Here is a 64,692-nt window from a genome sequence, read left to right on the forward strand (position 1 = left end):
TCATTATAGACGGACTTATAAGTCATATCAATTATTGTAATTGTAAAAATATGATTTTTCGTTAAATTGAACAGTACCGTGGGCTTTTCGTTAAAACTCCCTTAAAGAAAATATGTGTGATGATGTCTTTTGTAATATAAAATTTCCCATAATCCATTTTATCTTCGGAAAATTCGCTTCAACTATGAGTATCAAAAAAATAATACATTTTTGTAGAGTTGAAGAGAAATATCCCAATACATGTCCTTTTTTTTTTTTCTTTCAATAAACCATATTTGTAGCAATGAAATACTAGTGTTCTACCCCAAGTGATAGATGATTGATTACAAGATGGTATATATTCTTTATAAAGGACCAGAAATACCTTGCTTACGTATCATTGGGAAGTGCATTAACATAAATATAGCGGTAAGAAGAGGTAATACAAAAGTGTGTAACTACAAAAACGAGTCAAAGTGGATTGTCCTACACTAGCGTAATAACTCTACCAGAGGCGAGCCTATTACAAGAATAGTGTCTGGTACGCCTGTTACAATTTTTACTGCACAATAACCAATTTGGTCCTGAGGTAAGGAATAACCAGTTACACCAAAAGATGTAATCAATACACCCAAAACCACACCAATAACCCAAGTCAATTCACGAGGTTTTTTAAAGCTGCCAGTGAGATACACGTGAAATACGTGCAAGATCATCATTAGGACCATCATACTTGCCGACCTCGATGAACTAATCAGATTAACCAACCAAAATTAGCTTCAGTTATTATATATTGAATAGAAGCAAAGGCCTTCGTAACGGTCGAACAATAATAAAAAAAGTCATAGCAAACCCAGTAGCTACTTGTACTAAAAAACAAGTAAGCGTGATTCCCCTTAGACAATAAAATATGTTGGCGTGAGGAGGAACATATTTACTAGTTATATCATCGATAATTGCCTAAATCTCAAGACGTTCTTCGAACCAACCAATCATAGATTTCATTGAGATAGGTAAATCAAGGGGACACCCCCCCTGGGGAGAACCGTATATGAAAATTTCATCTTGTACAGCTCAAACAGAAACACCCAAATACTAGTTCTAACGGATGTGTGTAATATAAAAGTTGAAATTTATTAATCCTATGATTTATGATTCAATTTTTTTTTAAGATACTAAAGAATAAAAATCCGAAAGCTCTTCTTTGTGGTTATAATGCCAAAAGATCAAGTTGGCTCATTCGTCTATGTATTGATCGTTATAGGCCTCTTGAATCTTCTATTTACCTATTTTCTTTGGAGTTATTTATGTGTAACGCGACTTTACTGCTTTTTCTTTATCATTGATAGGAATTCTCTTGTTAAGACCCTATGAATTGATTAAAACCTCATATTCATACTAAAACCACGATGATTCAATAAAACCCTTTCAAACTAAGTCTAAGTCCCAAAATTCCCTGAGTAAGAACCATTGGATAATCACTTATTCAATTAATAGATATAATGACTAAAAATCCAAACCAAAGAACTTATTTAAAGACTAATTTTACATGTTTTAACATGAATGAATGACATGATTAATATTTTATTGACTAAGTCATAATATTATAAATATACATGCTTATTAATGATATGATTAATATTTTATTGACAATGTCATAGTATTATAAATATACACGCTTATTATAAAATGAGCACGTTGATAATTTATAAAGGCTACACCAAAAAAGTTCTCTAACACCATATCCGTTCTGTTTGTACCATACTTGACCAATCCCAAAACTACTAAGCACCGGCCAACAGCATACCGTCAAGGACCCACAAGACTTTTCCTCCAACCAGGAGGCCAATCACAACACGACACATGTCGGTATCAAAAGCCAATCACAGCGCGACACGTGTCGATATCAGAGGCCAATCACAACACGACACGTGTCAATGTCAGAACAAAGCTAGAAACTCTCTTCTATAAAAGGAGATCATTCTCCCCACAATAATCTCTAATGTCATTTGTACTAAACTATTCACTAGAACTCACAAAAAGAGAGCTTGAACATATGTATTTGTGTAAACCATTCACAACTAATGAGAACTCCTCTACTCTGTGGACGTAGCCAATCTGGGTGAACCACGTACATCTTGTGTTATTTGCTTCCCTGTCTCTATTCATTTACATACTTATCCACACTAATGACCAGAGCAACCTAACGAAGGTCACAAACTTGACACTTTCTGTTGTACCAAAGTCCTCGCCGATTTTATGCATCAACACGTTCCAATAATTATCATCAAAATCATTACCATAATTATCACACCGCGCCACAATTATTGTTTCCACCACTCAATTTGATTATTCTTTATACATAAACTTTAATTAAAAAATTTTATTTGACTTTAAGAAAATATTAGTGTTAGTCAAGTAAGAGTAATTATGAGGGAAAAAAAACTATGAACAACAGCTCTCTCAAGGAAAAAAAGAAGGTCCTAAGTCCGATATTTTGTAAGTTGTGATTCTACTTAATCGTGACCACAAGTATGGTGCAATTCTCAACTAATCTTTTTCGAGCCTGAATATGTAGATAATAGTAATTCACCACAAATTGTCTTCATTAACAAAAAAAAAAAAGGGTGAGGTACTATAGGAGAAGGGCAATAGTCCCAATCTATAATGTTTTAGCTACATGGGACAAATTCCATGGTACGGTGTTGACCAAAAAGAGAAACGGAAAAGCTTTGACATCCGCCGGTAAAATCTTATAAAAGGAGATCTTTTGAGGTACCAAAATCCGACATGGCGAAATATGATTGGCTGCTAGACGTCAACCTACGTGGCTCACTTAAAAAGGGTATAAATCGGTCATCAAATTTGTGACCGACAAAACGATCCACATTGCAGATACGAACTCAAGTTCCTTAAACAACCGCCAATCACCTCCCGCCACGTATGAAAAGCCCACCTTTGACCACACCATGGTTTTAATTCTCACAAAATCTCTTTCTTTATTGGCCGTCACCAAATCCCACGTAACAGCCCCGTCTCTTAGACAGGCTCTGATTTGTAACTTTAACCCCCAAATCCCCCGATTGCTTTCCTCAGGTAAAACCCTAATTTTGCAAATTTTATCAAAATCTCCGATCTGTACGGAAGGAGGCCGTTTGAAAATCATCTGCGTCGCGGCCCACTGGTACTATCAATTCCCTCTCTTACAAGAGCGGTAGTTTCGTCAATTTTCAAAATTGTGTGTAAATCTGGCGTCTTTTGTTGAAATTGAGATTGCGTTTCGGGGGAATTTGATTGGTTTTTCACCTTGTAATTTGATCTCATTTATAGGGTTTTCAGGAGGAGTATTAGTCCAGTTCGATTTGATCGGAATTGTAGTTCGAAGCGGGTTCCTTTCGAGTGATTACATTAACGATGAAGAACGTTGAGCGGATTGCCAATATCGCCTTAGCAGGTTTGCTCTCTATAAGCAGTAATTTAAATTTCTTTTCTCAATTTTAATTTATTGGGTTCTTTTTGTGGGTATAAATAGGAAAACTTAAGTTTGAGACTGAGTTGTTCATTGGGCTATGGATCTGTGGGGGAGTAGAATTACATAAATTTCTAATCTTGATGGGTCTTTCAGTGAGGAAAAATGACACTCTAGTCTCTAAAAGCTTCAAATTATTTATTTATTTATTTATTTATTTTGTTTAAAAAGAATCAAAATTTGAGGAGCATCTGGTGGCCTTGGACTAATCTTGAAGAACTAGAATATAATTGGCTATTTATAGCCTTGCTTTTAGTTTATGAAAGTAGGGATATGATGAACAGGATTTAGGGAATGACAGAACCACACATTGATTTGGTTTAAGACCGATATGTTGTAGGCTATGCTTGGTGGTTGAGATAAGTGGGCTAATAAAGTTTATGCACTGCCAGATTTCGTTCTGTATGTTTTTCATTGCTATAAGTATTTTAAATGAAAAGGGGATGAAAATTTTTCTTGGTACACTCTCACAGTTCTTGTTTGACTAGCGAATTTGGGGAAAGTATGTGAGATTACGTGCCTATCTGTTTTTATGCCCAATCCCAGTGTTATAAGTGCAATGCATCTTAGTTATCTAGTAAAATTTGCAGTGTATATTCTGTAATGTTTAGATGCCATGGTTGAGGTTTGGTGGAATGGTCATCACTCGGCAATTAAATGACTAAGTTGCTTTTGGCTGCAGGTTTAACGTTAGCACCACTTGTTGTGAAGGTAGATCCAAACCTAAATGTAGTTTTAACTGCATGTCTCACAGTTTTTGTGGGTTGCTACCGGTCTGTGAAGCCAACTCCACCTTCAGTAAGTACAACTGTCCTTTTTATTTGTTTTGTGATGCATCTGTCCTTGTATTCTTGTCCCTGCTTAGAAATTCACGTTCATTCAATTATGCAGGAGACAATGTCTAATGAACATGCCATGAGATTTCCATTTGTGGGGAGTGCAATGCTGTTATCGCTATTTTTACTTTTTAAGTTCTTATCCAAAGACTTGGTCAATGCTGTATTGACGTGCTATTTCTTTGTTCTTGGGATCATCGCTCTCTCGTAGGTCCTTTATTTATAGTTTATTTTCAACTGCTATATTATTGTTAGAGTAAATTGTAGTAATGGTCCCTCAACTTTAATCAAATTGGAGCAATGGTCCCTCAACTAAAAATCCATTACCATTGGTCCCTCAACTTATCAAAATGTGTAGCTATAGTCCTTTTCCATCAATTTCGTCAAAATTTTGTCAAAATAAGTTATGTTGGAATAACCATTTATATAATTAGGGTCCCTCAACTCATCAAAGTGTGTAATTATGGTCCTTTTCGTCAACTACGTCTAAAATTTTGTCAAAACGAGTTATGTTGGAATGACCATTGCTACAATTGGGTTAAAGTTAAGGGACCATTTCTCCAGTTGAATTAAAGTTGAGGCACCAATGTAATGGATTTTTAGTTGAGGGACCATAGCTGCACGTTTTGATGAGTTGAGGGATCAATGGTAATGGATTTTTAGTTGAGGGACCATTGCTCCAATTGAGTTAAAGTTAAGGGACCATAGCTACAATTTACTGTTATTTTTATATTAGCCGACCCCACTTAGTGGGATAAGGCTTTGTTGTTGTTGTTGTATATTATTGTTATACTTTTTAACATCCCTTATGTGTACAGGGCAACACTGTTACCTGCTATTGCACAATATTTGCCAGAGAGTTGGAATGAGGACCCTATCGTCTGGCGTTTTCCTTATTTCCGGTGTATGTGATGTCCCTTTCAGTTTTTTTTCTGCAACGGAGTTTTTTTTTTTGAAACTCTGGATTTACTGTCAATGTCAATGAATTCGATTTTATTTTATGCTATAATTCTTCTGAGTGTAGAAATTAATATGATCGCTTGAAGTGTTGTGTATATAGTTAGTGGATCTTCTAAGAACTATTAGGAAGGTAGAAAAACATTTTCGCTATGGATCAATGACTCTCTTGTTTTAACATGGGTCTACTATTGTGCGAAAGCAGTTTGATAGTCTTGTGGTCTGAGTTTTTGTTTGAACTAGTTGACATTATCTTGCTTGCATCCTGCAGAATGATAATTTCCTTGCACCTTTTCTTTCACAGCTTTGGAGATTGAGTTCACAAAATCTCAGATTGTTTCTGCAATCCCTGGAACCTTTTTCTGCGCATGGTATGCTTCAAAGAAGCATTGGCTGGCTAACAATATATTGGGGCTCGCCTTCTGTATTCAGGTCTGTCAGCATCCGATTAATAGATATTGAGTATGTTTAGCATCCTCTCTAATAATCATTTCTTCTCTTGTCTATATGTTTTGTAGTATTCTTATTTTCCTTTTAAATCTTAACCCTGCACTGGCGTATGTTGTGAAATGTTTATTTAATCCGAGTATTGAAGAATTTCATTATTTTTCTTTTCAGGGAATTGAAATGCTTTCTCTTGGGTCTTTTAAGACTGGTGCTATCCTTTTGGTAAGAAGAGGGACCCTTGGATTTCTGCAAAAAAAATTTGACGTATTTCTATCTGCTTTTGTTTGTCTTTAGCACCGCTTGTGCTGCTGAACCTTCCTTTCTATCTCTGTTTTCACTGCTTTAACTCTTGATCTAGTATTTCGGTTTCCGGGTCACTGTGATTTTATCATTATACCCCTTGTTTCCTCTTGCTGACCGCTGCAATATTGGATGCTAATACTCCATGTATATGCACGTGTGTATTTATATATATACACGTATTTTCTTTACTCTTTGGTCCTTGTGCATTGCAGGCTGGACTTTTTGTGTATGATATTTTCTGGGTTTTCTTCACTCCAGTTATGGTCAGTGTTGCCAAATCTTTTGATGCGCCTATAAAGGTTTGTACTCCCGATTAATCAAAGATCTTTTTACCATTAAATAGTCGGCTTCCTGATGTGGAAAAACTTCTAATGCTCTTACTGCAACCATGATTTAATTGGTCTGCAGCTGTTGTTCCCCACAGCAGATGCTGCACGTCCATTTTCTATGCTTGGACTTGGTGATATTGTTATCCCTGGTAAGGTTAAAACTTTCATATGTTATTATCTTGTATCTACTGCATGATTTTTCTAATAGGTTTTTATTTCTCATTTTGTTGTAAATTTGTTCTATAGAGTTTGAGTGTTATATTATGTGGAACTAAAATCTATGTATAATAGACGGTTTGATATGCTACCTAAGTTCTAACAGGTCTCATTCTTTTCCCTTTGATATGCTACCTAAGCATAATGGATTTTGTAAGGACATTTGTTTTGAATCCTCTGGGACCACAAGCCACCTGATTTTGTCTTCCATAATTTAGCATCTATATTTCCCACTTTTGGATAGTTGAGGAATGCTGTGAAGCAGAAACATTTGCTTTCACTCTGTTTATTTGTACTTTTATTTTCTTATTTTCTTTTCTTTGCTTTTGAATCCTATCACGGAATTATAATATTTTGGTATTGTGGACAACAGGGATCGATCAATTACTTGAAAATGATTTTACTGATTGAGAATGACACGGTAAAATCTCTTCATTTTGGTTGTTGGTTCTAACTTTTAATGTTATATCTTCCTTCAGGTATTTTCGTGGCGTTGGCTTTGCGGTTTGATGTATCTAGGGGGAAAAAGGGCCAGTACTTCAAGAGTGCTTTTTTGGGATACACAGTTGGTTTGGTCCTCACAATTGTTGTAATGAACTGGTTTCAGGCAGCACAGGTGAGTTTGGCATAATTATGTTTGTTGTATTACTTTTCACCTAGTTCTCACTATGAATAGCCGGCTTGATTTTAATTGAAGTTCCCAATCTATTATAGTGACCACTTCTTTACTCTACGTTAATTTTTTGTCTCCTCCGTACATCATAACTAATTAATTACCTGATCCATCCTTTCTGTTCTCTGTTTACAGCCTGCACTGTTGTATATTGTACCATCTGTTATTGGATTTTTGGCTGCTCACTGCATATGGAATGGCGACGTCAAACCGGTATGTGTGAACATCCATGCCTTCTTGTTTAATGTATTTGGTTTATGTTATTACATAAAGAAGATTATGAATATTTTTACTTGTGGCATTACATTCAAACAATTCGTAATAATATCAACATAAATCCAGGAAAAAAAAATATATGCAATCCCATTAGTGGTTTTGGTTCTTGTACAAGTGACGGGCCAATGACTTAGGAATCCTTTTGTTAGATATATGCTATCATATATGTTTGTGAAGTCGATGTTAAAAGGGGCTTAAAGTTTTGGGGTGAAGGAAATATTGGAAACGAAAACTAAAGCTAACTTTTTAAGAGATGAAATCCAAAAGAGGGGTGAAAACTAGTCGTGTGCGTCGCTTCTTGTACATATTTGTAAATCTTTTTTATATTTTTTGAAATACTCTGAGTGAGATTCCGATCTCTATTGATGCAGCTGTTGGCGTTCGATGAGTCGAAGAGCGCGGTGATATCTGAAGAAGAAAGTGATCCCAAAACTATCAAGAAGGTGGAGTAAGTTGAAATACAGAGAAGCCACAGAAAAGAACTTTCCAACTCAAAAAACAATCGCTGTTTGGCTCTTGGCTAGTTATGCAACTGCACGCCGTTGTAACAGTTTTTTCGAATCGAGGACAGAAATAATATTTCGGTTCCTTTTACAAGTTGCAACGATTACAGCAATGTTAGGTTAATACAGAAACCTTTCCCAATCTTTTTCTATCTAATTTTCATAGAAATTTCGAGTTGTTCATTTATTTTGCTGATAGATTCATCGCACACTTCAATGTTCAGGGAATGAGTTGACGTGTATTAGGCTAGTTGGTTAAGGCAATGTGTCTATTCTCTCGCCCCAAAATTTGAATCTCCATCTCTGTAAGTTCAAGTAGTTCGTCTTGTCAAAAATGTAGGTCGCATGGAAGTTACTATTACAGATCGAAGTCGATGCAAGGGAAGAGGTGGGTTCCATGACTGTGAGTGTAATAAATGAATGTGGTCCAAATAACAACACTCGTAATAAACTAGTAACAGTTGTCAACGTGCAATTCGTTTATTGACTGTTGTTTGAGATATGCAGAATTTTAGTAGTTGTCATCTGTTTGATTAACAGATGTATTAAGAAAAATGCATTGTCAATATGGTAGATTAACTACAATGAGTAACCACGCAGGACCGAAAAAAATATTTTTGAAATCAATATATTGTTCATTGGCACTACCTATAGCGAAAATGATTGTCATATATTCAAATACCCATAATCCATATCATTATTTGATATCGCTGTCAAGAAGCCAACTCAACAATCTTATCTGCACTTTTCATTTTCTTTACCAAAGACACATTGTCCTGCCAAGATCACATTCAAAATCGCAACAAGTGACCCAGTGGTGAGGGGCGCAAACTGCGGTTTCTTAATAAACAAAAAAATATGAGAAATTTTGGAATTCGATACTTTGAATTGGTGAGTCTACTTGACTGTGGTCATGAGCAAGGTAAAATTTCTCATAACCTCTCTAAACTCGAAATAAATAAATAATCATGACTTATCACAAATTATCTCCCTATTAATAAAATAAAATAAAATAAAAACAAAGATCGCATCCAAAGCCTCCAACAAGCTTTATTTGAGTGGAAAATATGACACTTCATTTAATAAGCCAATAAATGAGATATTATTTTGTGGCCCCTACTCCCTCGTAACACATGCATTTTGTTATCATGATATTATCTCCCTCCTTCAAATCATTGAGGTCCGGCGCGTGTATGCTATTCATATCATATTTTTATATCATTTTAGGTGAAAACTGATGTAGACAGCTATATTATTTGAAAAAATTGCAAAACCCAAGAAAATGAAAGAGAAAGACTTCTCGTATACCACAATCATTATTTAATTAACTAGTTTTTCTTAATTATTAGTTTATTAAATAATGAACTAAATTTAAAAATATGATTAATTCAAATGATGTGGTTGTCCACATTAAATGCCACCTAAGGTAATATGAAAATGTGGTACAAAAAATGGTATAAGTAGCATTACTCATATAGTTTAGGCCGTCGCTCTCGTCTTTTTTTTCTTGTTTAGGGTTTCGGGAATCTTTTTAACCGTTAGATTTTTATTCTACAATTCTATCAATTTAGCCATTTGATCTTACTTTTGGCGATGAAGTAAAGGCGCTTCGGATTCAAACATGCGATCTTGAATACTGTGCTATAAAGTTTGTGATGATGAGGCATTGCATTTGTTGCATGTGCACAAAAAACGAGAAATTACCTATGATACTCTGCCTTGATACTTAACCGTCAAATTTGTTGAAAAACCAGTCCACATTCAACGGCTAGATGATTTTGAAATATCTCTCTAAATACGTACTGCTTCCTTTTCCTCATTTCTTCATCAAATCCTTAATTTTCCATTATATCCAGAAATACTCCGACTATTTAGTTACATATCTTCTTGGTGATATGAGTTTTCAGTTGTAATTTAGTTATTTTCGAACTACAAATAAGAATGTTTCGTGGTGAATTGTCCCAGTAAAAAGAATAGGTCATTCATTGTTAATGTACTGCATTTTAAATTCAAACTCTTTCTCTTTTTTTAATCTAACTTAAAATAGTAATATTGCTTGTAATGATATATCTACGCTATGGAATTGGGAAAAAATTGGTTACGAGCTTGTCAAACTCAAGATTCGAATTTAAAATCTCTTACTTAGAAGTAAAGAATAATATTATTAAATTATAATATTAAGCGACAACTTTTGTTATTCTTGTAATTATATTTTTTGGTTACAATTGAAAATTGGAAATAAAATCCTTGACCTAATTCTAGCCATTTTCTGACCGTCATTAAAACTTGAGCTAACCCCACGTACAGTTGTACCTGTAATCTTTGTGCAAATGAATACGATCCAATTATTTGGTTCGTACATTAATATCTTATCCAAAAACAAAACTGCATCTGCGCGGTGTATTGTTTGCTCTTCCATTTCCATACTCTTTCCATGCATTCTGTTTGTGTGGTCACGGTTAAGTCACATTAATATTTTATATTCATATTACTTTTTCTTTTATTATTTTTATAAAAAAATAATATAAAATGTTGACGTTCGTGACCACATATCACAGGAGGGCATGAGAAAAGTATGGAAATAGGAGGGCAGACAATCCACCTCCCCCTAGTTCTCTAACGAAACTTACACAAAACAAGTTGATCAATACGTGACATTCTAATATAATAATATAATATTATGATGTTAAAAACCTTATACATGTATTACTTTATTAAAACGGAATGTCACAGGAACAATAAACGGGTTCAAAATCTTTTTTTTTTTTTTTTTTTTTTTAAGCTATTTTCTGGACCAGTTGATAAGTGAGGCTGCTGGGATCTGTGTGATTCTGTGATACATGTGAATTCCGAAACCCTGCGACAATTCCTGGTGTCGTTTTTTTCTTGGCAGCCTTTTAATGTCGATATACTGGAATCTGTATATTCGATGGTTACTGCTAAATTATTTTCAGGGAACAGCAACCTACCTGCCTCTCTGTAAGACATGCAGTGCCATACAGTCCAGTTGGAATTTGATCAAATCCGAGAAAAAAAAAAATGAAAGCAAATCTATTGGAAGAAGTAGCTAAGGCTTGGAAGTCCAACTGGAGCAAATCAATCAAGTCATACCTTTTTTTAGTGTTAGCTGATTGTGTTTCCTTGTTATTGTAAAATTGTTGGTAGCTCTTCAAGTAGTGATTTAAGGAGACTGATTGGAGGCTGATTGGAGGCTGCTTCCCAGCTGCTCCAATTTGATATACATCCCACATTGGACATAGGGAATGAGAAAAAGCAATTTATATAGGATTAGCCCACTCTAACTAACATCGAGATTTTTTGTGATAAAACCTCACACCTAATGGATTGGGTAGGTGGTAAAGTAAGGACAGTATCGGTGTTGTTGGAATAGACCCTCGACCCGTCGACCTGAAAAATTCAACAAAATCTAACTGATCCCAAAAGCAAATATTATAAAAAATGGTACAATTCGTGGGCTACAATATATGCATGGATGATCCAGATTTAGTGCTGCTTTAATTTAAAAATACAGTAAGTCGCTTAGTCGCTCTTGCGTACAATGCATTGATGATTAAGATTTGTCCATTTATTCGTGGACAAAAGACTTTAGCATTGTTCTAACATTATAAAGAATTTTACACTTTACATACCACACCTACAATGCATGTCCATTCAACTCATGGGCGACTAAACGAGCATTGTTATAACATAATAAAGATACAATGCATTATGCATTAACGATCAGGACTTTCGTGCTCGTTCATGGATAACTAACCTTATCACTACTTTAACATTTATAAAGAATGATACAGCCCCGCCTACATTCGTATGTAATTAGAATTCTTCCGTTTGGCTCATGAGCGACCGACATTTACATTGATCTAACATTATAGACATCAATAAAGCAGATTCAGAATATACATGATTGTATTTGCTGGCCCAGAATCCAGATACACAGCTTAGCTTTTAAGATGGAGATGGACCCATGAGAAAAAGGTTGAGACGATCGCATGCCAATTGGATGAGGGTTTGAAAGCACATGTAGCATAACAAAAGGGGAGCCATGGAAGTAGTCAAGTTGAAATGATTATTCCCACAGTTCCCACCTGCGTCAAATTATAAAATTCAAGATCAAAGGAGTTCTTGCGGATATGGAAGGAAACCCTAATGCACGTAGGGAGTTAAATAGGCTTTGCTAAATATAGTTATTTATGTATATGTGAACGACTGAGAATTGTTGATCACTGCCATGGAATTCGAAGATATACATTAACTTTCGGTTTTCGGCTCACGCTAGCGTTTCTCAAGGAATAAATATTGATGCTTAGTTTGGAGGGTTTAATGTAGACAATCTAATTATGCAGTTGAATGCTACCTGAAAATAGCATATTTCTTTTATTAAAATTTAGTCACGGTTGCAAGTGAGAGTTTGTCACGTCTTTTGATATAATACTGCCACTTAGTTGAGAATACATTGAAGATGGATAAAGTTTGGGTTTAATTTCAAATATTTTTTTTACTTAGTATTATGGTCTAGTGATATTCCTCTTCACTTGTAAGTGAGAGATTTTAGGTTTGATTCTCGCTAAAGACGAATTTAAACCAAATTATTGCTAACCAATTGTGAGACAAAACCCATAGTGTAGATTATATCGTTTGTCTAAAAAAAAAAAAAAAATTTAATCACGGTTGCAAGTGAGAGTTTGTCACCTAATTTTTTTTTTTTTTAAAAAAAAAACTGTTGAAGAACCTTCATAAAGTTACGAATTCTTACCCCATGAATTGCCAACTTAACCTTTAGTTTTAGATATAATACTGCCCAACTTTTGCCTACATGGATGTGAAACCCGCTTCATGCAGATTGGAGGGAAGAATGCGTACGAGCATAGAAAATATAAAATGTCAAATTAGTATTTGATGACATATGTGGTAATTTGACATTTTGTATAAATTTTTTCTTCAATTGATATTTTAAATGAAAATGTCAAGTCTAGTTGTTAAAATAATCAATATTATAATATTGACAACCACTCAAATAATATTCCACAACATTTATGGCGTGTTTACGAGCCAGTAATCGGAATCAAAATGTAAAATTGGATTCCGATTACGGGATAATACTTTCGTTTACTAAACTTGGGGAACTAAGAAAAAAAGGTGCACCCACACAAAATCAGGAATCCAATTCCTCATGTTCAAGGAATAGGACTCCTTAATTGGTGGTGGTATTCCGGGAGTATGGAGGAATCATGATCAAAATTTCTTACCCATTATGCTCTTAGATATTTACTATAATTTCTTTTTGCTAGGCAGTACTTCTTGAATTTCATGTTTTTTTTTTTAAATAAACATAAGAATTAAACAAATAAGAAATAATTAATGATTATAGGGCAATTACTATTAAGGTTTTATTGTGTTCCACAAATATCACTAATGATACAATTAATCCGAATAAAAGATTATCCAATTGATTAGTATATAAATATGTTATTTAGAATAAGGGTATTTTAGTAATCATATTCATTTCTATTCCGATTCAGGTGAGTTTGTAAATAATTTATATGAACTCAATTCCGTTCTTACTCCTATTCCATAACATTCAAGTAAAAGTTTGAATAGGAATCTAAAACTCCTCTTCATTCCAACTCCCTCATGATTCAATTTTCCCTCAATTCAATTCCTCATATTTTGATTATGGGTTACGTAAACGAGCCATTAATAGGCAAGAAAATAATGAATTGAAGCCTTGAACTTGTGCTATCACTTTTGAGAGTAGCTGCAACGTATGTTTTTTCATGTCACATTAGAATTGATGTTTCAATTGAAAAAATATATATATATATATATATATTATAACTATCTTTTCTTAAACATTTTTTTATAAAATACAAATATATTGTTTGACATTTTCTTTGAAGATGTTCTAGTCATTCACAACCTTAAAGTTGATTTTGTCAATGAACTATTACTCCAAACAATTAGGATGCAATCCTTAAAAGGACATGACATATTAACATCAGCAAATGAAAAAAAAAATATATATATATATATATATTAATTTAATGAATAAAGTATATTATAATATAAAGTATTTAGAATGTTACTTTTATAACATAATTGTATTGTCTTTCTAGTATAAATAAAACACACATGTATTGATGAACCCTATGTGGATATATTAGATTGATCTCGTGATGAATATTAATTTGTAGGAAAAATAACTATGAAATTTTTAAGTATACAAAAATGATAAAAAATTTATATTTAAAATTTATCACGGAACGAATTTTGAATGAATTATGGTGCGAAAATCCAACAACAAATTAAGTCTCGCACAATTTTTTCTTATGAATGTGAGTGATGTAATAATTTGACATAAAATATAACATAGGATCTCCTCATCCACTGATAAAGCTAGCGTTACGTCCTTGCTCTAAGAAGTAGGCAAATGAGCTAGCTAGCACCTATTTTTGGAAAATGATCATCCCCATCATTTTCTAGGAATTTTAAGAATTTTGTGATCATTCATCATATATTGTACGATCAAAAATTATTTTAAATTTTAAATTTTAAAATTAAATATTTACAATATCTAACAAAAACTGAGATAATGTACAATGACGGTGACCGAGTACAAATCTCTGGAATCTCTAAGAAAATAATCAGACAAAGATCTTTTGCCCTTTTTTTTATAGCATTTCTGACAGCAGGCACATGAAATCAATTCGTACAGTCATGCCAACAAAGCGTTATAAATTTTGGAAAGTTGTGGCCTAATGGGTCATGTGTCGTAAGAATGAAGTGGAATAATGTCACGTGCCTACAAAGTTTTATGCAGTCTTTGTAATACTTTATTTAATTATTTACGTTGAGTACAGGTGTAGTATCAAGCGGATTATTATATAGCGTGGCTTGGTATTCATAAATGAAAGTGGAGTCCGTTGTCTATATCACTATTATTTTTAAGATTTTTATTGCAAATGATTTTGAAATTGATCCACATTATTAAAATGATTATTGACATTAAAAATTGATAATATAATCTTTGAAAATAAGTGTTGTCCTTCCATCATAATTTTGTCAAAAATTTCTATTATGTGCTGATGTAGCACATAAATAGGTCATACAAGTCTTTTTTTTTTTTTTTTTTTCTTTCACAAATGTCCCTGAAATAGCCACTGAATTAACATGGTCATTGAAATTGAAAATCGATCAATGTAGTCCAAGAAATAGATGTCTCAAATCAATGTGGTATTTCCGTTGCAATCTTGTAAAAAAAATTGTTATCTATTAATTGGGACCTAGGTTTCCTCATGGTTATCAGCATTCCAGGCAGCAAATTGCAAACCAACAAGGAGAGGAGAGAGAGGGGGGGGGATTACCCACCCCGCGGTGGTTTCCTCCTAACCAAGGCTGGGTCAAAATCAACACGAACGTTAAATGTCAATACCAAGCTGGGTGGGGTTGGAGCGGTACGATACGGGACTGGAGGGGTGTTTTTTGGCGACAGGGGTGTGGCAATATCCAAGCGTCACTTCTATGCCGCTCCTGGAGTTGTTTGCTGTGAGACACGGACTGCAATTGGCCCAGCAGCAGGGGTTGCATCAGGTCGTGGTGTAGAGTGATTCCATGAAGGCCATTGCAACATTTAATAAGACCTATTCGGACTCGTCGACAATAGGTTTGTTTGCGGATGATGTGTTGTAGATGGCATCCTCCTTCTACATGTTGAATTTTATTCACATTTCTCGTTTATGTAATGGGATTGCCCATTGTTTTGCAAAGTGTGCTTTGACTAGCAGCAATAATTTAATTTGGATTGAGGAGCCTGCTATCCTCATTCAGGATCTCCTCCTCCAAGACATATGTAGCTCTTCGTGACTTGATTTTAATCAATATAACGTTTTCCTTTTAAAAAATTAATAATTAATTAAGAAACTTGTCAAACTAGAGATCCAGTCTCACAATCACCTCTAATCCTAACCCACACTACTCTACCTCCATTATGATAGCCTTTGCAGTCTCTTAAAAATAAAAAAATAAAAAATAAAATAAAATAAAATCTTAAGGCACCCATCTTTACACCCTTCACCAAATTGGACCAAGATCGAGACCACCTTTGTGACGGCTTGGATTCGGGACGACTTTTGTGACATCACTATCAACATTTAGAGAGCTGTTGGGTGCTCCCCCAATGATCTTGGCTATGCGGAGAATGATGAGCTTTGCTTTGAGATAATTGCAAAAATGTATTTTGACAACTTTTTAATTAATTATTAAACTCACACCAGCACATAACATAATTTTTGACAAAATTGTGATGGAATGACCACATTAATTTGCAACACCTATTTTCAAGACTACATTGATCGATTTTTAATTTTAGAGACCATCTTGATAGTGTGGGTTAACATCAAAGATCATTTGTGATAAAAATCCTTAAATATTGTGGGATCTATTTATGTGCCCATAAGTGTATAACATAATTTTTTATAGATTTGGGACAGAGGGATAACATTGGTTTGTGACATCTATTTTCAGGAACTATATTGATTGATTTTCAATTTTAGATACCTCTTGATTGTGTAGGCTAATTTCAGAGACCATTTGTGGTAAAACCCTTCCCTTTATTTTTTGATAAAAAAAATATTGTCTCCTCGATCAAATTTTTATACTAACTTTATAAATTATATAATGTGTTGACAATATAAGATAGCAGGTTAATCAATAAAAAAATTTCTAATTCTTTAACAACATGCCAAACAATTATCCCACGTGTAGAGATTAGAGATGCATGTACATAAAACAAGAAGAAAGTCCATCCAAGCAAATTACAACTCTCCCTCGCGTTTTTATCTTCCTCTTCCTCATCACATTTTCCTTACTTGATTTTTGTTTTTCTTGTATGGAATGGAACTCTGTCGTCTCCGACTCCATTACTGAATCCAAACAAGAAGCAAACACCTTTCACACATATCTGTCGTTCACCCACCAAACCCCATTTCGTCATCTCTCCTATATTAAGCCTTCATCCTTCACCACCCACTTCACTGCAATCCAAAACCAGACAAAATCTAGAGAGAGAAAGCTTGAGACATAGATAGACAGTCGAGAGAAGGGGGGGGGGGAGAGAGAGAGAGAGAGAGAGAGCGCTTTTCTTGTCCTTCCTATTTTCTCTTTCTCTTTCCATTTCTTGCAGATATAATCCATTGGCCTAGACCCTTTGACCTATAAAGCTCTTCAATTCTCTCCCATTTTCCTAACCCACCTCTCTGAATCTATCGTACGAAAAACCCACTTGTTCCTTTAGCTTTCTCGGCAACCAAACAGAAGAAAAGGTAGTGGCTTTATTGATATGACGGCGTTTGGAGCGAAATGGCAGGGTTTGAGATCCGTGGCAATGGTGATGTTTCACTTTGCGGCGGCTTTTGCGTTTGTTTCGGCGGAGAGAGGCCTGAGGCTTGAAGGTTCGAGGTTCAACGGAACAGAGGGATCCGAATCTAATTACCTTCTCAAAGCTGTGAATTTCTTATGGCAATCGGAAAAAACGGGATATCATCATGTTTGGCCGGTAAACCCCACAAAACCTGTTTAACTTTATCTTTTGCTTGAATTTTCTGTTTAATCTTGAAGTATACTTTACTTTCCAGCTGAAAATGATTTCTGACAATAAAACCAGCTTTATGATAATAAAAGACAACCAAAAAGCAGTTTTGAATAAGTACTTTTTAAGACATTTTGGTCATGAAGCACTTTTTAAGAAACACTTCCGAGCAGTTTTCAAGAAGCACTGGCTTTTAATAAATTTTTAAATGCGTTTAGAACTTCTAACAAAAATGCTTATGGCCAGAAGTACTTTTTAGAAAATGTCAGTCCAAATGGGCCCTAAGAATCTAAGATTACCCCTGACCCTCTTTCCTTGTAAATAGTTGTAGTAGATTGGTGTAAGCCTGAATGCAGAGATGTACACATCATTTGGATAAATCATAAATATGTGTTAGTTGGGATTTTAAGGCAAAGCGGTGTTAAATTGGATACTTATTGCTAATTCCTCTGTTTTTATATGCATGTAGAAAACTAACTATAAGGGGGTTGTAAATAATGGATTTTGTGAATTTTGGTTTATAGGAAATGAAATTTGGGTGGCAAATTATTGTGGGTTCTATTGTTGGATTCTGTGGAGCTGCTTTCGGGAGTGTAGGCGGTGTTGGTGGTGGTGGCATTTTCGTTCCTATGCTTAGCCTAATCATTGGGTTTGATCCAAAGTCAGCAACAGCTATATCGAAATGTAAGAAAAGATCTTCTGGTGTTTTTGATAGGAAAGAAACTATGTATTGTTGAAATGGTAGTTATATAATACGGTGTATGTTGAACTGCTTCAGAAGCAGCGCTAGCGGTATCATTGTTCAAATGTGATGGCTGTTTGAACTGAATCAAGGTTTTTCTCAAACTACTTGACTTTTTTTTTTTCATACAGAAAGCTCTTTATCACAGATCACTGTCACCTGATTTTAGTTCCTCGGTGTGACACCTGAAGTCCTTACGCTGTGTTAATTTGTCATGGTAGTTTTAGTGGATAGGCTTTTAAGTCCTTTTCATGGTTGAGACCTATAAAATTGTTTTCTCAAACTACATTGATTTTTACGTAGTGATTTTACTGTTATATTGAATTTACATCATCGTGGATTCATTTTGCTTCGTTTCAGGTATGATCATGGGTGCAGCTGGCTCAACTGTGTACTATAATCTCAAGCTAAGGCATCCGACAATAAATATGCCCATTATTGACTATGATTTGGCTGTGCTCATCCAACCGATGCTCATGCTGGGCATTAGTATCGGAGTGGCTTTCAACGTGATCTTTGCTGATTGGATGGTCACAGTTTTGCTGATTGTTCTCTTTATAGGTAATGGACCAATCATTACTTAGGTTCCACTTTCTTGGCCTTACGCTTGAATACTTCAAATGCTTACTATTGTCGTTTTCAGGTACATCAACAAAGGCGTTCTTCAAGGGTGTTGAAACATGGAAAAAGGAAACCATTATGAAGAAGGTAATGCTAAATTTCTGACTGTCATTACGTAATTCAAGGATCACGATATATCATGTCACCTTAGTACGCATTGTATATCTACCTCCATAGTTATATATGCCAATAAACAAGGCTTCAATTTAAATTCAGGGTTTTAAGTTTTTCTGAAATGCATACATTGCACTACTAAATGTTTTGCTAACCGTTGCTTTTTTTTTTTCTGGATTTTAGGAGGCCGCTAGGCATTTGGAGTCAGCTGGTGAGTTTGTTCTACTGTTGCTAAATGTTGTATAAAACATTAGAATTTTTTACTTGTAGTTGAGTCCTACAATTTCGCCATATATTTTCTTGTTTGGTCAGCTGCTGGTGAGAATGTGGCATACAAGCCTCTCCCAAGTGGCCCAGCGAATGAGCAGCAAAAGGAAACCAAGGAGCAGGAGGTGAGTGCACGCACAGTACTTGCGCAGACACTGTTATAATTTTGATGGAGTTTCGAAGCTAAATCTTGATGACCATTTCAGGTCTCGGTCATTGAGAATGTTTGCTGGAAGGAGCTTGGACTTCTGGTTTTTGTCTGGGTTGCATTTCTTGCACTGCAAATTGCCAAGGTTTCCATCTCTTTACCTAGTCTATCAGAAATTTTTTATTGCAAATTCCTTTTATTATACGACATTGTGGAGTTAACAGGTGATAACCATCTGACTTTTCCACAGCAACGCACAACTACTTGTTCTCCAGCATATTGGGTAGTGAATTTGTTACAGGTACTATGGTGTGATGTATTTGTTTCTCTGCATGTTACCTGTAAAAATTCAATACCTGAACGGTCAGGAACGAGTCACTGTTTCCATGTACTGCAGATCCCAGTTTCCCTTGGTGTATCTATGTACGAGGCAGTGAGCCTTTACCAGGGACGGAGAGTAATAGCATCTAAGGGAGAGGAAGGGACAGATTGGAAAGTGCACCAGCTGGTTATCTACTGTCTCTTTGGTGTAATTGCAGGAATCGTAGGTGGGTTGCTTGGATTAGGTGGAGGATTTATCATGGGTCCGCTGTTTTTGGAGCTCGGAATCCCCCCGCAGGTGAGTTTTGTGATTTTCCTTGACATGAACATGATCTTGATTCTTGAATAATGACGCAGAATCTTTTTAACCAAGCGTTATTAAACAAAATAAAGAGCCATCATCAACGGTTTAGTTTGTTCTAAAACTTCTTGGTGATTACGTTGCAGGTCTCCAGTGCCACAGCCACATTTGCAATGACATTCTCGTCATCCATGTCCGTTGTAGAATACTACCTTCTAAAACGTTTTCCAGTTCCTTACGGTAAGTTTTATCAAAGCAACGCCAAGGATAGTTCGCTACAAAATTGTCATTCTTTATCCAGTTGTAGACAGATGGAGCTAATAGTTCACAGTTCGTCTAAATTTGTATATTAACGCACATACATTCCAATCTTTCTGCAGCTGTCTACTTGACCGCGGTTGCCACTGTTGCGGCGTTGGTAGGACAGCACATTGTGAGAAGGCTGATTATACTATTTGGAAGGGCATCTCTGATCATATTCATTCTAGCCTTTACCATATTTGTCAGTGCAATCTCACTAGGTGAGTTTTTTTTCGTCGACAAACTTCACTTCAAGTTGAGTTAACACCCTGAATTCTGAGAGGTATTTGTTCTCTTTTGTTTTTGTTTTTTCAGGTGGAGTTGGGATATCGAACATGATCGGGAAGATTAACCAGAACGAATACATGGGTTTCGAAAACCTTTGCAAGTATGATGTATAAAATGTGTCCTTTTAAAGGGGAAAAAATTGCTAGGGTTCTCATTGATGAACTCTGTACTGTGTTCTGCTACTACCAGTTTCTTTTTTTGTCAAAGTTTTTGTACTTACTAGGTCAAATTTGTGTTTTGCCCCCAAAATTGTGGATCAGTAATGTGAAAGCTAGTTTCTCCTTTTCTCTACTTTGTTAGATAGTTTTTATTTTTATTTTTATACAACCGACATTGGGGAGGGAGAAGTCGAACCATCAAACACAGAACTTCGAATACATAGAATTGCCTGCTCTTAGTTTACTTGAGCTACAAGGTTCTTGCTTATGGTGAGAATCTTTTTATTTCTATACAACCAGTATTGCGGAGTGAGGAATCAAGCCAACCTCGAATACATACACAACTGCGTGCTCTTAGTTCACTTGAGTTTCAAGATTCTTGCTTTGGGTGAGAATCTTTTTGTTTTTATACAACCAGTATTGCAGAGGGAGGAATCGAACCATCCAGCACAAAACCTCAAACACATACACAACTCTTTGCTCTTAATTACTTGAGTTACGAAATTTTTGCTTCTGGTGGAATCTTTTGCGCGTATGTAGTTGCGCTTACAGCAGCCAATCAGAGTGATAAGAACTAATATTACACTCCAAGGGTACATGATTGATTAATTAATCATATATCCTAACTCAAGAGAAACGTCATATAATCATTTTAGTTGCATAAATTGAATGTTTCAATGTTATGAATTTGTAATTTGCTATCAAAGCTCTTCTGCTATACATCGACGCATATTATTATACGACACTACGTTTTAAGCCGACTTAGATCTATCATCTAAATTCTTTTGAGTTCTTTATCGCATATCTAACTGGTTTGTTTTATTTTTTTTTTAATTTTTTTTTCCAATAGTTAAGGTGGGGTTTGAAAAAATGAGGGGGAGAGGATTGGTTGGCCACAAGGGTGCTTGATTTTCACTAGTCCTTCTCACATATATAGTCATTAAATTCAACTATGTATGTCATACTTCTTAGGGATCTGGCTACAACACTTATGGGTTCATTTAGAAATGCTTTTAAAATGATTGCAATCACTTTTAAAGAACATGTTTTTAGATTCGAGTGCTCCAAGATTCATTTGCGTCTTTTATTAAGGAATGATTTAAAAGATATTTTCACCAAAAGTGGTTTTAGTTATTTTAAAAATATTTCCAAACTAATTCATTAGTACTTAATATTACCACCATCTGACGGTTAGACGTAGTCCAGAATTTTCACAATTAGACATTGCAAAGTCAAGCCACTTTAATTTTGCAACTTTCTTTCAAAGCAACAAAACTGCCAAACTTGCAAAGAGCCACTTTAATGATGCTTGTCCTTTGTGGCAGTGTCTCTTGTTTGTGGTCCCTCAGACTGCCCTTCTTCTGTTTCGCTTTGCTTGCCCCTCCTGTGGACCTTCCTTGTTTGTTTGGCTGTTGCCCTGGTTATGCATTTTCCAGTCTTCCAAAAAAAAAACAAAAAAAAAAAAAAATTAATTAATTACGAAACTGCAAGTTGGAGATGTATGACCTGCGAGGGATTCTTGAACTGAACCTTGAAAGTTATGTTAATTACAGGTCACCTTGTAGCTCAAGGAGCTTGTAACCTAAATTCCATCTTATTTCCGTCCATGACGACTTTGATGTCAATATTTTATGCAGATACATAATGTGGTTCAATCAATTCGCACATTTTTAACGTAAAATATCATTGCATATATATATATATAAACATATTTATCTCTACACTCAAGATTCGATCTGAGGTCGCCCAATATTGCTAGAGAGAGACTTTTCAATGCGTCTAGAATATGAGCACATACGTCATATATTAAAAGAGGTGTGATATCTACACACTCTTTTTTACTTCTCACACATCTTTTTAATTTTCAGCTGTTAAATCGAGTGAATTGAAGAAGATCAGAGGACAAATAATACAAATGGAGAAACATTTTAAAGAAAATTGTTCCACTTATATATATTAATATAAAGCATACCTTTCGATATTCTAGACACACTGAAAATCTCTATTCCCCGTTAGTCCAACCGACACGTCGTCAAATGTTCGTGGAAATTGCCACTTTTTGCCAAATTTTCAAACCGAGGCCCAAACATGAAAAACAAAAATTAAAACCAAAAAAAATAAAAAGTTGTTCCAGTGGCCAAAATTTCCAATTGGAAAGGTGGAAGGTGGAAGTTGGAAGGTGGAACTCGGAAGCCTAGCTCCTCCTCAAAGTTTGTCGCTTTCTTCTGCGGAGATCAAATTCCAAAGGGCGAAACATGGTGTTCTACTTCAAAGCTCGATCGGACGTCGGCGATTTCACCATTTTCATGGGCCTCGACAAGTTCGAGAACGAGGAGCTCATCAAATATGGCTTCCCCGAAGACATTTGGTAGCTCTCCCCCAATTCTCTGTCTCCAATTGTTTGAATTATCAATCCAATTCGCAATTTATCCGAATTTTTCATTAGAAAGATAGAAAATTTGCAATTACATTTCTGGTCAAGTTTTGGAATTTTCTGGTCAAGAATCGAGAATTAACTCGAATTTGGGGATTAGATTAGGGGGTATTGCAATTTTCTCACAATTGAAGAAGCAGATTATGTGGTTTGAATATTAGGAGCTTGCTTAATGAAATCAGTGACAGAATCAAGATAACCGTTCGTTCTTGTATAAATAGTGTATCTGTTCTTCCACCAGGAGGCGGAGGGATGATTGAGATTGTTTGTGCAGTTCACGTAATCGTTGACCCCTTTCCAATTGATACTAAGCAGCTTAACGACCGAATTGGTCCTCTTTCACTTTGTATCAGCATTGTGATTCCGTGTTTCTTTAACTGCATAATCACTTCAAATTCGGCTGTTTATTATGTGGTTGAGGCATTTATATATAAGGATGAATTTACCTTGTAATTATAGATATCTAATGTTTAAGAAATGCATGTTTAGCTGGTTTTCGAGTAATTGCTTGTTTGGTTTGGACCACGTTTGCACATTATTCTGTGTTTGATTGTCTGGATTGTTATTAGTAACTCAACAACAATGAAAGAAAAGACTTGTTATTAGTAGGAAATTTGTACTGTGTATGCTTAAAGATTTTTCTGATGGGATTTTGGCGTTACAGGTTCCACGTGGATAAAATGTCATCTGCCCATGTTTATGTTAGACTGCACAAAGGACAGACCATTGACGATATAAGCGAAGGCTTACTGGAGGATTGTGCTCAACTTGTCAAAGCAAATTCCATCCAAGGCATTATCTAAACAGATTCTTATGTTTTAGAGAAATTTGGTTCCACTTTTTAATTTCATCTACGTCTCTATAGAAGGTTTCGTTTCTTCTGGTTCTAGTTAGGATACTGCAGTGGTGCCGTGTACTAATGATGTATTATGTTGCAGGCAATAAGGTGAACAATGTTGATGTTGTTTACACTCCCTGGTCCAATTTGAAGAAAACTGCCTCCATGGATGTTGGTCAAGTTGGTTTCTACAATTCAAAGATGGTGAGGTTCTACAATATGTACATTATTTTGCGGAATCAAGCCATGCCATGTAGTTTGTATTTTCATTGGGTTCGGCATACACGGAGATACTGATCATTGTCCAACTCTGACACTTTGTTAAGGTTCGAACAGTGAGAGTGGAGAAGCGGATCAATGAGGTAGTTAATAGATTGAACAGGACAAAAGTGGAAAGAAAGCCTGATTTGAAAGGTAAAGTTATAGTCTCAGCTTCATTTTACTTGTCTACAAAATGTGGCTCTAAAAGTCCAATCTTGAAAAGCAGTACTCATGTTGCTCTTTATGGAGGAAAGTTGACACTTGGTCTACTATTTCTTATGTATGTTTTGTATTTACGGATATAGTAAGTGATATTGGACTTCAAATGTTACCCTTATCTATTTATGGTGCAATCGAGAGATAGCTAACGTGCAAATAAAATGTAAGTGCAGCTGAGCGAGAAGCAGTTAATGCAGCAGAAAGAGCTGAGAGAAAGCAGTTCCTGAGGGACAAGGTAAGTTCCGCCTCCTGTCTTGGCCAATATGAGGCTCTTAGTGTGTCACATTATCTGAGTGGATTCTTCATAGCAGTAAGTTCAAATTTTCTTCATGTAATTTTTCTCTTGCCGTGAAGCTTTACCTTAGAACTTTTGACTTGCACTTAGCTCAACGGGTTTTGGATTTAATAATGGTTAACAGTCCGAATCTTGAACTTAGTAAGAGTACTACGACTTGCTTTTGATCAACTCATCTTGCCTCTAGGCTGTATCTCCCATTGTTGTAATGTAATATATTATATTCTTGTGTTGAGCAAAACAATTTAATTTTTGATGAAACTATTTTGCAGAAACGACGAGAGGAGATGGAAAGGCTTGAGAAGGAGAGACAGTTGGAACTAAGGAGCTACAAAGGTTTGATGAATTCTGAAAATATGACATCTAACAAACAAATTGCATCAACAAACAAGTCATTGCAGGAACTGGAAGAGGACTTCATGTAAGGATATCATTGTCTTTGGGTTGGGCGAGATGGCTGCCGTGTGCCGCTGCCCATGAAGAATCGAGTTTATCATTCAGTTTGTGAGTTAGTCTTAAAAGTTACTTCCATTCATGAAATATAATGTCCTAAACCTTTTATTTTGTTGATGTCGATAAGAAAAAGAGAAAAAGCAAAAACGGAGGGAGAAAACAAAATGGGTTTATGGGTGAGGGCTGGTTCGGGGAGTATCTCTTTCTTGTCACTGCATGTTGTATGCGTATCATAATGGCGATACACAAAAATTAAACTTCATTCAAGATGATGAATGATTTACTTGCAAATGGATTTACATCATTTTAAAACCCTTATTAGTTAATTATATTTGCAGTTTGTGAATGATTTACTACCAAGCACACACGCGCACCACGCACACGTGCACACGCGCGCGCACACGCACGCACCGCACACACAGAGAGGAAAAAAAGAGAGGGGAAGGGAGTTAACAAGATAATATTGCTAGCTTAAGAGAGTAAAATGAATCAGGGAACCCTAATATGTGTATGCTTGTGTTTGTATCTTTACATGCAAGTTATTTAGTGCAAATGTATGTCGTGTTTGTGTGTAGCTGGGTTTATGCGAATCTTATTCGGATGTTCTTAATTGTTTCCCTGTTTCTGGGATTATCTGTAAACATTTGGTCCGTACCGCTCTATCGCGAATTTCGTACCGATTGATTCAATGTTTGAGGAGCATTTATATTCAAATTGTTAGACCTCTTTGGATTGATTTGGAATTTACGATGGTGATGATAAACTCTTGATTTCGTTTGTAGAAATGTTTTGGTTCAATAAACGCAAGGCATAAGCTTTAGGGGGACTAACTGTGGAGCTAAACCGAGACTTTTAACACCATTGACAAACAACAGATTCAATTTTTGGGGTAGAGATCTCTCGTGTTGGAAGATGAATTCGTTTTCAACTCGGTTTTGGTCTGATTAGGTGAATAAGAAAAAGACCAAGTGCTTAAAATGTTGAACCATATACAAATGTGGACTATGGGAAACGGAAGGTTGCTCTGTTCTTGCTGCGTGAACTCAAACGTATCTATAGAGAGATGAATTTTGTCACAACTATCTGGCGGTGCAGCATTCAAATACATGCATCATTTAAAATCTGAACTAACTTTTATCGATTTCCATTATCATAGACCAAAGCGAAAGATTATACTAATTTCGAGACTATTTTAAGATAAAAGGCCAGAAAAAGGAAGATTTTAACGTAATACGCCCAAAAAAAGGAAGAATTTAACGTGGGAGAGATTAATGCGAGGAAATGCTGAACATTTAGCACGGTGTGTGTCACCTCACGTGAGTACGTGTGATCTTCAAGCATTTGATCGGAACAGAATCCAAAGCTAAACTGCAGTACAGCAGGGGATTTGATGCCCGCCTCTCTCTACAGCCTTTGACCCTGGTGGGTCCCAACTCTCCTATATGCTTACGTGGCAGAAAACTGGAGCATCTCGGAGCAGAGAACTGGACGACAAACAAGCCATAAGTAAAGCCCACTTAAAAACTACTTGAACCGAAAAACAAACTGAAGAAGCCCAAACGACGCTGAAAATATCCCCCTCCAAAACCCTAGAATCCCTCTCTCTCCTCTGTTCCCTCTCGCTGTTCGGAAGCGAAACAACAGTTTCACACAGTCATTCTCTCTTTCTCTCTCCTCCTAACAATGGCGACGCCTTCTTTGGACGAAGAAACCTCGAAGAAAGTGATCCGCCAGGTTCGGTGTTCAAACGCTCCCAAATTTTGATCGATTTTGTTCGAGTTTATCAAATTTCAGATTTTTTTTTTTTTAATTTTTCCCTGAAAAACTCGATTTTGTAATTTTTAGGTCGAGTTTTACTTCAGCGACAGCAACCTTCCGAGGGACGATTTTCTCAGTAAAACGATTAGTGAAGGCGAAGACGGACGTATCCTTACTTTATCAAATTTCTGGGTTTTTCAAGTCTAATTAAATTAATTTGTAGTGTAATTTTTTTTAGGGTTTGGATTTCTGGGTTTTGAGTTGACCTTGAATTTGACCGTTAGTGGTTAGCTTGGCTCTGATATGCTCGTTTAGTCGGATGAGAAATCATCTAAGTTTGGGGGATGTGAAGCCGGACAGTGTCCCCGAAGCTATCATAAAGGCCGTTGCCGAAACGCTTCGACTATCTGCCACTTTAAAACTTTCGGAAGACGGTGAGCTCCCTGTTCGTAATCACTAGAATGCAACTACAAATGCAATGCTGCTTTATATTAACAAAATTGGTTTCTGGGCGAAGACGAATAAATCGTGTTTATGTGTTTTAGGGACAAAGGTTGGTAGGGCTAATGAAATGCTGAAGCCGGAGGAGGTGATAGAGCAGGTTGACATAAGAACGGTAGCTGCTTCACCGTTTGCGTTTGATGTGAAGCTTGAAGATGTCGAAACTTTTTTTAGGCAATTTGCCAAGGTATTGGTTGCTGCACCATCATTAAGTGGCATTGAATTACTGTTGCTTGCTATCTTTTCGTATTTCAGTATTTTGTAAAAAGATTTGTGCTTTCTATTAATGTTGCATTTGTAAGAATTTGTTCTCAATTGTTTCAGCTTAACAGCGTGAGGCTGCCTCGCCATGTTGCCGACAAAAAGCTACTCTGTGGCACTGCTTTGGTTGAGTTTTCAACTGAGGAAGAAGCCAATAAGATTTTGGAGCAACCTTTGGAATGTGCAGGTGTTAAGTTAGAACTGAAGCCGAAGTAAGTTTCACTTCTTGCATACCTTTGTCATACAGAAAATCTGTTTATTTTTTATTTTTTATTTTTTTTTCAATTTTGTTTAATTAGGTTATGACAATACAAAAGGGCATTGGCAGGTAATTGAAATAAAACAAATCTGGTTCTTTTATAATGTAATTTTCTCCTCTGTCATCTTGTTTTTGTTTCATACGAAATGCAGCTTAACAAATATATTTTTTTGTATTTGTTATGATTCTGTAATTTTTGTTCTTACGAGTCCCTGTTTGTATATCTGCATGTTCTAAAAGAGTATGTGTGATTCAGGAGGGATTTTGATGCCGATAGAGAAAGAGAGGTAAAGGAATATGAGGCTCGACCTGTTACAAGTACGAAGGGCAAGAATAACCCGAAAGCTGAAGCTGAGTAAGTGGATACACTTATTTTGATTTCCATATTTTTCTTCTTTGGGTGTTTAACCTGATTAACTTGTCTTATGATGTTACAGCTACCCTAAAGGCTTGATTGTTGCATTCACGTTAAAGAGCTTGTCCGGCAAAGGTCCTGCAGTGGTTAGTGGTGCGCCGGACAATGCTAATGGTAGTACAAATGGTACTAGTGAAGAAACAGAAAATAAGGTGTCAGAAGATGTTAAAGTAGCTAATGAAGATGTAGAAGTTTCTGGAGAGGATGCTAAGGATAAGGAAAATTCTGATGAGAAAAATAGTTTGGATGACGTGAAGGAAACTGGAGATGGGGAAAAGTCTTCAGAAGGTTCCGTTCCAAAGGGTGGAGAGAAGGAAGAAAGATTGAATGCTGCCGCATACAAAGATAACATGGATGTCGTTTTGCGTGAGGATTTGAAGGCTGTCTTTGAAAAGTTTGGCACCGTAAAGGTATCACAATTATTCTCATTACTTTATGGCTTGGATTTCTTTATGCAGTGCGTTATTAATTATGGTACTCTTTAACAATTTGTAGGTAGATTCTTTGTGTTCATCATGGTTGAGTGTATTCTGATGATTTGTTCTGACATTTTCACACCCGTTTCTGTCATGTGAAGTACATTGATTTCAAGATCGGAGAAGAATCAGGATACATTCGGTTTGAAGAACCTGAAGCAGCTCAGAAAGCACGTGCAGCTGCAGTCTTTACCGAGCAAGGAGGTCTGGCTGTGAAGAATTTCATCGCTACTTTGGAACCAGTCAGTGGTAAGCAGCAACTTTTACCTTTATTTCATTTATAGTGGTTATATCCTGGAGCTTGATGCGTCATGAATACTAGTTTCCTCCTCTTGTATTGAATGTTGTTCTGCTTGCCAATCTTTCAGGTGAGGCGGAAAAGGAGTACTGGAGCCTTTTCCGTGGCAACCAAGAAAAATTCCGCGATAGTAAGAACCACCGTGGAGGAAGGTTAGTTTTAAATTCTACACACGCCCTATCAGCGCCCTAGTTTTCTCCCCGGATCATGAGTTCCCATTTCTTATTTTTCGATTTGTGTTTGTGCTTACCAGGGGAGGCAAGCACCATCGAGGTGGGTGGAAAGGCCGCTCAAGAGACAATGATAAATCCGGTGGTCGCCCCAATAAAGTCCGCAAATTTTGATCTACACGAGAGCCATCCCCTCGATCATGTTTTTGGATCAATTTTGTGCTATACGTTTTCGATAGAGGCTGGTCTCTCTTAGCTATAAAAAAGCTTGGTAATTTTTGCTTCGTTACGAACAGTAATATTGTTCTAGTACTTATCTGTGTAACATGAATAATATAATTTTATAGTTTATTTTCCTCAACCTTTCTTGATTTCTCCATAAACTAATTAATTACCTATATTTGAAGAACTGGCTAGTTTTATGGAAATTCTCAGAAAATCTTATTGGTGAATCTGGTGAATTATTAAAAAAAAAGGCAAATTACAAAAAATTACCTTAACTATTGGGTTATTAACAGTTTCATACCTTGTCTTTAAAAAGTTTCAATGTAATACCGTATCTTTCGAATTTGTTGCAATGTCATACCTTTCGTCAGTTGATTGTCAATTCCTTTGTTAAATGTTGACGTGGCATAAGATGGGGTCTATTTTTTTTAAAAAACATATAAAAAACAATTAAAAATATTAATTAAATATTAACTAAATATTTAAAAAAACAAAAAAAAAAACCCAACCCCCTGTAACCCAGAAGGAGGAAAAAAAAAAAACAAAAACCAGAGCCCAACCCGCAACCCATCCTCCATCTCCTCTGTGCATCCATCTTTCGCATCTTCCTCCCCCTTCCACTCGAGCCCAAACCGCAACCCAGAGAAAGAGAAATAAAAATAAAATAAAAATAAAATAAAAAATCCATCTTCTTCTCCTTCTTCCTGGGTTGCAGGGGGTTGGGTTTTGGAGGGAGGGGACGAACTGGGTTTGGTATTTTTTTTTTGGGTTGGGGTGGGGGGGGCGAACTGAGTTTGGTTTGGGTTTTTTTTTTTCTTCGAACTGAGCTTGGTTTGGGTTTTTTTTCCTTCTTATTATTCTTCTTCTGGGTTGCAGGGGGTTGGTTTTTTTTTTTTTTTTATTTCAAGTTTTTAATAGAAAGTGTGTCACGCCACGTTAGCATTTAATAGAGGAATTGACAGACAACTGACGGAAGGTATGACATTGCAACAATTTTGAAAGATACGGTATGACATTGAAACTTTTTTAAAACGAGGTATGAAATTGTTAATGACCCAATAGTTGAGGTAGTTTTTTGTAATTTACCCTAAAAAAAAAAAATTAGAGCCTGTTGGCATCACGTAGAGTACCAAACTGCCCTAAAAGATTTTTGAGTTTTGTTTTCAACCTTCCCCATGTTACAATTTATATGCATTCATATCAAATTTTGGGTTCATAAGAAATATTCAAGCCAAATTAAAAGTTCTTCAAGGATTACAAGTATTGTTGTGCTTTAAAAAAAAAAAAAAAACTATTTATATTATGAGAATAAATAGTTGTAAAATAAAGTTATTAAGTATTTGGTAAACATTTTTTTGTAATAGTTCATTTAATAAAAAAAAAAAACAGTGTCTGAGTGTTTAGTAAACTTTTAAATAAATTTCTTTGAATATATTAAATAACTAAAAATAATATAGTATTTAATGTGATATAATAATTGTCAAAGACAATAATGTATTGGCAAAGATTGTAATTTTGCAAAACATGTGGGGGGGGGGGTATACATGTCCTTTGAAAAAAAAAAACAATAATGATATTCTTACCACAAATTTATACCACATTTATTTACCATCTGAGATGGCAAATGAGTTGGACAGTCACTTCATTTAAATTAATTAGCATTTAATCACAATGTTAATCAATAATTAATAAAAAGATTGTTAATTAAATGATAATTACGGTATACGAGAAGTCTTATTCTTCCACCTAATATTATTTAAGGATTTTAATTAATAAAAAGATTGAAATTAAATGATGTAGCTTGTCTAACTCATCTACCACCTAAGATGGTAAAGAAGTGTGGTATAAAATTGTGATGAGAATAGCATTACTAAAAAAAAAAAAGCATTTTTTTAGAAGCATGGTAGATTATGCTTCTATTTTTTTTTTATGCTTTCCTATTTTCATTGATAGCAGTTTTTTTTTTTTTTTTTTTTTTTTTTAAAAAAAAATTTGTTTTACCAAATATATTTAATGTTGCAGATTTTTTTAATAAGTTAGTTTTTTTTTTTTTTTTTTTTTTTTAAAGCACCACGATCCCAAACCAACCTTAAGTTAATGAGTCATACAATGAAGTTTTGAAAGAGAGTAATTGAGCATAGACTGAGGCAAAAGACATGAGTCTCAAAAAATCAATTCCGATTCATGTTAGGATGTTCGAATATGAAGAGAATCTATTTCTTTCTGTAATTTAAATGAATTTAATGCAGATTATTAAATCGTATGTCAAACAAATTCCCACCTAATTCTTTAACTGTCCCCTTGTTCTCTCTAATACTCACTTTAATATCGAAATCTTTTTGTTCTCCTATAAGCATGGATTAAAACAAAGTTAATGGAGTCGCTATTGACAATACAAAAACATTATTTTCATGTGTACATTCTTTCTTTCTTATGTCATCGAATAATTTTTTAAATACTAATAACAGCTTATATTATTTTATACAAATTTAAGCATATGCAATAACATCAAATAAAAAAATCTCATAGTAAACCAGGTGTTTTTTTAGTACAAGCGTTATTCTGCAATATTTTATGGGTAATGTTAGAGAAATTAAATTTGTAAATACAAGTTTTGGAAACTAAGAGACATAGAAGTTGATGATTGATTTATTACTTAAACATTGATAGACGTGCTTATTCCTATTGGTGACACATCATTTAGTTTGCAAATTTAGTTTCCTTAACATTACCCATAATTTATAGGGGTATGATATCAACACACTTTTTATGAATTGATGACGATCAAATGATATAAATTAACAAGGAGTATGTAAGAAATAAATAGGAGTGTGTTGGTAACACACCCCCAATTTATATTGCAAAGTCCGACATCCATTCATACATTTAAACTTGGGTAAATTACATTTTACCCCTCAGATTTGATGTCGATTTCAATTCCTTACAATATCTTTAAAACATTTCACTTTCATACCTCACGTACTATTTTATTTCAATATAATACACCCGTTACATTTTCTAGTTGATGTGGCTGCCACATGGCAATTATTTATTTATTTTTTTATACATTAAAAATATTATAATATTAACCCTATTTATAAAAAATAAAAAATAAAAAAAAACCCGAACCCATATCCCCTTCCTTCCCCCTCACCTCTCTACAACTCCCATTTACAAAATCCCCTGCTCAGCCAGCAGTTCATCCCTATTGAAGCACTTACATACCTAATTCTACACACCAACCAACCCATTTACAAAATCCCCACTCTGAAACCCTAATAACCTAACCCCCAAACTAGTAGAGAGTCCTGCCCAGGTTGTCGAAAAAGTCAGAGTTAACAGAGAGGCTCCGGAGGTGGGTAGCAGTGGCGGTGGAGCTAGAGGAAGCAGTGGGCTTGGGGGTCGAGGAGAAAGGGTTGGGTGGTTGGCCCCCCGAGGAGTCATTGGACTCAAGAAACATGGCAGGAGGTTGGGGGAGGCGAGGTAGGAGAGGTTAAGGTTGGAAGGGTCGAAGAGAAGGAAGTCGTTGAAGTTGGGTAATTGAGTGATTAAGCAAAACATGGGGTTGATTAACTTGAAATTCAAGAACATTATGAATTTGTTGAGGAGGGTAATTGGGAGTGTAGGGCCTCGCAATGTGACACCGTGTCTTGTAAAACACTGTGCGAGTTGCTTTGTCCATGGCGTAATGATTCAACGTCGTTTTTTTACCCTCCAAGATCTCAAACACTAGACCTTAAAAACCACACCCGCATCTCAAATTCCACATTTTACAGAGGGGAGAGAGAGAGAGAGAGAGGTCGAGGTGGGACCCGCGCTAAGGGGTGCTCGGGTGGAGGGGATGGATGGACAGGAAGGAAGAGATGGGTAGGGGGTGGGATGTGGGGTTGCGGGGAAAGATTTCTGGGTTTGGGTTTTTCTGGTTTTTGCTTTTTTATTTTTAATTTTTTTAATTTTTAATTTATTTTTAAATAGGGTTAATATTATAATATTTTTAATGTATAAAAAATTATTTTAACACAAATGTGATAGCTACGTCAACTTTTAACGGATCAATGGATGAAAAATGTAACGGATATATTATATTGAAATAAAATAGTACGTGAGGTGTGAAAGTGAAATGTTTTAAAAATGTTGTAAGGAATTGAAATCTATCTCAAACCTGAGAGCGTATATTGTAATTTACCCTTTAAACTTGGACGACCTTTATCTGCACCGTTGGTTCTATCAAACCTGTTCGACCTTTAAACTCCACCGTTCGTTCTATCCCCCCTTCACGTTTGAATACGGACCTGTCTCTCTCTCTGCACTGTTCTGCAGATCTCTTTTCAAATCTTCCATTTTTTCGTTTCGATCTTCAAATTTGCTTTGTTGCAATCACTTCGTCGACTCTCCGTCTCCGTGAAATCTCTGTTGCTCTTCCAAGCTCATTTGGGTCAGTGCTTTAGGGTTTTCATTTCACTAAATTTGAAATCTTCTTTTTTTGATTGAAATCCTTAATTGAGGCTTTCCCGGTTCAGAAATTTAACCTTTGTGTGTGTGTGTGTGTGTAATGGGTTTGTTTGAATTTAATTGCTTGATAATTTCTAAGTATGGGAGGACTTAATATCCTGGGTTTTGACCAAATTTTGTTATTGATTTTCAGTTAAATTTGAGTTTGATACAATCAATTTACAAATTTAATCAATCCTCTTTTCCAGTTTGAAATCGAGGACTCATTTTTTGAAGTTGTAGTGGATAGAATTTGGTGAATGTTTTGTTTTTGTGTGCCAACTTTGATTAAGTTTGGAATTAACTTGCCTGAATCAAACCACAATTGAGTTCGGATTAACTATTATTCATTTCTTAATATGATTTCATCGTTGATTTTGTGCTTAATGTCTCGTAATTTCTTGTGTTTTTGCAGTTTGCAGGTCTTGTGTGCAACAAGGTTGGTCCTACCATTGCTTAGGGTGATTATAATGCTTAGGAGTCCAAATACTGGAGAGTGTCGTGGTGTAGGATCCGGTTATGCAGCTTGACTTGAATTCTACTCCTTCGGAAGAGCTCTGTGACAGTATTCAGAATGTTCAAGTTATTCATGGGTAATTCTATTGAAAATTTGCTTCATTCAACAGTTTAATAATAGTGATTAGGATCGTGGTTATTGCTGTCAGCGTACTCGGTCCTCTCCAATTAAATGAAACAAGGATAATGTACAACAGGGATCTGTTCAGTGCTTTTGCAAAACTGTTAACTGAAGTGCATATTTTCATTGGTTCTTAGCACCTTTTCTTAGCAGTTGGCCCTTGTTGATTCAATATCTTCCATGTTTCAGAATCTCTCTCTCATCTTTCCTTCTGTTTTAGTATGGTAAAATTCTCATAAACTGAGAATTTAGTGTTAGGACTCAATTTTTGTCTAATATTTAAACAACTCTTTTGTAGGAGGACTAGTGGGCCTATAAGGCGTTCTACGAAAGGACAGTGGACACCTGAAGAGGTAAATTATCTTTTAATGGAACATGCTATCAAACAAGGTGCTCGAGTTTATGGTTTGGTGCTTATAACACCTGATGTGAAAAGTTGCTGTTGAATTCACTGCATTTTTGTTTTAATACTTTTTCTTAGTTATATGCATATTTCTTGTTCGTTCTTTATTCCTCTTTCTTTATGGAATATGTGGTGCACATAATCTATTCATTGTGTATTCAGGATGAGATCTTGCGGAGGGCAGTTGAGCGTTTTAAAGGAAAGAATTGGAAAAAAATTGGTATTATTCTATTACTGATGTGTCCATCTTTATTAGCATGTCATGAGACTAATCATGTTTATCTCAGTCAATGCTACTTTTTTATCTTTATACTTTCAGCACATTGTTTAATTGCATACTTGGGCATTTGTAGCCGAGTGTTTCAATGGTCGGACTGATACGCAATGCCTACATAGATGGCAGAAAGTCTTGAATCCAAAAATGGTCAAAGGTCCATGGTCTAAAGAGGTATTGCACTACTTGCATCTTGTTTTTGTGTTCTTTCCCTGACCTCATTTTGTTTTTTTTGAGAGTTTCTGTCGGTTCAACACATTTTTCTTTTTATATGAAATGTTTCCTATCTATTTGTCTCTCCACAATTGATTAGGAGGATGATATTATTATTGAGTGGGTGGAAAAATATGGCCCAAAAGATTGGTGCAGTATTGCACAGCATTTACCTGGACGTATTGGTAAGCAGTGTCGGGAAAGGTATGATAACAGGATCTTTTGTGGATGACTATATTAGTACAATCCTGATCTAGGATTTCTTTCTTTTTCTTACCGTGTTTGAACTACTTTTAGGTGGCATAATCATCTTAATCCTGCCATAAAGAAAGACGCATGGACACAGGCCGAGGAGTTTGCTCTGATTCGTGCTCATCAAATTTACGGGAACCAATGGGCAGAGATAACGAAGTTCTTGCCTGGAAGGTATGCCGATATTTTGCATTGCTACTACTGGTGTGCCAGGACTTTCTTCCTTTTACTCTCGTGCACCTGCAACAGTCTTGATATATCTATACTCATGGTGAACAGGACAGACAATGCCATAAAAAATCACTGGAACAATTCTCTGAAGAAGAAGTTGGATTCTGTGAAGATGAAGTACTATCCATACTTGAAGTTGGGGCAAGGAATGCCTCGTGATTTGGTATGCTCCGTTTTTTTTTTCGTAATTTTTTTAGTGTAGGGTTTTCATTCAGTTCATTAAGCAGTTTGTTTTCTTATCATTGTAACGGAATCAGCTGATCATCTTGGGAGTTTTTTTTTTGAAGGTGGAGAGTCACGCTCTCAACTTTTGTGTCCTGCCGGAGAAGGAGGATACAGAAAATGTAAAATCTTCCTCTAGTGCCAAAAAGCTTCTCAAGTCCGACATCTTAATTGTTGAAGGGGTGCAGATAAACAGGCTGTGAGAAGGTTGTCCTAGTTCTTGTTTTTGAGCTTCACGAGACCGATGATAATTCCGGTGGTCGCCGGAATTTGGAGCTTCGCAAGAGTTATCGAGTCATCGGCACGAACCTGTTTTGGGATAAAAAATTTGTGCAATACTCTAGAGATTATAGTAGGGATTATTAGCACAATTGCTTTTTGATAGTCTCTCTTAGCTATAAAATAAGCTTGTTATTTGTTTACTTGTTTTTTTATTTTTTTATTTTTTTGCTTCGTTTTAAATAGTAATATAGCATCTAAATTACGTATTAATAAAATTTCGTGTCAAGCAAAAACTATGAAATTACCATTACACCTTTTCACACATAACGGAAAGAAAATATTAGAGAAAAAAATATGGGCATAAAAGTAATAACCGTAGTTTTATTCTTCCACTTCTCACTTTTCCTTTTTTTATTTTAATTCCAATTTCTTTTCTTAAATTGTCATATATTACAGTAATTCATTAATATAATTCAAGTTTTATTATCCTTTCCTCCTTTTTTTTTTTTTTTTTTTTTTTTTACCAATATTTGAAGATGTGGCTAGTTTTATGGATGGAGTTAAACTATATATAAAAAAAAATCATGCAAGTGAGTGGTAAATTATTCAAACTATTAGGAATTTGGTAATTTTGATGCCTTGTTACTCAATCTGGTGATTGCCGACACCAATTTGGTAGGTGGTGACATTTTAAATGATCATTTAATAATGTAGGTAACACGTCTTGCATTTTTGAATCAATCAAACGTACATTTGCAATATATTTCCTCCTACTAATATCTTCACCAAAATAACCACTCCTACTTTAAACGAACGATCTGTTTTTTATTGGTGGGATTTGGACTCCCACAATTCCCTCCCAAACTTAGATTCTTCCTCCGCCTTATTGGTCAAGGTAAGTTACTTACTAATGAGCAAAGAATCAAAAGAAACTCAACTGTAGATTCCTTTTGCAACCTTTGTTCTTGGCCTTTGGAGACCATCACGCATATTATAAGCGAATGTTGTAGAGCTGAATGCATTTGAGATATTCTACGGATTCCTTCTCAAATGCGCAATACTTTTAATTTGGACTTGAAAGCTTGGTTGATGGCTAACGTGACGTCCAAGATAATGTGGTCTGACAAGATAGCATGGAATTGTTTATTTGTCTTTGCTTGCTGGTATATCTGGAAATGGAGGACCCATCAGATTTTTGATGTGGATTTCTCCCTCCCTAGTGATCCTAAAAAGGTTATTATTGGAGTTGCATCTGAATGGATGGATTTCCTTCTAAAAATTGATAAACCACATTCTCGGATGCATGTTATGTTGAAGTGGGTGCCTCCTATTTTTGGCTAGCACAAGTTGAATGTGGATGGCTCTAATAAAATGGTTTCGAGCAACATCAATGTTGGAGGAATTCTCTGTGACCACAATGGTGTTTGCTTGGGAGGTTTTTTTATTAATCTAGGGCAAGGGCAGATTATAAAGCTGAAGTTTGGGGTTTGTATTTCGAACTTCAGCTTGCTATTGAAAAAAGGCATATCAAAGTTATTCATCGAGATGGAATCTTCCTTTGCTGTATTACTATTGAAACAGGTGGTGCAAGATACCTTTCACCCCCTTGCTATCCTTTTGAAGAGATGCAGGGATTTGATAAGAAGAATTGAGCATTGTGAGCTAAAGCATATTTTCAGGGAAGTGAACAATGTTGCAGATCAGCTAGCCAAATGGAGCTACAATTTGGACCTTGGGTTGTATTATTTTCATTTTCCTTCCCAATGGCTTATGCAACATCTAAAGGATGATCTGGTAGGCGCCCTTATGGGCTGCTCTATTGTTATTAATGCTATGTATTAGTTCATCTCAGGTGTCTTCATCCCTTTATTCACAAAAAAAAAAAAAAAAAAAAAAGGAAAAAACGATCATTTCAAGGTCATAATTGATTTATTCCCTCACATATATTGTCGTCCACTAAGAATTGTTGCTAAAAACACTCTAAAAATAATATCGTGTACTCTTTCAAATGCAAATTTCAAAAATGTTTCTCTAGTCAATCTTGTTATATGCAATTTATGAGTTTCAACCAGTGTTTAAAATATTGATATCGTTTGAAATATAGATATGCAAATTTATGTAAATATCAATTGACATATCAATATTGGTTGCCTTCGATAGAAATTTTTGAGGTTTGCTAAAAATTTGAAAATTAAAATGAAACTATAGAGAATGGCAAATGGTAATTTGTTGATGTTCAACCGATATGTCTAGATCAACGAAACTTGTCGATTTTAGAAATTTAAGAGTTCATCCGATACGGGCTTCACCCTCAATTTCCATATCTTTCTCTGATTTTCCGATGTTTTAATGGAAATTTCAAACATTGATTTCAGCTAGGGTCGGGCATTTAAAAAAAGAGTAAATTGTAGCAACGGTCCCTTAAATTTAACTCAATTGGAGTAATGGCCTCTCAACTAAAAATTCATTACTATTGGTCCTTCAACTCATCAAAATGTGCAGCTAAGGTCCCTCAACTAAAAATCCATTACCATTGGTCCCTCAACTTTAATCCAACTCGAGAAATAATCCCTCAACTTTGACCCAATTGGAGCAATGGTCCTTCAACTTTAACCCAATTGTAGCAATGGTCATTCTAACATAACTCATTTTGACAAAATTCTGACGAAGTTGACGAAAATGACCATAGCTACACGTTTTGATGAGTTGAGGGACCCCAATTGTAGCAATGGTCAGGGATCTCAATTGTAGCAATGGTCCTTCCAACATAACTTATTTTGACAAAATTCTAATGAAGTTGACGAAAAGGATCATAACTACACATTTTGATGAGTTCGAGGGACCAATGGAATTGATTTTTAGTTGAAGGACCATTGCTTCAATTTGATTAAAGTTGATGGACTATTGCTACAATTTATTCTTAAAAAAAATAAAAAAAAACCAATTAAACCGCTTGAACTGCACCATCAGCTTGGTTTTTAGTTTTTATTTTATTTTTATTTTTAATTTTTTAATTTTTAGTGGTTAAACCGAACCGCACTTACCTTAATTGGTTTGGTAATCGGTTCCCCAAATTTTTATGGTACAATTAACCGAACCAACACATATATTAAATTTTATTTTTAAGCATAATTAATACGTATAGTAATATGAATGGTTAGTTATTTACTAGTTACCATGTTTCTACCACATGAAAACTAAACCTGATTAATTTGAGTCCCTTTGGAGAAGAACAAAGGGACCATTTGGAGAAACCAGCTTTGTTGCTTTGGTGCTCTCATTGGGCTGCTTCATTTGTGCTTTCCTTTGACCAATCACTCATATTGGTGCTACATTATGTAGCTTTTGGGAGATAAATTTGTTATGTATTTATGTCTTCACACAAATTGAGAATCGATCCAAACTAACCCGTCACTATCGGTTAATTGACTTGATTGACTTTAGACCCAGCTTGATCTGTTTTGGTTTACAATTTTGGTCTAACCAAGTCGGTTGGTTTGATTTCAATTTTGGCCTAAAACCGATCCAAACCAACCCACGCCTACCCCTAGTTTCAGCTCATAAATATTAAGTTTGTTATTATTTATATAAATTAAACTTTTGATAATATTTTTATTTATCTATACAATATGAACAAAAAGTCTCAAATCTCATAAAAGTTGGTGAACCGAAGGACAATAGTTAGGGCTAGTTTGGTATTGTTGTGTTTTTTAAAAACACTGCTTTTGTTGTGCTGTGAGAATAAACAATTATAAAATAAATATGTTGAGTGTTTGGTAAACTTCTTTTTATTTATTTATTTATTTTGTAAGTGCTTTTAATAAAAGAAGTAGAGCTCGTTTGGATGTGCTTTTAAAATGACTGAAAGTGCTTTTGGTGAAAATATTTTTGAAAACAATACTTAGTGAAAATGTTAGTAAATCCTGGAAAATCACTTAAAGTACTTCCTGGGAGAAGCACATAACTGGTGCTTCTTGTAGAAAGCACTTAAAGTACTTTTGGAACCCAAAAACATTTTCTCTAAAAGCGCTTTCAGTCATTTTAAAAGCACATCCAAACGAGCGCGTGGTGTTTGAGTATTTCGTAAACTTTTATATAAATTGTTTAGAATATGTTAAATGACTAAAAAAATATATGGTATTTAATGTCATATAATAATTGTCAAAGACAATAACGTAGGGATAAAAATTGTATTTTGTAAAACATGTGAGGGTATATTTACCATTTGAAAATTTCATTAAATGAACATTGATTATATGCTTTGAAATAATTTTTTATTTATTTTTAAAGCATGATAGACCCTGCTTTTTCTTTTATATGTTTTTCTATTTTCATTAACAGTAGTTTTTTAAAAAGTATTTTTTTTATTTACCAAATATATTTAATGTTCCAAATTTTTTAATAAATTGCATTTTTTTGAAAACATCACAATTCCAAATCAACCCTTAGTGGATTGTGATATGCTCTTACTTTTCCATTAGTGAAAAAACGGCACCATAATTACAAAATCATTTCGTTTTTATTGAAATTAAAATTTCAAAAATCCAAATACAAAAGAAAAAGAAAAAAAATTAAAAGTAAAAAGGGAGGAGAAAATTGGTAGTGCACAGTAGTCACCACCCTACTTAATAAGCAAAAATATGGCCGTTGAAATTTAAAAAAAAAAAATAGAGGGTAAAGCCGGTCTTGGGAGGGGTCGGCATCAACTCCTACGTGGCAAAATCTGTACCGTTCGCCGCCTCAAACCTGTACCGTTCGTCCCTTCAAACTCGAGGTTTAAAACTTCCAGAGTCCGCCTCTTTATGTTTGAATAGAGCTCCGGACCGTTTCACTCTCTCTCCCTCTCTCTACTCCGCACTGTGTGTGAGCAGATCGTTTTTCAAATTCTTCCTTTCTTCGATTCGATCGTCAAATTTGCTCTGTTGCGATCGTCGTCGACTTTCTCTCTCAGTGGAATCTCTGCTCTTCGCTCTTCCAAGCTCAGTTCGGTAAGTGATTTAGGGTTTTCCTTTGACTAGAGTTGAATGTTCTGTTTTGTTTTGATCCCAATATTTTTTTGATTGAATCCAGTCATTGAAGCTTTTCTGTCTCAGATTTGAAGTTCTCTGCGAGTTGGGATTGATTGAATTTTGAATCTTTTTGATAATTTGTTAGTGTGTGAAGGATTATCTGCTGGGTTTTGATAGAAATTTTCGTTGATTTTTAGTTAATTTGATTTAGATACAATCGATTTACAAATTTACTCCACCCCATTATTCAGTTTGAAATCGAGGACTCGTTGAAGTTGTGGTGGATAGAATTTGGTGAATTTTGTGTTTTTGTGTGCCAACTTTGATTTCATCTCCGAATTACTAAGCTTTTCCTAAATCAAATCACAATAGAGGTTAGATTATCAATTCTTAATTTGTACTTTGTTAGTTCTCCATATGGGGTTTCATTTCTTGATGAGTTTCTATCATCGATTTTGAGCTGAATGTCTCTTAATTTGTAGTTTGTTAGTTCTCCCCAGTATTACCATGCTTTTATTTATTTATTTATTTATTTTTTTTTTTTTTGTATATGCATATAAGTGATACGTTTAAATGCTTGTAGCGGGATTTATGCGAGTCTTATTCTGATGCGGTAATTACCATATCAAATTATTCTCATTTGTTTCCCCGTTTCTGATGGGATCATCTGTATACATTTGGTCCGTACTGATCTATCCCGAATTTAATACATATTGATTCATTGAGTAAGAGTGAGTATTTATATTCCAATTTTCAGACCTCTTCAAATCGATTGGGAATTTGAAATTGTTAGGTTATACTCTTGATCTCATTTGTAGAATGTCTCATAACTTTCTTGTGTTTATGCAGTTTATGGGTCTTCTGTGCAACAAGGTCGGCCCCACCATTGCTTAGGGTGATTATCATGATTTGGAGTCCAAATACTAGAGAGAGTCGTCGAGTAGGAATCGGGTTATGCAGCTTGACTTGTGTGTTGTTTAACTATGGAAGGTGAAAGAACAAATTCTACTCCTTCAGAAGTGCTCGGTGACAACAATCAGAAAGTTCGAGCTCTCCATGGGTAATTCTGTTGAAGACTATTCATTGTTTTGTTGATGTCATTTCCAGTTCTCCATATATCTTTGACAATCTCCTTCATTTAAAATTAATTTCCTTCATGTTTATTCCTGTCAACCTACTTGATCGTTTTCAGTGAAATGAAAGAAGGATAATGCACTACAAGGATGTGTTCAGTGATTTCTGAAAACTTTTAAACTAAAGTGCTTATGTTATTAAGACATTATCTTACCAATTACAAGGGTGTCATGTGTGAGTGCGTGTGTGCATTGTTTGATCTTATATGTTATAGGACTCTCTCTCTCTCTCTCTCTCTCTCTCTCATTTTTTCTTTTGGTTTAGTATGGTAAAATTCTCCTTGACTGCGAGTAAGTTATACAACTCAATTTTTTTCTGATATCTAAGCAACTCTTTTGTAGGAGGACTAGTGGACCTACGAGGCGTTCTACGAAGGGACAATGGACACCCGAAGAGGTAATTTTTCTTTTTAAATTAGACGCCTTAAAAAAGATGCATAAGGTTATGGCTTGGTGCATATTAACAGCTGATGTGAAAAGTATCCGTTGTACCTTGGAAGTCGAGATTTTTACAAAGAAAATTCAAAATTATTTAAGCTGCTTTATTTGATTCATAATTGATATTTCAAATCTCAAATTACTGTGTATTGTTTAATACATTGTCCTAGCTATACGCACATTGCTCATTCATTCTTTATCCCTCTTCCTTTATGGAATATGTGCCAGACAATAATTTATTCTGTCTATGCAGGATGAGATTTTGCGGAGGGCGGTTCAGCGTTTTAAAGGAAAGAATTGGAAAAAAATAGGTATTATTGTTATACATCCCTGTTAGCATGTCATGAGACTAAAGATAGTTTTTACTAAACTTTAGCCTTGTTATCTCTCTCTCTCTCTCTCTCTCTCTCTCTCTCTCTCTCTCTCTCTCGCTCTCTTTCTCCCCCAGTAATTGAATTGAACAAACATTTTTATCTCAGTTGATGCTACTTTTTAATTTATCTATTTACTGTACATTTTTTAATTGGAATCTTGGCTATTATTAGCGGAGTGTTTCAAGGATCGGACTGATGTGCAATGCCTACATAGATGGCAGAAAGTCTTGAATCCCGAACTGGTCAAAGGTCCGTGGTCTAAAGAGGTATCGCATCTCACTACTTGCATCTTATTTTTGTGTTTGTTTCTTCGCCTCATTTGTTTTTTGAGATTTTTTGTCGGATCAACTCATATTTCTCTTTTTTACATGCAATGTTTTCTTACTGTTCTGCAAAATTGATTAGGAGGATGAAGTTATTATTGAGTTGGTGAAAAAATATGGTCCAAAAAAGTGGTCCACTATTGCACAACATTTACCTGGACGTATTGGTAAGCAGTGTCGGGAAAGGTATGATAACCGAATTTCTTGTGGATGATTTCATTGATACAATCCTGTTACTCTTCAATCCTGATCTAGTATTTGTTTCTTTTTCTTACCATGTTGGAACAACTTTTAGGTGGCATAATCATCTTAATCCTGGCATAAACAAAGAGGCATGGACACAGGAAGAGGAGTTGGCTCTGATTCGTGCTCATCAAATCTATGGGAACAAATGGGCAGAGCTAACGAAGTTCTTGCCTGGAAGGTATGCCCATATGTTATCTAGAGGCAAAGAGTCTCTGTTATTTCTGTATACGTTTAAAAAATGAATGTCTTCCATTGCTACTACTGTATGTCCTTTTAGTCTGGTGCACTGGCAATAATTGTGATATATTTATACTTGCATGGTCAACAGGACAGACAATGCTATAAAAAATCACTGGAACAGTTCTGTGAAGAAGAAGTTGGATTCTTACTTGAAATCCGGTTTACTTACACAGTTTCAAGGAATGCCTCATGTTGGAAATCAAGGCCAACACATGATGTCATCTTCTTCAAGGATGCAGAGCAGTGGAGATGATAGTGGTGCCAAAGGTGCAGAAGCCGAAGAAATTTCAGAATGCAGTCAAGATTCAACTGTTGCTGGTCACTATCTCTCTGCACAAATGGCCAATGCGGTACCACATCCTATAGAGGAATTTCAGAATAATGAAGTATCCCATTTAGCAAATGACCCAAGCTTCAGTCCAGTATCTTGTTCGGAACCATATTACCCATCTATAGGAGATGCCAATGTTTCCATCCCAGAAATACCTCCTGAATTGGTTTGCTCCAAATTCCTGGAACAGAATTTCTCACATGATGCTGGAGCTTCGATGAGTGGGAATTTCCAGTTAAATTTGGATGAGTTACCTAACATTTCTTCACTAGAATGTGGCCAGGAATCATTAAGGATGCCTGGAGGGGTGGAGGCTCCGTTTCAAACTTCTACTTCCATGGGTAACATGGCCGTGGGTTCGGTTAAATCGGAGCACATGTTGATATCTGACGATGAATGCTGCAGGGTATTATTTTCAATGAATGGTGGGTGTTTTCCCTCTAGAGATTTTACAAATGATTCAAACATGGTTGATTTGGGTGGTTGCACAGATTCAGTACTTCTACAACCATCAAACCTCCAAATATCTGACACTGGCAGAACTTCAGCTTCACAATTATATCATCCTCTGAATTCTGGTGTAATTGGAACTTCTTGCTCTCAAGTAGTTTCTGCTCATGAAACTCCACTGATATATGCTGGAGAACCTACTCATTTATTCATAGTTCAAGATCAAGAGTTTGTGACAAGTTCAAATGATGGATTTATCTATACTAACGAGTCTGCCAGTTCTCCCTGCAAATCCGATCTGGTTAGTGATTCTTCAAAATTAGTCCCTGTAAATACATTTTCTTCGGGATTGGACATGCAAACTTGTCCTGTGGATGTGAGTTCAAATGAGCAGACAGAACAGCAGGATGCTGGCGCTCTTTGTTATGAACCTCCTCGCTTTCCAAGCTTGGATATTCCATTTTTTAGTTGTGATCTTATACAATCTGGTAATGACATGCAGCAAGAATATAGTCCCCTCGGCATTCGTCAGCTGATGATGTCTTCTATGAATTGCCTCACTCCATATAGGTTATGGGATTCACCCTCTCGTGAGGGTAGCCCTGATGCCTTGCTAAAAAGTGCTGCTAAAACTTTTACAGGCACGCCATCTATTTTGAAGAAACGACACCGGGATTTGTTGTCTCCACTGTCGCCATTGTCCGATAGAAGATTTGATAAAAGGGTTGGGACTGACGTGACCTCCTGCTTGGCCAGAGATTTTTCACGTCTAGATGTTATGTTTGAAGATACAGAGAACAAAGAAGATTCACTTTCTCCATCATCTGATCAGAAAAGGAATTCTGATGCCTCTGTTGAAGATAAAGAGAACAAGGGTACCTGTGAAAACAAAGTAGAAAAAGGGATTGACAGCACTGCAATGTCAGATGATGGAACCGCACAGAAGGGTGTTGATGACGGTCAATCCCAGGAAAAGAGAAAGCAGTTCCAACAAACTTCTGATGTTGATGCTGAGAGTAAGGTTGATCTCGTCCCAACTACACAAAGTGTGAGTTTCTTGTGCATTTATTTTGCTGGCTTTATATCCTGTGCATCTTCTGAAGGATAAATATTGTACCGGCCAATCACCTAATATTGGTTTTACTGGCCAATCACTTAATATTGGTGGAATTTATATTGCATTTGTTTGTAGTATTAAATTCTCTTATTGCACTTTTCAGGCACAACCCTCTGGAGTTCTTGTTGAACGTAACACAAATGATCTGCCACTGAATTCTCCTGATGTAGTTGGTTGTAAAGCTGAAAAACCCTTCAGCTCAACTTCTAGAACTCCTAAAAGTCTCTTACGTAAAAGCTTTGAAGCCGCCAACCCAGGAGTTCCTTCTAAATCTTTCTCTGCAAGACAATGCCCATCTGTTAAAACCCCCACTATATGCGTAAAGAAGCATGAAAGTCTTGCAGATAAATGCTTACAATCTGATTCTTCATCAGTTCCCCCAGAGACATCTGGTGATAATGCTGGCAATGATGTCAGTATTGAAAGCATGTAAGATTTTGTCATTGTCATTGTTTCCGGCATATTCGGCATGTAAGATTTCTTGTAGTTCTAGAATACTCTCAATACCTGATCCTGATGGGTTTCATTGGTGATGGTGTTTGTTTTTCTAGTTTCGGTGGTACTCCTTTTAAGAGAAGTATCGAATCTCCTTCCGCATGGAAATCTCCTTGGTTCATCAACTCCTTCGTCCCCGGCCCTAGTGTTGATACTGAAATTACAATTGAGGTAACCACAATTTCTGGAAGATGATTATCTTCTCAAATTACGTGGTCGAGGGTCTGTTATTAATATAATGCAATGCGATTTTCCTCTCTCCAGGATATGGGGTTTTTCATGAGCCCAGGGGATAGAAGCTACGATGCCATTGGGCTGATGAAACAGATAAGTGAGCAGAGTGCTGCTGCCTATGCCAATGCCCAGGAGGTTTTGGGAAATGAAACTCCCGAAAGTTTATTCCGGGAAAGACAGAAAGACCGAGATATTGCGGGCCTCGAGAACGACCATGGGCTACCTAATCAGCCAGGGAGTAGTTCTCTTTCGGCTCCTAATGTTTTGGTAGGATCCGTTTTATGTTTCGTGTAGGCTTTTCAATTATTTTCGGCTCCCAAGGGTTTGTTTTCGTATCATTGTAACGAAATGAGCTGATCATGTTGGGAAAACTTTCGTAGGTGGAGCGTCGCACCCTCGACTTCAGCGAATGCGGGACGCCCGGGAAGAAGGGAACAGAAAATGTAAAGTCTGCCTCTAATGCCAAAAGCTTCTCAAGTCCGACTTCTTATTTGTTGAAGGGTTGCAGATAAGTAGCCTCCTGTAAGAAGGTTGCCCTAGTTCTTGTGTTATCCATATATGTATGTAGTTCTGTCCCTTTTTTTTATTTATTTTTATTTAATTTTTTTTTCTTTTTAATTTTTTGTTATAGCGTCTGGATCCAGTTAACTAATTGGTTCAAAAAAAGAAATTTGTTAATGAGCTAGTCAATGTGTCTTTGTATTCGTGTTTGTTATTACCTACTGGGAATTTAAGTTCTGTTCCACTAAGGATTACATTTCACTTAACGAAAAATAAAAATTACTTTCTACTATTGGTGAAATTTGAAGACTGTTTGGAAGAACTTACATGAAACGTATTCATTGTCACAAGGCATTCTTTATTCAATAATACATTGCTTAGTGCAAGTTTTTTCCACATGATAGTATATTATTGAATCGAGACGACACGTGACAGTAAACTCGTTTCATGTAAGTTGCTCTTACTTGTGAGTGATTCTCTAGATAGAAAGTGACGTGTTATATTAGTAGAAGCATTTTTATTATAAGGGCGTCGAAACTTTTAATGGAAAACCAAGAACTTTTTTATGAAACATCTGAGACTTATTCTTGAGAAAACCATTCTATGAGCCAGAAGCAGTTAAAAGTGCTTTTATTCGTCAGAAATCGCTTTAGCCTTCCAAAAGCAATTAATACAGTTGGCTTTCAGTAGACTAACAAGCAGCCCAGCTTTACAAATGATTTTTACCGTTTAATTTCTCAAAATCAATATTAGAACCAGTCTTCACCATTCATTTTCCGAACTACATCTTCCCGGACTATTGAAACCCAAAAATTTCCAAAAATTATGAAACAATGGTATACGAAAGAGATGTACTTGAAGACCCAAAAACTTTTAATTTGGCATGAATACTGCTAATGAACGCAAAATTTGACATGAATGCATATAATTGTAACATGGGAAAGGTCGAAAAAAAGAACTAAAAAATCCTCCAGATTTTCTTCATTTAATCTTAGTCGGAGAAATCTTTAACCTCATCTAATAAGGTAAAACGATTATTACAACAAAACCGTAGAAGGGGAAGAGTCCAATATTGGAGTCGGCTCACAAGAAGAAAATGTTGCCTTGTAAACATATGACTAGGCAGCGCGAGTAACAGCGGCATGTATTGCCTCCGTAAGATGAGGGACGGTCCTCGAGCTCAGACCCGCCATGCTAATCCTCCTGCAAAAACGAAGAACAAAGTTGATCGCCTCATTCTGCAAATGCTCACTCTATTCGCTAAGGAGTCTGCTACGAAATTTCTATCCTAGATGTAATTAATGATAACAGACGGACAAATCCTTGACGTACAGAAGATTAGGCTTCGTTAAATAAAAGAACTCATGATTAATGCTGATTGATTACCCGTCAGATGTCATGTAAATATGGTACTCTTTGGTCATGAAAGCAACTTGCTCGGAGTTCAATCCGGTGAAGGTAAACATTCCGATTTGCTTGATGATGTGGCTCCAGTCACCAGGTGTGCCTGTGGAATATAAAACTAAGCAAGGTGAAATAACTATGCTAACGGCCATGGGAATTCATAAAAGTTATGTTTGTATTTCTTCACCCTGTAAACTTTCCATCCGCACGTTGATTAAAAAACTATATGTCCTACGCAGATCAAATGAGTTTGACATTGGTACTTTTAGTTAGCCCAAGACTGTCATATACCCATATGGAAATACTCACCCTTGGCACGCAAGGATTCAAAAAGTTGATGACGCATGCTGATGATACGATCAGCCATTTCCTTCAACTCAATTGTCCACTCATTGAACAAATCCCTGACCACAGAAGAATTAAGTGATAAGGTAACTAGAAATCAAATAGGGAAGGAAAAACTATTTTCGGGTCGGAGTTCAATAACTAGCTGATGATACATCAAGTCAATTATTGTCATTTTGCACGTATATGAACAACATTCAAAGAGTACCTATCCTTGAGGATAGTCGCTACAATAGATGCACCATGAATGGGTGGGTTCGAGTACATGGGCCTGATCACAAGCTTCAGTTGGCTCTCAACCTTGCTTGCAACATCAGCATTCTTGCAGACCTACGTTCAAGTAGAATTTTCAACAACCAATATAATCAAGAACAATTTAAGATGTATGGCAAGTATGGAGTTTTTTTCGTATTAAATTTTAGTGGGATGCATCAAAATAAGGGAACTCGCAACTGAAAGTTATGGAATGAGTCTTACAATGCTTAGGGCTCCAACACGTTCGCCATACAGACCCATGTTTTTTGCGTAACTTTGAGCAATAAGGCACTCTCCACCATCAGCAGCAAACCTACGAACAGACTGTGCATCTCCATCCAAACTTCCACTAGCAAAACCCTACAAATACAAGAAAACAGTTCACCATGAGAAGTTGGAATAGCATGATGTTAAACAGAAAGAAGAAACTAGAGTGCAGAGAAATTGGAACTCTACACGCGGTCTACCTGATAAGCACTGTCGAAGAAAGGTAATAGTTCTCTTGATCTCACGAGCTGTCTGATCTGCTCCCACTGCTCAAGAGTTGGATCAACACCGGTGGGGTTATGAGCACATGCATGGAGAAGTACAATTGCTCCAGCTGGGGCAGAACTGAGGTCTTCTAAGAGGCCTGTTAACGAAATGAAAAGAGTATTAAAACAGAACGAAGAATAGACACGTTATAAGGCCTGTTGCCATTTACACTTCGAGGGAAGAACTATTAGTAAATTAAAAAATAATGTCAGAAGATGAAATAGTTGGGGGAAAGAAATTCAACTGTGATAGAGATCATAAGAAACTATGAACAATTCTAGTTCTAAACCTTGGAAGTTGAGACCACGAGTTGCTGGATCATAATACCGGTAACTTTTCACAGTCAACCCTGCGAGAGTGAAAACTTTTGTGTGGTTTCCCCATGTCGGCTGGGGTATGTATATTGTGCGCTGCAGTAAAATAGATGAGGTTAAGTTCGCTGAACTATTGTCTACACAATAGTAGAAACAAGAGACAATGCAACAAGTAAGCACTTACTTCATGATAATGCTTTGCCAAAAATTCACCTCCAACTCTCAATGAGCCAGTTCCTGACAGACATTGAACAGTAGTAATCCGGTTCTCTTGAATAGCAGGGCTGTAACAAGCAAGTAAATTCGATGCTTGAAACCCGGTAAAACAACTGATAAATCCACCTCCGAACAGAACATGATAATGCAAAAAGGATAGGATAAGACATCAATTAGTCTTTTATACCTGTCAGCACCAAGAATCAGCCTAGCGCTCAGCTTATTGAAATCTGCCAGTCCAACGATAGGAAGGTATTCCTTAACGCGTGACCTGGATGTAATGAGGAATCAAACCATAAGTCAATGATTAACGACACAAACCAATTTAACGTCAATAATGTTAGCTTCTTAAATTAATAGCAAAATAAATATACTGACAACGATATAGCTTACATATCATTTACGAGCAGCTGTTCGGCTTTTCTCACCACATTCAGAACAAGTGGTTTTCCCTCCTGTCATTCCACGAACACAAAGGCGGTTAAGAAATTAACAGATTCGCAAAGGATGATAACAAAACTAGTGCCACTGCCTTTGAATAAAAATCATGCAGTCACAAAGACGTGCATAATTTTGACAATGAAACAAACATCAGCTCTGTGTGTGAGCCGGCACGCTCGAGTCCCATACATTAGAGAACATACATTTCGCTAACAATACATACTAAAGCTTTGTAATCATGTTAAATTCAGTCCAAAACAGACTCACCTCGGTTCGATAAGCACCAACACCCAAATTCAGCTTAAGAGGGCTTTGATCCTTGTTATAAGCAACAGTCACCTGTTCATATTTTCAAAATAGTTGTCAGGGATCAATACGATCGATCTTCAGCTAAACATAAACACGCGCGATCAAATATGAATACTGTTCAGCTTAATCGCAACTGAAATCAAAGCTCCCGCACTACAAATGACATGAAAATATGAAATCTCGTAAACTGTTTTACGCAAAGATCAAACGCTTTGAGTGAGAGGGAGTACCCCAAGGATTGGATCCTCGGGAGCGCGAACGACGTGAGCGAAGACGGAATTGGCGTGGGCGGAAGTTGGCGAGGCGGAGATGGAGTTGTTGTGAGCATCCATGGCGGAGGACGATTGATCTTCTTCGGCAGCGAGGTGTCGCACCAGAGCGTTTTGCCTCCGATCACTAATAGTAAAGGAAGTAGAAGAACTGTGGGCGCGGGCTGACGTACTGAAATGAACTGTGGGCGCATGTTAGGCAGTTCTATTCGTTCAGGAGCTTAAAATACGCCTTTTTCGTAACGCGCTGTATAAACTGTAAAGCGTCTTGACTATCGGGCAATCGGGCAATTAAGCTTTTTGGTATAAATATGTAAAGGTTTGAGAGACAACTTTTATTAGTGACAGAAATGAAGTAGGTGTAAAATATCATACTATAATTGTAACACAAGTGAATGACTAATAAAAGTGGGAGGAATAGATACTAATCTTATTTATTCTTCCTTTCTTTCTCTTCTCTATGTCTTTCGCTGTGTATTGAAAGATACAGATGTTTTTGATGTTATTTATCCAAACTAATGCATTAATTGCACATTGAAGCTTACATCACTTCCCTTGACAATACAATTCCCATGCATTTCCAAATTCAATTTCACTTTGCATGGGTATTGAAAATGTGTGTGTTGGCATTCATAATAATGCCAATGTTTTCAACACTACCCCTTGGATGCCCACATATCAACATCAGTTGCTTCATTAAAACCTTGCTTGGAAAAATCCAGTGGAAAAAAAACCACAGCGAAGGAAAAAGAGTACAACTTTTCCTAGATTGTTGATATAGTGTTAAATATGCTTCTGTTGCCTCGTTAAAACCTTGATAGGAAAAACCCAGTAGGAAAAATCCTAGTCGAAGGAAAAATAGTACAACAAGCATGTATCATGGATGATCCCCCTGATTCCGCATTCTTCAAATTTAGCTAATTGGTAAGTCAACGTAATCTGATACTTTGCACTAACTTTTGAAACGTTCATTTTGGTAGAGATTTGGTGAACAAATCTACCAAATTTTTATTAGAACGGATTTATCTGACTTCAATAACTTTAGCCTTCTGAAGCTCATGTGCACTGAAAAACTTTGGAGATATGTGTTTAGTTTTATCGCCCTTGATGAATCCTTCCTTCATTTGGCCAACACAGGCTGCATTATCTTCATGGATGATAGTTGGATTGTCTGTCTTTGAAGTTAGACCACATGAATTCCGAATATGATGGATTATTGATCTTAATCAAGAACATTCACGACTTGCTTCATGTAAAGCAAGTATGTCTGACTGATTTGAAGATGTAGCAACTAATGTTTGCTTTGTTGAGCACCATGAGATTGTTGTATCTCCATTTTTGAACTCATATCCAGTCTGTGAGCGGGCTTTATGAGGATCAGAGAGAAAACCAGCATCTGTATATCCAACAAGGACATCATTTATAGAGTTCTTTGAGTAGAAGAGACTCATGTTTGTTGTCACACGAAGGTATCGCAATACATCTTTGATACCCTTCCAATGACGAATTGTTGGAGCAGAGCTATACCTTACTAACAAGTTAAATGAAAAAGCTATATTTGGTTTAGTACATTGCACTCAAATATGGTACTTCTAGACTAAGGACTAGTTCATCATCTTCTTTTGGACGGAATGGATCTTTCTTTATGTCCAAAGAACGAACGACCATTGGCGTGCTGAGTGGATAAACCTTGTCCATACCAAATCGCTTCAGGATTTTTTCAATGTAAGCTGATTGGTGGATCAAAATTCCATTAGCACAATGCTCGATCTACAAGCGGAGACAATATTTTGTTTTCCCAAGGTCTTTCATTTCAAATTCGCTTTTTAGATATTAAGCAGTTTTATTAAGCTCTTCAGGAGTTCTAACTAGGTTCATATCATCAACATATATTGTCACTATAGCAAATCCAGATTTGGATTTCTTAATGAACACACAAGGGCAAATGACATTGTTGATATACCTTTCTTTGATCAAATACTCACTCAGACGATTATACCAAATTCATCCAGATTGTTTCAGCCCATATAATGATCACCTTAATTTGATCAAAAGCATACCTCATGGTTTGTTAGTTGTTTCAGGCAACTTAAGTCCTTCTGGGACCTTCATGTATATGTTAGTATCTAATTCTCCATATAGATACGCAGAGATAACATCCATAAGTCGCATGTCAAGTTTCTCTGAAACCACTAAACTTATTAAGTAACGGAACGTAATTACGTCCATTACAGGAGAGTATGTCTCCTCATAATCAATTCTAGGTCTTTGCGAAAAGCCTTGTGCAATGACTTGTGCTTTATATCTTGCAATCTCATTTTTCTCATTACGTTTCCTTGTAAATACCCATTTGTAACCCATGAGGTTTACACCAGGCGGGGTTTGGACTACTGGTCCAAAAACATTTCGCATTTCCAAGGAATTTAATTGTGCCTGGATTGCATCTTTCCACTTAGGCCAATTTTGTCTCTATTTACATTCATCAACAGATCGGGGCTCAATATCATCACTTAATATGATTTCAGTGGCTACTGCGAATGCAAACATATCATTGATGATTATTTCATTTCGATCCCACAATTCATTAGTACAAGCATAATTTATGGAGATTTCTTTGCTTTTCATGTACCTCTGTTTCTTCAGATACATGTGTCTCATCAATGACATTTTCTTTTTCTGAAAGTACAGAATCATGAATTATGGATGTGTCATTCATTTTTCCTTCTTGAATGATTTCATTTGGATTCAGTTGTGCCCTTGTCTTTCTCTTTCGAGGGGCTGAATCTTTTGAACATGGGGGTCTACCAAGCTTCAGGAGTGCACCGGATGAATCATTCGCTGCCACTTTATTTTGTCCAACAGGGACATGAATTCTTGCATGTGCGTTTGCAGCTGGTATATGTGATTTTGTCACTTTCATAGCATTAATAAATGCATTTGGCATTTGATTGGCAATACTTTGAAGATGAACAATCATTTTCACTTCATTTTCACATTGAATGCTTCGAGGATCAAAATAAGACAAGGTGGGTACAACCCATATCAACTCTTGCCATTCTTCTGGAACGGTCTTTTCTTCCCCTAACGACGGGAAGACTGTCTCATCAAAGTGACAATCAGCAAAACGAGTTGTAAACATATCACTTGTCAGGGGTTCCAAATATCCAATGATAGATGGTGAATCAAAACCCACATAAATTCCCAATCGGCGCTAGGGTCTCATTTTAGTGCGTTGTGTGGTGCAATAGGTACATAAACAGCACAACCAAAAATTGTAAATGTGAAATGTTTGGCTGATGTCCAAACACGAGTTGTATTGATGAGTATTGGTGGTTGGCTATAGGTCTCAATCGAACCAATGATGTAGCATGTAAGATGGCATGTCCTTATGCAGAAACTGGCAATTTTGTTTTCATAAGCAGAGTGCGGGCTATTAACTGAAACCGCTTGATTAATGCTTCTGCTAAACCATTCTGAGTATGGACATGAGGAACGGGGTGTTCAACATCGATGCCCAATGCCATGCAGTAATCATCAAAGGATTAAGACGTAAATTCACCAGCATTATCAAGTCGGATTGACTTAATAGGGTAATCTGGGAACTGTGCTCACAACTTAATTATCTGAGCAAGAAGTCTCGCAAAAGCTACATTTCGACTAGACAAGAGACAAACATGTGATCATCGGGTATAAAATATCGAAATGGTCCACATGATGGTTGAATAGGCCCACAAATATCCCCTTGAATTCTTTGCAAAAACGATGGGGATTTAGTATCAACCTTTAGTTGTGATGGTCTAATTACCAACTTCCCTTGAGAACAAGCCTTGCAAAGGTTGTCATTTGAGATAGCAATGTGTCTGCTCAATAATGGATATCCATTAGAGTTGGTAATGATTCTACGCATCATGGTAGATCTTGGGTGACCCAGATGGTCATGTCAAAGCTTGTAAACTTTTGAATCAATGAACTTATGGTTCATGATAGTATGTGATTCAACTGTCTTTATGTATGTATAATATAATATGTATAATATAATCCACTTGTCAAACCACGCAACGTCTCCAATATACGCTTCTGGGTATCATTAGAGGTAATGCATAGATACTCCACACTTTCTGCACTTTTCGTTTCAATGTGGTATCCATTTAAATGTATGTTTTTAAAACTCAACAAATTTCGAGTAGATTGAGTAGCGTACAACGCATTCTGTATGGACAATATTGTTCCATTTGGTAACATAATCTGAGATTTCCTTGAGCCTTCAATCACATTTGATTGTCCTGATATTGTTGTTACCCTTACTTTTGTAAGCATCAACCTTGAGAAATACTTTCGATCTTGAAGTATTGTATGCATGGTTGCGCTGTCTGCAAGACAAATATCTCCACTATTTCTCATGTTTTGAGAGTGACCATAGTTTTTATCCATGCTCTCTGAGTAAGGGAATCTGTGATATTCCGTCCCTAAAATTATTATTTTATTTTATTCTTGACGTATTTCGAAGTTTTGATTGGAATTAGTTCGTTAATTCTCCAAATTTGAGAAAAACAAAGTGAGGGGTACTTTAGTCATTTCAAATTTTCTCGACCTTTTCGGTTAACTCTTGAATTGGTTAGGTAGAGTTCGATTCCATGAGCGCATAAGTGTAAACATATCTTATTTCCGAGTTAGAACGGAGAAGTTAGAGTCGTTTGAAGTGGGTGACATTTTGGTAATTTTACCAAAATACTATAAATGGGAGTGAAACCTCCAGAAAAGGGGGGGAGGTTTCTGAAAGATGGGTAAGGGAGCTGCTACTAACCCGTTTTAGGGGAGACTTGGACCTCTTAACTCATAAATTTGACCCGCTTGTATCTTCTTCATCCGAGCTCCGTTTTGGGTGATCTTGGTGTCCATGGAAATCTCTTGACAAACTTTACATCTCTGTGGTGTTATATTTCCCAATTTCTTTTCCATCTTTGCAGTTCGAAGCCACAAAGCCCACGAGTTTTCCGGCAGTTTTATCATTTTTCCGGTGATTCCGACAACCCTTTCCTTCAAGTGAGGTATGAAACTTCATCTACTCTTCATAATCTTCAAGTTGGTATGCTTAGTTTGTGTTTTCGTATTCATTTTAGAGTTGGGTGTTTAGAACCCTAGAAATTCAGTTTTCTCCGATGAATTTGGACGATTTCTGGTTAGAATTTATCGTTGGCCTAGTTGTGAAAAGTGTTTCCCTTGTTGAGCTCTAGCTACCACGTGAATTTGAGCTTATCTAGTTAATGTTGAAAATCCGGGGTTTCTAAACCATCCATCTTGACTACCACCGCGTGTGGCGGTGCATGGGATTGTTCACCAGTGTTGTCTAGGTTCCAAATACCTTTTAGTAACCCTGTGAACCTATGTATAGCTCGGTTTCCCAAAATTCAATTGTTTGATGTGGTGATCAAATTGGACCGCCACTTATTTGTGTGATTGACGACAATCCGACCGTTGGATCATAATGAAATTTTAGTATATTATTCTAGAAGCATAATGTGGACTTTGGGAAGTTAGGAATCATAAATCCGATGTGCGGATCTTCAAGATCGAATTACATAGAGTGGTGGACCCTATCGTTGACCGAGAGTTGAATTGCGGTCAACATGTCTCGATACGTTCTAAATAATAAAATTAGTACTATGAGAGACTTAAGTGAAGTCTAGTGAGCCTACATTGGTTAGAGAGTGACTTGAACATATGTGATATAGTTATTACCTTGATTTCTTATATTGGTATCATCTATGAATATGACTTGGTTTTATAATGTGATTTCTATTGAAATGTGATTATATATATAGCCATAGACCTATGTTTATTAAACATGATTTGGCTTGTGTACTGATGATGATCGTGATATGTGATTTGACGTGCATATTTGAAAGGTGTTTGATTTGCATAGATGGTATGATGTGATATGTGAGTGACTTTAATATATGTGAATATGAAATGGTTTTATAATTATGTTTCCTATAAATTGTTAATTTTTATATTTAGCCATCGAGGTAGTTTTATGAAGTGGGATTTGACGTGCATATTGGAAATATGGTTTGTTTTGTATGATTGGATTGATTTGATTAAAGGTGAGGGCTAGTGGTGGACCGTTAACCCATTGTCATGGGGTTTGTTGCTTCGAAACGTGTTTCATCCCTCGTTTCATTATTTCATTTCTTGTTTCGTTGAGCCTTTATAACTTGAGTAACTTGATTCATGTGTTGTTTCATTGATTGGTGGTTATGCATTGTACTCCACGATTCCGTTGAGTGATGGTTCGGAATCCTTCCTACTCCACTCCGCGATTTCGTTGAGTGATGGTCTGGAATCGTATCTTGGTTTGGGTTCTGTTGAGTGATGGTTCAGAATCCCTTTTACTCTGCGATTTCGTTGAGTGATGGTCCGGGATCATATCCACCTTGGGTTTCATTGAGTTTGAATTGAGATAGCTTAAAAAATGTAGGCTTCGGCTGAACTGTATCGCTCTAACCCTACTTTTCATTGTGTGTATAAGAATATGGTTGTGAGATGTTGTGATTGTTTCAGGCAAACCGTTGGATGTCTGGGTGACTCCCTCAGAGTTTTCAAAAGTTTGGTATTGATTTCTTATGAATGATTTATATTCAAGGTTTATAAATTGTGATTGATGGCTGGTTTTATTATTGTATCACATGCTTATATTATTGTCACTCACCCAAGCCTCGCGGCTTATCTGAGTGCCTGATTTGTCAGTGTACCAATCCCATAATGTAGGCATTGACTTTACATATGACAAGTTTGGGTAGATTACGAGAAACCGCTCGATAGTTTGATTCCGTTGAGTGGTCCGGAACCCGATGTTGTTGGATGCCGTTGAGTTGTCCGGAATCCTTGCTCTTGTTCATTTCCGTAAGATGTCTTAGAATCCTAAATTTGAGTGGACGGGAATTACCCACAATAGATATTGTGAAAATAAATTAGAATTACCATGTTTATTACTCATAATCCAAGTGGGGAATTATATAGAGTTTCTTGGTTAAATTCGTGAAATGTTTTGTTATCGTTTTGCTTGATTAACGTAATTAAATGCTAAGATTGTGCATCTTGATTCACAAATTGATTAATTGACGGGATTGTGGAATGACGTTGCATATGAGTGTTATTATTATGATTGTTTTAGTTGATTAATATTTCTAGAGAATAATATTGTGCTTTGTTAATTCTTTAATATGTTACACGCTATGAAATGTGATTTTATGTGGGAACGTGATGATTTATGTAATGGATGAAGTGGAAATGTTATTCGTCTTGTGGGATTATTATGTTGGATATCATTGTTATTGTTATGACTGACTTGTTGATAAATACGGCGAGAGAATATGATTGTGCTTCATCGTTTATTCTTTGAAAGATTGCATGATATGCATTGTGATATTTTGTTGGGACATAATGACTTATGTGATGAATGTTCGAGTGTAGTGAAGTAAGGAACTACGAATGGCTTGATCCCTATTGAAGGTACGTAGGCAGTCTAACGAGGAGGTTAGATGCAGCCATAAAGTAAACGAAAAATTACTTTGCAATTTGATTCTCGAATTGTGATTTGTCATATCCCAGAGACGGGGTATGTAAGATATACGAGTATTTGGTGACGTCACGTGTCGATCCTGGACATATGTCGAGATCAAGGCGTGACAGAATCACAGTTAAAGACAAGTTATAACAGGAAATTTAAATGCCACTTTTATTGAATCTGAAATGCTAGTTTTTAAACTACAAGTTTAACATAATAAAAGTACATCAAACATCAATGATTCAATCGGACCAGTATACTTCATTTCCCCTTTCCACCATGAAGTCCGAGACCTCTAGGTGAGTTGTGTTCAACTGCCCTGATAATTCCCACACTGGATTAGGTATATCCATTGGTTTAGCCTGGTTGAGAAAATTGGTCTCGACACCCTTCTCCTTGAGGGAGGCTTGATATAGATCCATCAGATGTTTTGGGGTACAACAAGTACACGCCTAGTGCCCATCGCCATCATACCTATGGCATGCTCCATTAGAGTTTCTAGGAGCATTGTTCATACGAGCTTTGCCTTTGTGGTGATTTTCATTTTTAAAGCTCAGGCTTGAATTATGCCTAGGAACCTGGTTGTGAAATTGACCACCATGGTTCTTGCCTTTCCTGTTCCACCGACCTCGCTTGTGGCCATGTCCTCGTTTATGATTATCACCACCAGAAGATGTGGCATTCACTTCAAGAGAAACAACATTCACTTCTAGGAATGGTGCAGATCCAGTAGATCGGGAATGATGATTTTTCATCAGGAGCTCATTGTTTTGTCCAGCAACTAGGAGCACATAGATCAGCTGATTGTATTCAATGAAGCCTCGCGCTCTATACTGCTGCTGCAGGAGCACATTAGAGGCATGAAATATGCTGAAAGTCTTCTCCAGCAAATCTTCCTCAATAAAAATATCCCCATAAAGCTTCATCTGAGAGGTAATTCTGAACAATGCAGAATTGTACTTTGCCACTGACTTGAAATCATTGATCATTAGGTGAGTCCACTCATAGCGAGCCCTTGGAAGAATCACCATTGTCTGGTGATTGTATCTGTCTCTCAATGCCTTCTAGAGAGCCAACGGATCCTCAATCGTTAAGTACTCACTCTTTAGTCCCTCATCAAGATAGTGACGAATAAAGATCATGGCCTTGGCCAAATCTTGAGAGGATGAGTTGTTCTCTTCCCTAATGGTATGTCCAAGATTTCCTACTTCCAGATGGATCTTGGTATCCAGTACCCAGGTATGGTAATTCTTCCCAGTAATGTCCAGGGCAGCATAATCAAGCTTTCCCAAGTTCGTCATTTTCTTTTCTTAAGAAAAATTGAGATGTGTAAGAACTTGCAATAATATGTATTCCTGGAGCAATATAGTTTTAGAACTTTTGGTTCTTACAAATTTTTTATTTTGATCTTCAGGCTAAAATGATAAACACTTGAAACTTCTGGCTCGAGATTTTCAGGGTGAATGAGGAGGGCATTTGTACCGCACCATTCTCATTGAAATAATGTAACATAGAATGGGCGATTATTCTGCACCACTCAAGTAGCAGGAAAAATTTAAATATGCAAAGCAGGGTGGGCGATTATACCGCACTAATTAAAATTGCAATGAAATTAAGTAGCATGCAAATTTAAATATATAGGGTATGATGAGCGATAATACGGCTCCACCTAAAATTTGCAGTAAAATTAGATCTGCAGTCCAAGATAGGCGATGATACCGCACCATCATGGATTGCAGTAAGATTAAATTTACAGTTCAAGATAGGCGATTGTACCGCACCATCTTGGATTGCAGTTAAATTAACATAAATAAATACTGGGTTAGTAATCAAGATCTACACCAAATAAGAAATCAAAGATATATGTAATTGTTAGGTTGAGAACTAGAAGCAGACATAGAGCAAACAGTTCGTCGCGAGGGTATATCGCGCAGTTGAGGCAGAGGAAGAAGATGAACAGTAAAAACCTTAGAGGAAACCTTTTTTTTTTCGTTCGGTGAGAAGGAATGATTTCTTTCGGCGAAGAGAAATGAGAAATGGTTATATTTAGATGCTCGTGCTGATAACGTGTTATAAATAGGTAAAAGTTGGAGAGATAACTTTTGCTAGTGATAGGAACGAAGCAGGTGTAAAATATCGCACTATAGTTGTAACACAAGTAAATGACTAATAAAAGTGGGAGGAATAGATACTGATATTATTTATTCTTCCTTTCTTTCTCTTCTCTACGTTTTGTAAAAGCATACGGAGCGCTCTATTTATAGAGCAACTCCAAACTAATGCATTAACTGCACATTGAAGTTTACAGCACTTCCTTTGACAATACAATCTCCATGCATTTCCAAATTCAATTTCACTTTGCATGGGCATTGAAAATGTGTGTGGGCATTCATAACAATGCCAATGTTTTCAACACTTTTAATATTCTTATAATTTTTTATCTTTAACAGATAAGAACAACAAATTAGAAAGAAAAAAAATTTAATTTGACGTCTCAGTTGGAATAGAGTATTTTACAAAATGTTATTTTGCCAGATTAACTATAAAAAAGAAATTTAACATTTTTATTAAAGATGGTTTAAATAATTAAGGACCAACCAACGCACATGTTCTATTACATTCTTTTCCTTTTCATTTTTTCTTTATTAGGTGAACCTGAACCATTGTCCATTGTTGATGTAAAAAATGTCACATGTAAGCCCAATCAAGTTTCGAGATCCAATTGTCATACGAGCCTCAAGTCAAACCCAAATACATGTAAAGGTGTTGGACAAAGAAAGGAATATATTCACAGTTATGCCACGCTACGATAATTAAGTCAAATATTTATATAAATCACGTCATCCCCATGCATATTCGTCACGCCAAAGCTCTATCATGCTAACCACTATTCATGCTAAAATAAGCTCAAATCACATGCTCAGGGCTTGTCAAGTGCATTGTGGTGTAGAGGGTTATGAAAGTTTATCGGGCCTATGTGGAGTCAAGATTATGGAAGATTTTGGTTGCTTGGGTGCCCAAAGATCCAAGCCCAAAACCTTTGAGGTTCATGTAGGTAAGCTTGGGAGAGAACCAAAACTTAGTTTGCCCCTTTCCTAAGGAGTTAACCAACTTAGTTAGGGAGAAACCAAATCCTCTAGCCTTGTAATCACGTGAATGTCCAACCAAACATGCATTAATGGCTGACTTTCGCTTCCCAACTCACGTAGAAGTTCAACACACTAAAGCCATAGGGCACGTTACCAGATGTAGCGCATGTGGAATGCTGACTCAGGAAGGCACCGCCTCGGGAAAAAGGCATGGTGCAGGTTTTAGAAGGTGGCAATGCCTAGTCATCTTACACCTTAACAGGAGTGGCAAAAGAACTAGGGAGAAAGGAAAAAAAAAAGAACCAAGCCACAATGAGAGATTCCTTGAAAAAGAATCATTCAATTACAAATATACGTCAGCAACCTTAGAGAAGGGGATCTATCATAACACAAAGAGCCTTAAAGCTTGGAAGGAGGAGATACCTACAACCTTGGTGTTTTCCGTCGCTTTTCCTCTGAAGATCCCAACCATCAGAAGCCTTGTTACCACCCTAGGTAACCCAGATTATCCAACCTAGAATACCATGCAACGATGCAAACTTTTCCTCTCATGCCTAACTGATAAACTTCTAATGTCCACACCATGTCTCTCTTTATCAAGTCATTATTTTTGCCTAATCATGTCATCTTCGAGTCATTAATCTAACTAGAATATTTTCTAAGACGAGCTAACTTTTTCGAGATACTCGGACTTGCACAAAACCGAACCAAGAGAGACAAGAGGACATTCTCAAAGTCCAGGTCCACCTTGACCTAAAAGTCCCTCAACACCCATCCAAGAATGGTCATGTGACATGGCTTACCTAATAATCTAGGAACTAAACTGTAATTTAAATGTGTGTGTAGCTTAGCCGAACTTTCTCTCTCCTTAGTGTAAAATATATTATTGTACTAAAAGAAAATTTGTAATTTAAATGTTTAAATGAATCTTTAAGCACATAATGTTCTTCCTTTGTTTTTGAATTTGTTATTAAAAACAAGTAATTAGATCTATAAATATATAAATAAAGTATATAGTTTTAAATTTTAATAGAGTATTCTCACTATTAGCGTACATATCTAATCCTGCATAATCTTATCGATCTTCCGACAGAAATAATCAATAAGATTAAGTCCACAGAAAACACAATCTACAATAGAAGGGCGGGATGCAAGGTAAGGGTATACAAAAGAAGGAAAATACAAGTAGCATTTATACACAGAAAATCACCTAGAAAGTTTAGTCTGTGTGTTCGTCACAGCAGCGGATCGCTCTAATCCTCAGCGACCCGCTGCCGGACAAGCAGTGGACAGTAGTCACCCTGCTGCCCTTGATAGCAGGGCTCTTTTTTCAAGAAAATTGAAACATTCAATCAGCAAAAGAAACCCACATTGTATCCATATCGTGCACTATTCGTCAACGTAATAAAACGTTGATTAGGCCTAGACTCCAATATACCTGTCAGCACCCAAAACGAGTGTAGCACTCAATCTGTTTAAATCCACCATTCCGGCGAGTGCGGCACTCAATCAGTTTGAATCCACCATTCCGGTAATAAGAAGGTACTTCCTTATAATTAGACCTGGAAATTAATCATCAAATCGGAGTGTAATCGCAAGTTCTCTAAGATCGGATGTGTCACTACATCCAACAGAAGAGGTTTCCATCCCGTTTTTGGTTAAGAATTAATTAAAGAAGAATAAGGATGTATTAAGTGTTTTGTGTTAAGGTCATGGCTATTAGAAAATAGCTTGGCTCGTTGTCTGCAAATCAACAAATACTTTGTCAAAAACACAAAAAGTACAACTTTTAGGTACGTGTCATAACGTCGATATGTGATTGGCATGTAAGTTACTTCCAATTCCAAATTAACAAGAACATTTTAAAATTTTCTACAATGCACCACAAAGAAGGATCCATGTTGATGTGGAAATTGGGTTGAAAAATATAATATTCGGAAAAATTGAAGTCAAAATATGAAAACCTACCTCAGTTCTATAAACACCAATCCTCACATTCAGCTTTTGGGGATTGGGTCTTTGCAATAAGCAACCAGCATCTGTGTTTTTTTTTTTCCAAACGAAAAAGAAAAAAGAACATCTATCTTATAATTTCATTTTTAGCAAGTCGATATTCTATTTCAAACTACTCTAATATATAAGAGCAGGAGTTTATCTCTCGTGGATCAATCGAGATAACTAGACACACAAATATTCAAAGTTTTAGGCAAATGTTGGTGTGAATTGCAGAATCCCTTGAACCATCGAGTCTTTGAACTAAACATAAAGAAATCCAAGGTTTTAGGAAAATGTGGGAAAATCTATTTTCTTTACCGCGGGAATTGTTACCTCAGGAACC

General features: G+C 36.2%; 7 protein-coding genes across 13 annotated transcripts; 6 read left to right on the forward strand and 1 right to left on the reverse strand.

The window, feature by feature from the left end:
• Positions 1–2,987: 2,987 nt before the first annotated feature.
• Positions 2,988–8,516, forward strand: LOC137717627 (signal peptide peptidase). 4 transcript variants are annotated; one of them, XR_015965471.1, is made up of 13 exons: positions 3,027–3,163; positions 3,310–3,433; positions 4,191–4,306; positions 4,400–4,551; positions 5,163–5,248; positions 5,606–5,733; positions 5,920–5,970; positions 6,264–6,350; positions 6,460–6,529; positions 7,076–7,212; positions 7,405–7,482; positions 7,917–8,167; positions 8,273–8,516. XR_015965471.1 is itself a non-coding variant. In XM_068457045.2 (12 exons), the coding sequence occupies exons 2-12, from the start codon at positions 3,394–3,396 to the stop codon at positions 7,995–7,997; spliced, it is 1,026 nt and encodes a 341-aa protein (XP_068313146.2). In that variant the 5' UTR covers positions 2,988–3,163; positions 3,310–3,393; the 3' UTR covers positions 7,998–8,190. The 4 variants fall into 4 exon arrangements, 3 of the variants coding, with proteins under 3 accessions (XP_068313146.2, XP_088554917.1, XP_088554916.1); XM_068457045.2 differs by lacking the exon at positions 8,273–8,516 and having other exon boundaries at positions 2,988–3,163; positions 7,917–8,190; XM_088698791.1 differs by lacking the exon at positions 8,273–8,516 and having other exon boundaries at positions 3,030–3,163; positions 3,319–3,433; positions 7,917–8,190.
• Positions 8,517–16,646: 8,130 nt separating this feature from the next.
• LOC137717855 (sulfite exporter TauE/SafE family protein 3) lies at positions 16,647–21,045 on the forward strand. Its single transcript, XM_068457351.2, has 12 exons — positions 16,647–17,619; positions 18,177–18,336; positions 18,755–18,955; positions 19,038–19,102; positions 19,313–19,340; positions 19,442–19,521; positions 19,603–19,689; positions 19,795–19,845; positions 19,942–20,163; positions 20,313–20,406; positions 20,547–20,687; positions 20,782–21,045. Exons 1-12 carry the CDS (start codon positions 17,404–17,406, stop codon positions 20,865–20,867), a joined length of 1,431 nt encoding a protein of 476 aa, XP_068313452.1. The 5' UTR covers positions 16,647–17,403; the 3' UTR covers positions 20,868–21,045.
• A 1,852-nt stretch (positions 21,046–22,897) lies between these two features.
• LOC137717863 (uncharacterized) lies at positions 22,898–25,724 on the forward strand. Of its 2 annotated transcripts, none has more exons than XM_068457358.2 (6): positions 22,898–23,280; positions 24,011–24,138; positions 24,285–24,388; positions 24,511–24,598; positions 24,838–24,899; positions 25,232–25,724. In XM_068457358.2, exons 1-6 carry the CDS (start codon positions 23,168–23,170, stop codon positions 25,382–25,384), a joined length of 648 nt encoding a protein of 215 aa, XP_068313459.1. In that variant the 5' UTR covers positions 22,898–23,167; the 3' UTR covers positions 25,385–25,724. The 2 variants fall into 2 exon arrangements, with proteins under 2 accessions (XP_068313459.1, XP_088554724.1); XM_088698598.1 differs by having other exon boundaries at positions 23,023–23,280; positions 24,838–24,974.
• A 1,218-nt stretch (positions 25,725–26,942) lies between these two features.
• LOC137717694 (la protein 1) lies at positions 26,943–29,911 on the forward strand. The gene is made up of 10 exons (XM_068457138.2): positions 26,943–27,146; positions 27,258–27,336; positions 27,455–27,604; positions 27,716–27,858; positions 27,996–28,144; positions 28,448–28,546; positions 28,629–29,016; positions 29,184–29,331; positions 29,451–29,532; positions 29,634–29,911. Exons 1-10 carry the CDS (start codon positions 27,096–27,098, stop codon positions 29,722–29,724), a joined length of 1,380 nt encoding a protein of 459 aa, XP_068313239.2. The 5' UTR covers positions 26,943–27,095; the 3' UTR covers positions 29,725–29,911.
• Positions 29,912–34,051: 4,140 nt separating this feature from the next.
• LOC137717544 (transcription factor MYB3R-1) lies at positions 34,052–36,920 on the forward strand. Of its 2 annotated transcripts, none has more exons than XM_068456940.2 (9): positions 34,052–34,210; positions 34,682–34,859; positions 35,202–35,256; positions 35,469–35,526; positions 35,660–35,754; positions 35,894–35,997; positions 36,091–36,219; positions 36,325–36,439; positions 36,564–36,920. In XM_068456940.2, exons 2-9 carry the CDS (start codon positions 34,786–34,788, stop codon positions 36,699–36,701), a joined length of 768 nt encoding a protein of 255 aa, XP_068313041.2. In that variant the 5' UTR covers positions 34,052–34,210; positions 34,682–34,785; the 3' UTR covers positions 36,702–36,920. The 2 variants fall into 2 exon arrangements, with proteins under 2 accessions (XP_068313041.2, XP_068313042.1); XM_068456941.2 differs by having other exon boundaries at positions 36,330–36,439.
• Positions 36,921–41,522: 4,602 nt separating this feature from the next.
• Positions 41,523–47,903, forward strand: LOC137717543 (transcription factor MYB3R-1-like). Of its 2 annotated transcripts, none has more exons than XM_068456939.2 (12): positions 41,523–41,708; positions 42,579–42,789; positions 43,205–43,259; positions 43,554–43,611; positions 43,846–43,940; positions 44,080–44,183; positions 44,293–44,421; positions 44,572–46,312; positions 46,485–46,810; positions 46,933–47,047; positions 47,141–47,377; positions 47,491–47,903. In XM_068456939.2, exons 2-12 carry the CDS (start codon positions 42,713–42,715, stop codon positions 47,620–47,622), a joined length of 3,069 nt encoding a protein of 1,022 aa, XP_068313040.2. In that variant the 5' UTR covers positions 41,523–41,708; positions 42,579–42,712; the 3' UTR covers positions 47,623–47,903. The 2 variants fall into 2 exon arrangements, with proteins under 2 accessions (XP_068313040.2, XP_088554957.1); XM_088698831.1 differs by having other exon boundaries at positions 41,529–41,708; positions 44,572–46,285.
• A 663-nt stretch (positions 47,904–48,566) lies between these two features.
• LOC137717594 (aspartate aminotransferase, cytoplasmic) lies at positions 48,567–51,979 on the reverse strand. The gene is made up of 12 exons (XM_068457007.2): positions 51,660–51,979; positions 51,388–51,459; positions 51,073–51,134; positions 50,867–50,950; positions 50,648–50,747; positions 50,439–50,559; positions 50,083–50,246; positions 49,838–49,975; positions 49,569–49,690; positions 49,325–49,419; positions 48,998–49,118; positions 48,567–48,814 (listed from the first exon to the last, which is right to left on the reverse strand). Exons 1-12 carry the CDS (start codon positions 51,759–51,761, stop codon positions 48,730–48,732), a joined length of 1,266 nt encoding a protein of 421 aa, XP_068313108.2. The 5' UTR covers positions 51,762–51,979; the 3' UTR covers positions 48,567–48,729.
• Between the last annotated feature and the right edge of the window lie 12,713 nt (positions 51,980–64,692).

This window comes from Pyrus communis, chromosome 8 (assembly GCF_041283825.1).
Source record: "Pyrus communis isolate YQ-2024b chromosome 8, ASM4128382v1, whole genome shotgun sequence".
NCBI classification, from domain to species: Eukaryota; Viridiplantae; Streptophyta; class Magnoliopsida; order Rosales; family Rosaceae; genus Pyrus; species Pyrus communis.

Excerpts from the sequence above, each read along its gene's own strand:
- LOC137717544 (XM_068456940.2), top strand. The coding sequence starts at position 34,786 with ATGCAGCTTGACTTGAATTCTACTCCTTCGGAAGAGCTCTGTGACAGT. Across the intron at positions 35,257-35,468 it reads GACAGTGGACACCTGAAGAG|GATGAGATCTTGCGGAGGGC; the intron begins GTAAATTATCTT and ends TTGTGTATTCAG. Across the intron at positions 36,220-36,324 it reads ACGAAGTTCTTGCCTGGAAG|GACAGACAATGCCATAAAAA; the intron begins GTATGCCGATAT and ends CATGGTGAACAG.
- LOC137717594 (XM_068457007.2), bottom strand. The coding sequence starts at position 51,761 with ATGGATGCTCACAACAACTCCATCTCCGCCTCGCCAACTTCCGCCCAC. Across the intron at positions 51,135-51,387 it reads TTGGTGCTTATCGAACCGAG|GAGGGAAAACCACTTGTTCT; the intron begins GTGAGTCTGTTT and ends GTGGAATGACAG. Across the intron at positions 48,815-48,997 it reads ATTTACATGACATCTGACGG|GAGGATTAGCATGGCGGGTC; the intron begins GTAATCAATCAG and ends TCGTTTTTGCAG.
- LOC137717855 (XM_068457351.2), top strand. The coding sequence starts at position 17,404 with ATGACGGCGTTTGGAGCGAAATGGCAGGGTTTGAGATCCGTGGCAATG. Across the intron at positions 19,341-19,441 it reads TAGGCATTTGGAGTCAGCTG|CTGCTGGTGAGAATGTGGCA; the intron begins GTGAGTTTGTTC and ends TTGTTTGGTCAG. Across the intron at positions 20,688-20,781 it reads TGTCAGTGCAATCTCACTAG|GTGGAGTTGGGATATCGAAC; the intron begins GTGAGTTTTTTT and ends TTGTTTTTTCAG.
- LOC137717863 (XM_088698598.1), top strand. The coding sequence starts at position 23,168 with ATGGTGTTCTACTTCAAAGCTCGATCGGACGTCGGCGATTTCACCATT. Across the intron at positions 24,389-24,510 it reads GTTTCTACAATTCAAAGATG|GTTCGAACAGTGAGAGTGGA; the intron begins GTGAGGTTCTAC and ends CACTTTGTTAAG. Across the intron at positions 24,599-24,837 it reads AAGAAAGCCTGATTTGAAAG|CTGAGCGAGAAGCAGTTAAT; the intron begins GTAAAGTTATAG and ends ATGTAAGTGCAG.
- LOC137717627 (XM_068457045.2), top strand. The coding sequence starts at position 3,394 with ATGAAGAACGTTGAGCGGATTGCCAATATCGCCTTAGCAG. Across the intron at positions 4,307-4,399 it reads TGAAGCCAACTCCACCTTCA|GAGACAATGTCTAATGAACA; the intron begins GTAAGTACAACT and ends TCAATTATGCAG. Across the intron at positions 4,552-5,162 it reads CTTGGGATCATCGCTCTCTC|GGCAACACTGTTACCTGCTA; the intron begins GTAGGTCCTTTA and ends TTATGTGTACAG.
- LOC137717694 (XM_068457138.2), top strand. The coding sequence starts at position 27,096 with ATGGCGACGCCTTCTTTGGACGAAGAAACCTCGAAGAAAGTGATCCGC. Across the intron at positions 27,337-27,454 it reads TAGTGAAGGCGAAGACGGAC|TGGTTAGCTTGGCTCTGATA; the intron begins GTATCCTTACTT and ends TTTGACCGTTAG. Across the intron at positions 27,605-27,715 it reads TTTAAAACTTTCGGAAGACG|GGACAAAGGTTGGTAGGGCT; the intron begins GTGAGCTCCCTG and ends TATGTGTTTTAG.
- LOC137717543 (XM_068456939.2), top strand. The coding sequence starts at position 42,713 with ATGGAAGGTGAAAGAACAAATTCTACTCCTTCAGAAGTGCTCGGTGAC. Across the intron at positions 43,260-43,553 it reads GACAATGGACACCCGAAGAG|GATGAGATTTTGCGGAGGGC; the intron begins GTAATTTTTCTT and ends CTGTCTATGCAG. Across the intron at positions 47,378-47,490 it reads TTTCGGCTCCTAATGTTTTG|GTGGAGCGTCGCACCCTCGA; the intron begins GTAGGATCCGTT and ends AAACTTTCGTAG.